This window comes from Urocitellus parryii, unplaced genomic scaffold (assembly GCF_045843805.1).
Source record: "Urocitellus parryii isolate mUroPar1 unplaced genomic scaffold, mUroPar1.hap1 Scaffold_43, whole genome shotgun sequence".
NCBI classification, from domain to species: domain Eukaryota; kingdom Metazoa; phylum Chordata; class Mammalia; order Rodentia; family Sciuridae; genus Urocitellus; species Urocitellus parryii.
In genome coordinates, this window is record NW_027553833.1 from 3,849,312 (window position 1) to 3,921,400 (window position 72,089).

At 36.2% G+C, this 72,089-nt stretch overlaps 2 pseudogenes; one reads left to right on the forward strand and one right to left on the reverse strand.

Annotated features, from left to right (window-relative positions):
* Window positions 1–16,838: 16,838 nt before the first annotated feature.
* Window positions 16,839–52,867, forward strand: LOC144252447 (tRNA (32-2'-O)-methyltransferase regulator THADA-like; annotated as a pseudogene).
* Window positions 29,306–29,531, reverse strand: LOC144252427 (ATP synthase F(0) complex subunit C2, mitochondrial pseudogene; annotated as a pseudogene).
* Window positions 52,868–72,089: the final 19,222 nt, after the last annotated feature.

Here is a 72,089-nt window from a genome sequence, read left to right on the forward strand (position 1 = left end):
CCAGCCTGGGCAACATAGTGAGACCATGTTTGAAAAAACAACAACAACAACAACAACAAAAAAAAAATGGAGAAGCACTTTACTTTTATATTTACGTTTTATTTGAGAACAGTTTTCCCCTGAATCTAAGAAAATTTTTCTCCTCTTTTTCCCCTGCCCACATCATCTTAGATCATTCTATTCTACGTATTGTTCTTTCTTTCTGACTGCATTTTTACTTTAACTGATGTTTCCAGTTTTTCTTTTCTACCTCTATTCTTTCACAGCTTACATGGATATAGCTACCAAGAGGCTCTAGAGGTCACCTAGAACATATTAAGGGTTAATTCTGCATTTTAAAAAGCATTAAACTAATACAGATAATTGAAAAATAGTCTGCCAGTCCCTGAACCTCAAGAAATTTGGAACTCAGCTGTATATTCCTCTGTACGTACACTCTAGCTGTTATTTGAGGTTGTATTTTTCTCTCTGGATTTTTACCAGATTTTCACAAAATGGCATAAGGGTCAGTACAGCTTGGTTCATTGCACACTATTAGAGAAGTTGTTTCTGAACAGTCTAGGGTTCCCAGGGCCCAAATGGATGTTGTATTACCCATCAGGCAGATTTATGAGGATTGACAAAAGCAAGTGAAAAGATTGGATAATGTTGGTTTCAGGGGAAACTCATGAGACTCAGGCAGTTACACAGAGGACCCCATACTTAGGAGGGCTCCACACTTGGTTCAATGTGCTGCCACTGCTGGAAATTCTTCATAATTTTTTAAAGAAGGGGCCTTATATTTTTATTTTGCACTGGGTCCTCAAAGTTTCACTCAAGCTGTTTCTGAATGTCTTTTTATTTTTTCTTCAAATTTCATATCGGCATTAGACTGAATTCCCTCTTGTTTGTCATTATTGTAGAACTTTTCAGAAATTTTCTATGTGGTTTAAAATATTAGAGGATGTTTTGGTTTAACTTTTTGTTGTTGTTGTTTCAGGTTCCAAGGTAGGTGCTATTAGAATCTACAGATTGTGGCTCAGTGGTTGAGCGCTTGCCTAGCACGAGCAAGGCCCTGGGTTCGATCCTCAGCACCACATAAAAAGAAATGAATAAAATAAAGATATTGTGTCCAGTCACAAGTGAAAAATAAAAAGAATCTACAGGGAAGTGGTCAGGGATGCTACGAAAAATCCTGTAATGTACAAAACAGCATCCCAAAACAAGAAGTTGTTTGGTCCAAAATGTTAATAGTGCCGAGGCTAGGAAACTCTAGGGACAAGGAAGTTGTTAACAATATCTTGAAATGGGTCATTGACAACAAATACGAATCTATAACTTGATGATTAATTAGCTGGGAGGGAGTAGAGTTTGAGGCAAAGAAGGACTCCCAAAATTTTTCCTAATAGAGCACATGTTAATATAGAGAATTCAGGAGGAGAAACTAGTTAGTTAGAGGCAAAAAAGAGGACATCCAAATGGAGATGTTTGTTCAAAGGCACGCATCTGAAGCTCTGAAGACAGAGATTTTAGAATTGTCAACAGATTCCTCTGTTGTGGTTTTCTGCCCAACCAAGACCTCTGGGCAGTTCATACTTCCTGCCTTAAGAATGGAGGAGACAGCTAGGCACAGTGGCATGAGCCTATAATCCCAGTGACTCAAAAGACTGAGGAAGGAAGATTGCAAGTTTTAGGTCAGCCTTAGGATCTAGCAAAATCCTGTCTTGATATTTAAAAAATAAAAAAGGGCTGGGGACATGGCTAAGTGGTAGAGTACAACACACACACACGTACACACACACACACACACACACACACACACAGGTACATCTAGACCAAGGTCAAGAAAGGCAATTTTGGTTATTTAATATCCTAAGGACGTTTTTGAACCTTGTGGTGGAGAAATAGTATATTTCAAATAATCAATCCCTGTGTCTATAATTACGGAGTTCATTGTCATGCTATAAGTTACAGGCTGGGGATAACAACAAAGGATCCAAGTATTTTTCCCTGAGAGGAAACAAATATTCCACAGGTTCCGAAGGAGGAAGAACAGAGAGATGCAGAGGAAGGTATGGCAGGAACAACAGGATTGGGTCAGGAATACCAAATGGATGGGGGCGGGATTGGCATGAAAACCTCCCTGGCTCTACCTAAGCAGGTAACAAGGTGCTGTGTTTTCTGATTGATGCCACTTTGCTACCAGGGGGAGGGGAGAACAGCACAAGATCAGCAGCTGGACTACACCTAGTAGTGACATCTGCCTATAGGCAGCCTTCCTTTCCAAAAGCTGCAAACACTTGCCACCACAGGACATAGTGAAAACCCTGTCACCTGTTTTTGAGTAGAAATAAAGGGAGCCACACTCCATTACAGATGAATGTCAAAGCAATCAATCTCCCACTGATTTGGGTAAGCTATTTCTGAATGGCTCTCCTCCTCCTCCCCCCTTCCCCTCCTCCTTCTCCTCCTCTTCCTTCTTTTGTGTGTGTAAGGTAAGCGGGGATTGAACTCAGGGGCAATCGATCACTGAGCCACATCCCCAGCCCCATTTTGTATATTATTTAGAGACAGGGTCTCACTGAGTTGTTTAGCTCTCCTTTTGCTGAGGCTGGCTTTGAACACGTGATCCTCCTGCCTCAGCGTCCCAAGCCACTGGGATTTCTTTAATTTTTATATCATCTAAGAGTGAACTCAGAATCACGTCGGTTACACATCCACAATTTTACATGTGTAACCGACGTGATTCTGCAATCTGCATTTGGGGTAAAATTGGGAGTTCATAACCCACTTCAATCTAATGTATGAAATATGATATGTCAAGAGCTTTGTAATGTTGTGAACAACCAATAAAAAAAAATACTGACAACCAAAAAAAAATGAGTGAACTCAGCTTTTACCCCAAATATTTCTACCATTTTATTGCCATCAATAAAAGACAAAGATTTTTCTTTGTTGTTTGATCTTACAGAATATACCGTCTGGCTATGATTGCTTTATACTTCCTGATTTTTAAAACCCTCATTTATTTTCTCTGACTGCACTCCCAGGTGCCTTTGAAAGCAGAGATGTTATCTCTTTCAATATTGTTGTCTCTAGGCCTTGGCACAATGCCCAGAACACCATAGGTGTCTGTAGTGGAGGCTGGTGGTGTGCTTCTCAGATTCCACTGCCCTTTAGGATTAAAGTGCTCACTCCCCTGGATGAGGTTCATGTTGGCTGCTGCAGCTCCTAGCTGGTCCAGTGACTAGTGGAAGTAGAAGTGCAGAGCTCCCAGGATTGGCTGAGGCCTCCGTTGCAAATTTGTGCCTGTTCAATCCTTTCTGAACAGTTGCCTTTCCCTCAAGTTCTTACACCGGTTGTCCTCAAGAGTACTCCCCAGTCACCCTCCCTCACACAAATCTCCGCCTGGAATCTGTTTCCTGGGAAGTCAACTAAGACAGTGTTTAATAAATACTTGATGAAAAAAAATGGATGAAGGAGCTCTTCCATTGTAAACTATGCTGTTCTTCATCCTGAGCAGAAACATTGTGGAAAACCTTTGACCTTTATTTGTATATTTAATATTTTATTTTGTCATCTAAGGCCTTAAAAGTCAGAGCCCAGACTAAAATCATTCATCAGGCCCCTTGGGGTCATGTATGACTTAACATGATTGTATCAATACCCATTTGTTGTATTTAGTTATATTCTCATTTGACCACCAGATGGCAGAGATAACATTTGGAAACCTCTCTTTCTGGCCCTAGGTTGCCTTCTCAGGTATTTAACATTAAACCCAAATTACCTTGGACATAAATTCCCAAGCTCTTGTAATTATGGCATTGTTTCACTTTGTGGGAAAATATCACTGCCATAATTGGACTCCTTTGCAATGTAAAAAAGTAAAAGCTTAGAATATAACAGAAAGAGCCCTGGACAGAGCATCAGAATCATTGCATACCAGGCACTTGCTCCTTTTGAACTGGTTTCTTCATCAAAAAAAAAAAAGGAGAATTCCAAGCCTGTATGCTTCACAGGCCTGTGTAAGGAAAATGAAAATTATTAGGATTGCGGGAAGGAGACTGATCAAATTCCTCCATAGCCCAGAAAGGCTCTGGGTATGAGGGACAGCAACATCAAGTTTGCGAATGGAGGGGTGGGCTTCTCAAGGCTCCCAGGGTGGGCAACTGGAGACAGGATGCCCCGGCTCCTGATAGTGCACTCCAACCTAAGCCAGATTCTTGGACCCACATGGATTCCTTGAGGTCCCCTGAAGTTGGTACCCCCTCTTAGACCAGCACAGTGGTTTCCTGCATTGCAGTGCAGATAATGTGGCTTTTATCTCCCAAGAATCTTCAGCTTGTGTCACTTGTGCTTGTGAGGGCTCTGAGGGCCTGACTAATAACAGAGTTTGGACAAGTTTTTCACACTGCTCACTGCCTGAATCCCCACCCCACCTCATTCCCACATCAATGTCTGGCTGAGGGCAGAGGCTAAGCAGCAGGAAATCCAGAAGAGTTATCAGCACTGAGGTGTCTGAGCTGATGAAATGGGCTGAGGGCAGACAGTCAGGCGAGTACCCTGGAGCCGGTCTGGGTTGGATATTGAGGCTTGTAGCCTGAGGAGTCTGTTGTGATTTTCCCCCTTCTCTTTTAATTTAGGGGGTGTGCTAATTTTCTCTTGATGCCATAAAAATTACTACACAGAGAGTGGCTTTAAAAATCGTAGATTTATTGTCCTGGGAGTCAGAGGCCAGAAAAATTAATCTTAAAAATGAAGATGCCAGCTGGTCTGTGTTCCTTCTGGATGCTGGGGTGGGGAGTGCTCTGCTTGTCTTTTCTACTTTCTACAGGCTGCCTGCATTCCTTGCCGCCTGGCCTCTTCCTCCAGCATCAGAGCACACTACTCCAACTTTTGCTTCTGTCATCCCATCTCCTTTTTGACTCTGATGCTCCTGCCTCATTTTCATAAAGACTCAAATGATCACATTGGACCCACCTGGATAATCCAGGTTAATCTCCTTATTTCAAAAATCCTTAATTTAGATTTGCAAAGTCTTTCTACCATGTTCAAGAACATGTTCATAGGTCCTGGGATTATCGCATGGGCATCTTTCAGAAGACTTCAATCAACCAAAAAAAGAACCTTTATGGTCTAGGATCAAAAGTGAATGAGAAAAGTCAAGTAAGAGACCATTTGTCAAACAGGTATTAGGTGTCAGAAACTATGGTAGGCACTTTACATGTGTACTTTATTTAATTCTCATATTAAAGCACGAAAGTAGGTGTTATTACAGTACTTTTTTCTTTAAGTGATGAAAAACTGAGGCTCAGAGGGGTTAAAAAGTTTACTAGTCAGTGGTAAAGATTCACACTAGGGTATTTTTGACTCCTTTCCCTTAATCTCTAGAAAAATGAGTTTTCTTATTGCAAATTGGGCATAGTAACTAGCTCATGGGTTTGTGTGAGGATTAAGCCAGAGACATCTGTAAGGGGTGGAGAATAGGGTGTGGCATGTGCTACGTGCTCCATTAGTGACAGCTGTTATTGTTGCTGTCTGCCAGCCCCAACTTTCCCAGGGCCCTCCTGGCTCAAGTCCCTTCTTTCTTGGCAGACAGAGCACTACTCAACTCTAAACCAGTTCTGACCAAAGTAGGCAGATGTCAGCTAGGAGCTCTGAAATTAGTGTGCTGCCACAGGGCTGCCAGGAGACATGGGGCAGAATATTCAGTTGCCCAAAGAAGGTACTGTTTTTGGAAAATAAAGCTGAATGGCCCCATTTTGTGAACTTTCTTCCGGGAATGTCCACAGAAGTGAACTGGGCTTTGCCTAAAGTGGACAAGAGTGTTCACAATGTTAACTGATACCTAAAAGCACTCCAAGCAGCTGTTCTGCAGGCTCTCCACCTACTTCTGCCAGAGGATGAGTTACTATCATAACTCAGATAGTAACCACCATGCTTACCATCTGTACTTTCACTTATTACTTACACTCAACTAGTCACTGAGCTATCTATCTGGATTTAGATCTATTTAGGTACCTTTCATAAATATAACCCAAAGAAAGGAGGTATCTCCTAGTCCTGTCCATAGGGAGGGCTGAGAATTGGGATAACACATGAACAAGGCAATGCAAATTCCCCATTTGTCTCTCTCAGACCATGAGCTCGAGAATAATAATGTATTTGAGTGGCAGAATAATGTAGAGAAATGAGATTGCTTTTCACAACACAAATTTTTTTTAAAAAGCATTTTTAAACAAGGAGGGTGCTATGCATTTTAAATGTATATGTTTTTCTATCTGTGCCCAACACAATGGCTGCCTTTCTTTAATATAATAGTAATATAATTCAAATGGTTAAAAAGGGCAACTTTTTGGTAATTCGGGGATATTCCAATTAGCAACTCTATAATCTCTAAAATCAGGCCTTTAAAAGATAAGTATAGTTGGGCTCCATGGTCCATGCATGTAATCCCAGTGAGTGACTCAAGAGACTGAGGCAGGAGGATCAGATAGCAAGTCTGAGGCCAGCCTGAGCAACTTAGCCAGAATTTGTTTCAAAAAAAAAAAAAATAGATAGGGCTGAGGATGTAACTCAGAGGTAGCCTGCCCATGAGTTCATTCACCAATAACACACACACACACACACACACACACACACACACACACACACACACACCATTAAACCAGTGCTAAAACATTAAAGTTTAAGAAGGGAAAAAAAAACCCAATCACACATATCTTACCTGCCTGACAAACTTCTGTTCCAAATACATTCTCTTCCAAATGTTGTTCATAGCACCTGTATTTTATGAAGCTATAAACTTAATGTATATTTAATTTTCTGTTCTAATATTTTCAGGTCATATAATTTTACAACTATTTTTTTTCTTTATTGCTAAGTTACTTTTTAAAGTTTAAATATTTGTTATTTTGATGTAAAAAGCAGAGCAATGACATGGATAAATTTTTAAAATCAATATTGAGTAATTTTCACAAACAAAGTAATTTTCTATTTGATAGTTATATTTCATAATACATACATCTTTAAACTGAATTGATAAGTTATTCTAACATACTTTTGGTTGGGAAGTTAATAAGCTAACTTTTTTATCAGTATTTGTTTTATGTACTTTTCTGTATCAATACTATATTTCACATAACAATATGTTATTATTCAAACAATGTGGAACCACACAGCATGGACAGTGAGGTCCCCCTGTAATACTGCTTCCAGAAAAAAACATTGTCTCATGAGGGCTGAACTCCTTAAGAATTCTGTAGTCTGCTGCCACATAGTGGTAAAGAAAGTAGCATAATAATTGTAGCATAATAATAAACATTTGCCTTGCTACCCATAATGGGCACTGCACTAGGTACATAGTGGTAAAGAAAGCAGCACTGTGCCCTATTATTCTAGCATAATAATAAACATTTGCCTTGCTACCCATAGTGGGCACTGCACTATGTACTGGGGATCTGAAGATGGTTTCTGTCTTGGAAAATTTCCTAACTTAGTAGACAAAACAAAATTAACTAATATGTACTAACAAAGTTCCGTGACAAAAATCTAAGTTTGCTGGAGAAAGAGGGACTTCTTATCAAGCTTTATTGAGGAGGTAACGTTTGAAAGGGATTCTCAAGTGTGAGGAGGTTTCTCAGGGGGAAATAAAACAGACCTCCTGCTAGATAGCATAGCATGGAGACTGATATAAGGGAAAGAAAGAGAGGAGTGTTACATAGACAATGCCCAGACCCCCTTTTTGTGGTGCTGAGTCAAACCCAGGGCCTTGAGGCAAGCACTCCACCAACTGCATTATATCCCCAGCTTCCTAGTGGCTGCCTTTTGAAGTGGGGGAAAGGATAATATTGGAATTTAGAGAGTTTGAAAACCATCTAAAATGTTCATTACACATAATCAACCTAGTTTTATGTTTAAATTTTGTGCTAGCTTTGGTGAAAGTGTATGCCATTAAAGACAAATAACTTTACATGAAAACATGAGCATTGATATTTCCTTAGGAGACACTGGAGAAATTCAGACAATTCTTTAATAAATTATTATTTGGTTATGATCCCTTTGTTAGCACATTTTAAGCACCAAGAAAGTCTGCAGATGTTTTATAGTACCATCAGCCTCCTAAATGACCCTACAATGATGATTTTTGTGTAGACCCTCCTACACTGAATATGGATGTTTTTTCTGGAAGCAAGTGCTCTACCGCTGAGCCACAACCCCAGCTCATGTTGTTGTATTTTAAGCCAGATAAATATATAGATAAATAATAGAAGTACTTTGATTTCTTTCACTGATGTGGAAACATTTATATTAAGAAATAAAAATGACAAGGTATCACTTCTGTGGCCATAAAAGTCACTGAAGCTTCTACTTTGCTAAGTCTTGCTCTTTCGGGGGAAGGCCAGCCACCATGTTATAAGGTTGCTCAAGCAGCCTGGGGAAAGGTCCATGGCAGGGAGGAGCTAAGACCTCCTACCAGTGACTAGCATAAAGGATTGTGTCTTTTTTTTTTTTTTTTTGTGGTCCTGGGGATTGAACTAAGGGCTTTGTGCATGCAAGACAAGCACTCTACCAACTGACCTATATCCCAAGCCCAGGAGTATGTCACTTTTAAAGTAGATCCTTCTACCCCATCCAAGCCTTTAGCTGATGCCAGTGTGAACCAACATATCCCTCCCACTCCCTACTAGGGATTGAACCTAGAGGCATTTTACCACTGACTTATATCCCTGGCCCTTTTTAATTTTTTAAAGATTTTTAAAATTTGGGGCTGGGGATGTGGCTCAAGCAGTAACATGCTCACCTGGCATGCGCGGGGCTCTGGGTTCAATCCTCAGCACCACATTAAAAAAAAAATAAAATAAAAATGCTGTGTCCACCTAAAAAATAAATATTAAAAATTCTCTATTTTTTTTTTTTTATTTTGGAGTCTTGGTCTTGGTTGGACTCAGATGTCCATACTGACCTCAAATTTGTGATTCTCTGCCTCAACCTCCCAAGTCATCAGGATTATAAATGTGCACCATTACAACCCATGTAAGCCAAAATCTTGACTAATAACTTAGGTGTTAATCTCTGTGATAGCACTAAGGTTGCTCTGAATTTGACAAGAAACTGAGAGGTAATAAATGTTGTTGTATTTTATTTATTTTTATTTTTTAATTACTTTTTAGTTGTAGTTGGACACAATCTCTTTTATTTATTTATTTTTATATGGTGATGAGGATAGAACCCAGGGCCTAACACATGCTAGGCAAGTGCTCTACCGCTGAGCCACAACCCCAGCCCATGTTGATTTTAGAAGTACATTGATTTCTTTCACTGATGTGGAAACATTTATAATAACAAATAAGAAAATATCATATTAATAACAAAATGTTTATATTCATAGCACTAGTATGCTTTTGGAGTTCATTTTAAACATAGAACTATAAATAAGGCTTTTTATGAGAATTACTTATATAAATTACCATTTATTACTGACAGATTACTATAAATTATAATTTTAAGAAACATAAAGTTGACTATGAAACGGGAGAGTTTATTACACTTTCTGTATGGAAAACAACATTTCAAGAGAACCTTATTTTTGTTCAGTTGTATTGCTTCTGAAGTTTTGGCTAGTATGGAGATCTTAATGAACAGGCAACAAATATATATGCAATTAAAGTCTTTTGTGGTCCTAAAAGGCTAGATTTTAATTATTCAAATGTCCTCATAATTATAAAAAAATTTCAATGTTATATCTGAAGACTGGGGATATAGCTAGTGGCAAAGTTCTTGCCTACCATGTGGAAATCCCTGGGCTCAATCCTAAGACTACAAAAATAAAATAAGATAAAATGAAATAAAATTATATATGAAAATGTGTCATTCAAAATTTTTAAAATTTCTCTTTTCTAATTGAAAGGAAAATACTATTTTAACAGATGCATATTTATAATGGTAAACTATATTGAACAAGATATGGCTATATGGATTACTTTCCTTGATTTTATCTAGTCCATTTTAACTGTGTCATTTAAGTGTTTTCACTTACACTTTCATATACTAAAGATTACTAGTCCTTTAAAATTCCCTTGAAATATTTTTACAAACAAAACAGTTATTTTTTTTATAAAGTTTGTGGTTCACATTTATGCTATTGTGTTCTGCAAAATCTCAAGCAGAGAATTTAAAAGTTTCAACTTGGTGGTACCACCAGGTGCCGATAGAAACAAAAGGTTTATTTTTCTCCAAGTGTGTTAATATTTTAACCTTTAAAACAAACCTTCTTTTGACCCTACTTCCCTAGGAGTTACCATCCATTTATTTGTCCTTTTGTATACTACAAGTACTGGGAGTTGCCTCTACAGTCGTCCCTAAGTATCCATGGAGAATTGGTTCTAGGCTCCTCCCCTGCTAAGAAGATACCCAAATCTGAGAATGCTCAAGTTCCTTATATAAAATAGCACAGTATTTACATATAACCTCAGCATATCCTCATGTGGAGTTTGAATCATCTTTAGATTACTTATAATACCCAATACAACATAAATGATATGTAAATAGTTGTTACATTGTACTGTGAGGGACAAGGAAAAAGTCTGTGTGTACATATTGACACATTTTTTCCCCCTGAATGTTCTCCATCCATAGTTTGCCAGTCTGTGGATGTGGAATCTGTAGTTAGAGGGTCAACTGTAAATGATTTTGCTAATTCCTCTTCCCCTAGTCTCTTTTAAACTCATTCAAACCTGCTCCAAGTGAACATCTGCCCATACCACTCTGTGGATGCCAACTTCATCCTTCCAGCTGCTCAAGCCAGGAATCTTGGAATGATCTTTGACTCTTCTTTTCTTCATTTTATCCTTCATAAAATTCCAAATTACATCCAGAGTCTGTCCATTTCTCACAGTTTCCATTGCTAATACTGTGGTCTGAGCTACCAGTACTTTGCCTGCTTGCTTTACAGGAATAGCTTCATCACTGGTTTTTCTGTATCCATCCACTAAGGTCTCTTCTCAGCAAAGCAGCCCAGTGATTATTTTGAAATGTAAACTAGATCCTATTACTTTCCTGCTCAAAATGGTTCTTCGTTTCACTTAATGGTGAAAATCAAAGTCCTTATAGTAATCTGAAGGCTTTACATAATCAGAACACCCTGTCTCACTTTGTACTACTTATCTTTTGCTCACTTGGCTCTTGCCATCCTAGCTTCCTTGCTGGTCTTCCAACAGGCAAGCTCCTGCCCCAGGAGTTTTCCTCTGGCTCTTCCCTCTATATGAAAAGCTTTCTCCTCCCCCAAGTGTCTACATCACTTGTGAGTCTTTATTCAATGTTGCCTACTTGATCACCCTATTAAAAATGGCAACAAATCTCCCCTCCACGCTCATCTTTTGTTCTCCAATTTTTTCCCCATAGCAGTCACTACCTTCTAAAATATATGTTTATTATGTTTGACTCCTAGCCCACCTCCCTTTGTGTGGGTGATAGAGTCACAATTTTTGATCCTTATTTTCAAATGGTTTGTTCAGAACAAAAAAAGGGTTGGAAATCATTAAGAGTTACATAATTATTTTAGTGGGCCTGGAACAACACATTTTAAACACACCCCCCTTAAAATGGATCAGATGATACATTTTGTTATGTGTATTTTATCATAATTAAACATAAATGTAAATAGAGAAAAGTTAAGAGCTCTTGTAGAGTAACAAATATTTCAAGAAATTTTTGTTTGTTTTATGTGTGAGTACTTAAATATACTTGTTTTTAAACAACAAGGTACTCCATACTATCAGTCCTCATCAATAAAACATTTTAAACAATTACTATGAAGTTGTGCACCTACTGATGTGTTGATATGAATAAAATAGTCCACAGCAGCATTATTAGAGTGCAAGCTAGAAATAATAAAAATGTCCAGAGATACTAAAATGGATACTTAAAAGAAGTATAGCACATTAAACAATGGAATATTATGCAACAGTGTTAGGATGGCCTTAGGCCTGAGCCTAAGCAACTCCATTTTAAAAACTCCAGTTTGAAACCAGCAGTTTCACCAGGCACACCCACAGAGCCCTCCAGTATGGCCACAAACAAGTTACTGCACCTCACCCTGATAAACAGAGTGAAGCCCCTTGCACTTGATAAGAGAAAAAGGCAAGAAAATCAGGGTGGAGACCACCAGACCAAATGTTTCTGACCCCAGGGTAAATGGTATCACTGAGAAATCCAGTGGTAGCTGATAAGAACTGAAAGGGGGGTCAACCCCCCAAATTTAGTATAAATAATAGAGCAAATGAACAGGGATTCAGCCAGCAGAAACAAGGATACACTGGAGCTGGAGAGCCTGATGAGGACCTGACATCCCATCACTTATCACCGTTCCTGCGTGACCCTCGCCACTCTCAAACTTACCTTCTTGTCTGGACCTTGGTGAAAGCTGCAACTTCTCCCTACCACCCTCTCCTCAACCCATAGTCCACTCCAAGCCAGGAAAAGCCTGCCTTGGTTCCAGACCTGATCATTTTGGTCTGAGTGAGTGTGCATCTATTGGACACAAAGCCTAAGGCTTAAGACTTCTTAACTTAGCATGCAGAGGGAATGTCTGTCATTAGCCTATCATGATTAAGTGTGTTTTGCAGTGCTTAGAATTGTTTGCTGTGAATTGTTTGATTGTGTCTATTGCAGTGCCTAGCATTAAAGATTGTCCTTTTCTTGATTAAGAACCTATAGAGTGAAAGTGTATTGAGTAATTTGAGAGGCTAAAACATTGAAAGGGGCAGAAGCATGTGGATATTCTTTATTTCTCCCCTCCACTGCATATGTTGCAATTTTGCCCCCTCATGACAGTGAGGGAAAGAACTACAGTCACCTTTTTATGTGCGTGAATCCCAAAAAACTATGCTGAAGATTGAATTGCTGGAGAATACATATACAATTTAATAAAGCTCAAAATCATACACGTGCACCAAAGCTACAAAGATAAACAAGGCAAGGTGACTTAAAATTCAGATAAATTGATTAAAAGTTCAATGTCTTCAAACTGAATGAAGGCTTAGGTTCCTGGAATGTACTTCCGCATAACCCTCATTAATGCCCCTCGAGATCGCATAGCATCTCTTTCCTGAGCTTTTGGCCTGTCCTGCCTCCAAGAGTAGTGTTTGGTACTCAGTGATTTTGTTTAAAGTACTGAATCCTGTGACAATTTCCCTTAGGGACCATTTTCAAGGCTAGAGTCTGACAACACTCCAATAGTAGAGCAAATTAACTAGTTGCTGAAAAAATAAATGAACTTTGGCATACTTCTCATTTTAGGCCAAATTCTTCTTATGGCTTCGGTTCAGTTTCTCGCCCAATCACTACCCCTATAGAGTCGCTGGGCATCTCGTTTCCGCGGCCCAAAGTGGTTTTGCCCCGGTATCTGCGCGCTGGAGAAAAGCTGTGGGAAACGGTACAAAGTCGGGGTTGAGACCCAGGAGTGTGAAGGCCACAGTCCAGGCCGCCCAGAAGGGGGTGGAGTGGACACGGAGCCCGCCAATGCTGCTAGCTCGGTCACTGCTCAGACAGTACAGTCGCGGTCTAACCAAATTCTCCTGCCACCGCCTCCCCGCGGTGACGTCACGGGTTTCCGAGCTCTTGATTGGAGGGGCTGCATTTGGTCCACTCTCGCGATGATTACTCCTCCAGGTCCCGGCCCTGCCCCTCTCCTCCCCTGCCCGGTAGTCCGCTGTAGACCACGTTGTGTGCCGCTGACACGTCGTACACTGGACCAGTTGTCCAGACGGCTACGACTCGGCTCAGTCTCTCACGAGGTTTGGCTCCAAGGCGTCCTGTTGCCAGACCCGCGGTAGTGCGGGAATCTCCACCGCTCCACCGGGCCAGTTTTCTAGGGCTGCCTGGAGAGTCAGTCACATCAGTTCCCATCTTATGGATCGCCAGAATTTGGCGGCTGTAAAACTCATTTCCGGTCTCTTGGATCTCCATGGAGACAGCCCTTTAACCACTTTTTCATCTGTCATTCCCCGAACTCCACGTGGTTCGGAAATCGCCCAGAGAATGTTGGTGGGAGGCATCGAGAAAGGTGTAGATGGGAGAGAAGCAGCGATCAAAAGGGAGGCAGTAAGTGGGACCCTTGAGTACAATGTGCTGAGGACTTTTTGGCCACTTACGTAATTAAGGTGAACCGGGGATTTTCCATTTTGGGGAGGTCCAGTTCATCAGGATACATGTTTAGGCATCACTTGAGCATGCATAATCCCTGAGCCTATTTTTGTATAGTCCTGAGGGCTCCAGCATCAAATCATGCTATAGACTTGCTCACCGTTCATCTGGGAATTGTCTCCCCAATTACCTTAAGATTTTCTCACTTTGAGTTGCTGATTGTTTATTTCCCTAAATCTAATTATAGCACTTTTCAAATTCCTCACTTTTCAATGCTTCTCTAGCTGCATCCATTTTTTATAACACTTTTTGATTAAGTGGTTCCTCACCTGCTATTACGATACTGATACTTTACTTCCCAAACGGACCATAGTTTCTATAGTGGCAGGACTAGCTGTCACTTTGTTATCGAATGCGCTATAGATACCAGGTAGTCTACCGTTCTGCCATTAAATAGTGTATACCCCTTCTAGAACATCTCTGCAAATGCTTGTTAATTCACCAGATATTTATTGAGTACCTTCTATGTGCCAGGTACTCTTTTTAGGAATTGAGAAGTCCCAAACTGAACAAAATAGATTAAAGTTGCTCTCTTCAAGAAGTTTACCACTAGGGGAGACAGACGATATAGAAGCGAACAAGATAATGAATTTTAGTTAGCTAATAAGTGCTGTGAAGAAAATAAAGTCATAGCAATGTTAAGTATGGTGTCATTTTAGATAAAACAGTCACAGAAAGCTTCCCTTAGGATGTGGTTATTCAAGCAGAAACCTGAGTGATAACAAGAAGTTGCGAAGATGTGGAATGAATATTAATAGGCAGATTGGGAAATGCACAGCTTCTGAGGTGTGAAAAAGGAAGTGCAAAGACTCTTGAGGTGGTGAAGAGTCAGTTGATGTGAAATGAATAGCAGAGGAAACCAGGGCCTGATTATTTAGGGCTTTCATAGCCAGAGCCTCTCAAGTTTGGATTTTATCCTAAGTGTAATTGGAAGCCCTTAAAAAAGGTTTAAGAAAAACAGCAATTAGATTTGACTAGTATTTTTTTTTAAATGGACTCTTTTTGGAGGCAAGGATAAAGAGGAGACTAGAATAGGCCATGTTAGGAGTTCAGGAAACTTGTGTTCAGTTTCTGTTTGGGTATTCCCATGCTGGGAAATTCTGCTTGAAAGGTTGAAAGGTAGCCCATTCCTTAGTTGGAACATGGAGTTCTTCCTGTGGAATCTGTCTTCCTGAAATCCACTATTTCTTCCTTGGATGCTCCATTATTTGTGGTGGTTCCTTCAAGTACGTTACCATCCCTGTACATACATGTCACCTCACCTGGTTGGATGACTGAGGAATCAGCACTCTCTTGATCTGGCCAATTTTTAATGTGGCTTTTAGCAGTCAGATTGTGCTGTTGACTCATGTATTGCACTATTTCAAGTCAGATTTCACCTCTCTCTGGCTCCCCATCCTGAATTGCTGTGGTGTGTGTTTTTTTGTTTCTTATTTAAATGCAGCATTTTACTTTTATTTCTATTTTATCTTAGTAAATTCCATGTTGTTCATCATTGCAGTTTATTCATCTGATTCTATCACTCAACATGTCCTCCCATTTTTTTTGTCTTTTACAGAGGCACTGTGTTACATCCTCCAGTGTTTGTTTCATAAACAATGCTAAAACTGCTAACTGTATCATGAAAAGAGGCTTATGGCATTTCCCTAGTGACTTTTTCCCGATGGCATGAGATTATTAGTATGTAGTCTTTGAGTACGGTTCTTTTTTTTTTTCTTTTTATTTATTTATTTATTTATTGTTTGTCTGTTTATTTATTTTCATGTGGTGCTGAGGAACCTAGTGCCTCATGCATGTGAGGCAAGCGCTTGACCACAGAGCTACAACCTCAGCCCTTGAATAGGGTTCTGTAGCTCATTATGAATCCTTTGATCTGTTAGCTAAAACCAAACTCACAAGGATAGTATGTAAAAATTTTCTTTATAAAATAGTTTGCAGAAAACAAGATATAGCTGTACCTTGTGGCTAGTTTGGCTCAATTAATTGTTTTGGAAAAACTGTTGGTTTCTCTAGTTTTTACTATAATGAAAGTTGGTGTATTTTAAAATACAGAAACTGGGGCTGGGGATGTGGCTCAAGTGGTAGCGCTCTCACCTGGCATGCGTGCGGCCCGGGTTCGATCCTCAGCACCACATACCAACAAAGATGTTGTGTCCGCCGAGAACTAAAAAATAAATATTAAAAATTCTCTCTCTCTCTCTCTCTCTCTCTCTCTCTCTCTCTCTCTCTCCTCTCTCACTCTCTAAAAAAAAAAATAAATAAATAAAAAATAAAATACAGAAACTGGCTTATAATGGGTAAAAGTAACTTTAGAAAATAATAAACTCTTATTGAGCTTAAAAAAAATCTTAGGTTTCAAGGAAGAAACCCGTAAATCAGTTTTTCTCTGCTTGGGCATTTTGCTCCCCAGGGGACAGCTGCCAATATTGGGAGTCTTCTTGGTTATCACAACTTGTTGAGAGGATGGTACTCCTGGCATCTACTGGGTAGAGGCCAAAGAAACTCTAAACATCCTGCAGTGTAGGGGACAGCATTCCTCAATGAAGAATTATCCCACCCAAAATGTCAGTAGTGTTGAGATTGAGAAGCCCTCCTGTGAACAAGGCCTTAACACTCCTTTTTTCTTACAGTAACTGCTGTTAATTCTATTTAAAATGGGTGTAAAGAAGAAGAGAGAAATGCACGTTGCTGCATTGACAGTTCGTCATCAGGACCTTGAAATTTTGAGATGTAGGTGATTTCAAAGTTCATTTACTAAATACATTTTTTCAACCAGTTTGCAAGTAGAGTGTCTTAATCCTTGCGACCCCATAGCACATAATTTTCAAATTCTATTTAATTTTTCATGTTTCTTATGTCCAGTTTTAGATGTAAAAATGGTTTTCTTGAATTTTGACTTCATACTAAGGTCTACTTGCTTTTTTGGTTTTAAAGATTTATAGAATTCATAACAAAGGGAAACTCATCTACATATTGTTAAATCATTGACTTTTCTTTGCATTTGTTATGTAGCTTTTGCTGGTGGGGAAGGGAAAAATCTAGCTTCTTTGCTGTTACAATGTGTGCAACTCACAGATGGAGTGTCACAAATCCATTATATTAAACAGGTAAGGCCGAATTATTACTCATGAGTGTATCCTGAAGGTTATGCAATTATAGATTTTTAAAATTAACTGACAGCTTTTGGCTTAAATTATTCAATGTCAACTTATTGAATAATATCAAATTATTCAATATCAACTAAAGAATAGGATTAAAAAAATCTCTTCTGTTTTTTTATATAGTATTTATTCATAGCAGTAATAGAAGTCATATTCAGACTTCTATTATAATTAGAGCTATATAGATAGGATAGGAAATTACTTACCTTTTTAGTAATATTAAAACAATTTCTGTAGATTTGAATCCTCAAAATTTTTCAGCAGCCACATTTAAAAGTTAAAATATAAAGATTACCCTCATTAGTATTTCAGTTACTATTTGAGTTTACCACTTGAGCTTACATAATATTTCTTTGGAAAGAAATTAAATAGATTACCGATACTACCATAATTTTAAGAATGCTGCAAATTTTCTCTACCTTAAGCCTTTAATAGGTCTGTAAGTCTTAAAGAGGTAGGTCTGGAGTAGGAAAAGGGATTTAGGAGCATATATTGAAAAGGTTAATAAATACTAAAAATAGATATTTTAAATCAGTACAATATGGAAAACATTCCACAGTAAATCAGTATAATTGAGATTTAAAAGAGTATTTGTAACCAACCATATTACTTTGTTATAGTTGATATTAGAAAAAATGACTTTGATTTTTTTTGGATTATAGATTGTGCCTCTACTGGAGAAGTTAGATTAGAATGGCCTGTGTGATCCCACTGTTCAAAGTTGTTTGGATATTTTAGCAGGCATTTATTTTTCTTTGAATCTGAAGAATCCCTTGAAGAAAGTATTGGCAAGGTAAGGAAAAAAAGGAAGGGAAGTTGGGTATTATAAAAAGTAACCAGGGCTGGGGTTGTAGCTCAGTGGTAGAGCCCTCGCCTAGCATGTGTGAAGTCCTGGATTTGAGCCTCAGCACCACTTAAAAATAAATAAATAAAGGTAGTTGTGTCCAACTACAACTAAAAAGTATTAAAAAAAAGTAACCAAAGTTCCTTTCCTGTTCTAATAAAACAAAAATATCACTAAAAATTTCATTCATACAATCTCTCTTTCTTCTCTCTCTCTTGTTCTATCTCAGTTTCTTTTTAGGTCACAGACCTTAATGAACAGACTGCTGCTTTGGTCTGGGTGATAGTTTGCTGACTCTTGGTTCAGTCCACTTGTTGCTACTTTTTTCTCTATTTGTCTCAGCTGTTTAAATGTGGATAATCCAGCAATGCAGAACAATATGCTTGATTTAAAAATGTCAAGCAGTATAGAAATACACAAAAAACTAGGCTTATATTTCACCATTTCTGTCCTATCTGCTTTTCCTTAGTAAAGGGTTATCACTTAACATTTTGGTATCCATCTTTCTAGACTTTTTCTTTATATTTAGCACATGTGTGTTGTGTTTTAGTTTTTATTTTTTATATAAGTGAGGTTATATTCTACATAATGCTCTAGAGTTTGTATTTTAACTAAACAGCATCTTAGAGATATTTCCATCTCAGTATAGTCCTTTTTATTTTTTAATAATGGGAATTGAGCCCAGGTGTGCTATATTGCTGAGCTACATCCTCATTTGCTCTCCCTGCCTTTTTTTTTCAAATTTTGAGATAGGGTCTCACTTATTTGCCAAGGCTGCCATTGAACTGCTTTATTTAGTTTCCTGAGTTGCTGGGATTACATGTTGTGCTGCTGTGCCCAGCTAGGTTAGTTTTTTTTTTTTTAACTGCGGTTAAAAAGCATATAACTTAAAATTTACTTTCTTAACCATTTCTAAGTGTACAGTTCAGTATTGTGAAGTGAATCCATGCTACTGCTCACCAAATCTCCAGAACCTTTTCATAAACTTTGTGCTCATTAAGCAACTCCCCATTTCTTCCCCAGCTTCTGGCAACCACCATTCTACTGAATGTTCTTAGGAATTTGGTTACTTTAGGTACTTCATGTAAATGGAACATTTGTATTTTTCTTTTTGTGACTGACTTATCTCACTAAACATAATGTCCTCAAGATTCATCCATGTTATAGCATATAATAGTATTTCCTTCCTTATGGATTAAATATATTTGTTTATATGTATATGCCTCATTTTGTTCATTCATCCATTGATGGACGTTTGGCTGCTTCTACCTTTTGGTGACTGTTTAATGTATCTATGGACATAAATACTCAAATATCTCTTTGAAATTTTGCTTTTTGTTCTTTTGGATATACTCAGAAGTGGGCTTGCTGGATCATATGGTAATTGTTTATAGTTTTTGAGGAGCTGTCCTCTTGTTTCCTATAATGCAACATTTTACATTCCCACCAACAGTCTTTATTCTAAGAGCTACAGATATATTCCATATTATGGATATATTAGAAATGTATTTCCTGATTTATTTAATCACTTTTCCATTGATGGATATTTGGTTCATTTTCAGCTTTCCTTATTTCAACAATTTTGCAATAGTATTTTTTTTGGTGGGTGGGCACCAGGGGTTGAACCCAGGGATGCTTAACCACTGAGCCACATCACTAGCCTTTTTTTTTTGTATTTCATTTAGAAATGTGGTCTGAGTTGCTTAGGGCCTTGCTCAGTTGCTGAGGCTGGCTTTGAAGTCATGATCCTCCTGCCTCAGCCTACCAAGTCTCTGGGATTACAGGCTTGTGCCACTGTGTCTGGCTAATATTTTTAATCTTGTTCATAATCATGTATGTGTATACATGAGAGAATTCCTAGAAATAGAATTTTTAAGACCAAAAGTTATTCATGTTGAAATTTTTATAGCTATTATTAAATTGTACTCCCCAAAAGTTATGCCAGTTTGTACTTACATCAACAGTGAATGAGTGCCTGTTTCTTCATAGCTCTCTAGCACTGGTTAATATCATTCTTTAAATCTTTAAAATCTAAGGGTGATAAATACTCTCTTGTATAATTTGCATTTCTCAGATGCTCATGTAGTCGAACATTTTGTAATGTGTGAAGTTTGTCTTTTTAATCATTACATAACTTTTGTATATCTTATAATTTTTTTCATTTGTAAGAACTATGAGTAGATTATATGCCATATATATTTCTTTTTCTTGTTTTAAGTTTTCTTAATGTTATCTTTTAATGAAAATTAAAGAAATATTTTGTTATCAACATTATTAATACTTTTCTTTGTATAGATTCCTGAGCTTCATGCCTTACTTATATGTTTTCTCTAAGATGATGATGATGATGATGATGATGATGAATCGTCCTAGGCAAGCACTCTCTACTGACCTGTATTCCCAGCCTTCTAATACAAGATTACTAGAGAATTATTTACTTGTCTTATAATTATTATTATTTTTTTGTTCAGCTTTAAAATTCATCTGGAATTAAGTCCTGAGTATAATGTGAGGTAGAGGTTCAACTTAGATTTCTTTTTCATATAAAAGTCACTAATCACCAAACTCTTGAATATTCTTGTCGTTCCTCACATATTAGGGATGCTACGTTGTTGTGTTATATATGCTTACATAAACAAGAGTTTTATTGATTTTAGACTTGGACATGTTCATTGATATAGCACATCATAGTCTTATTTATTGTAGTTCTATAATGTGGTTTAGTTATGTAATTGTATGTTACCTCTCTACTGACTTTCTTTTTCAGAATATTCCAATTTTTGAATTTTTTTCTTCCAGAAAAGCTATTCAATCAATCAAAAAAAAAGCCTATTGGTTTTGATTTAGATTTTTTTTTAAATATAGTTGTTGATAGACCTTTATTTTATTTATTTATATGTGGTGCTGAGAATTGAACTCAGTGCCTTACACATGCCAGGCGAGCGCACTACCGCTAAGCCCCAGCCCCAACACCTTGATTTAGATTAATTGAGGTAAAATTGACATAAGTTTAATTTATCCATTCAGTAAAGTTTTATCGACTACCTACTATGTTTTAAACAACGTTCTAGGAATTGGAGATATAATGAATCAAATAATCTAGAATGGGGTTGTATTACAAGGGGAAGATAGAAAATAGACAAAATAAACAATGTATAGGATATTAGATGGCATGGGAGCTAAGGGATGGGGGAAAGAACATCAAAGGTGGGGTAGTAATTTCAGTGTAAAATACAGTGGCCATTTCACATAACTTTGCTCTATGTGATAAGGTGATTTTTGATTATTGGGTATTTGAGAGAAGAATGTTCTGGGTGGAAGAAATAATAAGAGTAAAGACTGTTAGGTTGTCAGGCCAGGGTTGTCAGAAGGCCATGTAACTAGAGCTAAGTGAACAAGGAGGTAAGGTTGGAGAGCTAATAGTGGATGGTGCAGATTGTATAAGGTCATTGAAAACTGTGTTTGTATGCATGTGTTTTGAAGTTGTTGAAGGCTTTTAGGCAGGTCAGCTCTGCATATGTGTGGGTTTTTCATTCAGCCAACCATAGATCAAAATATTCAAAAAATTGCTTTGTGCTACACATGTATAGACATTTTCCTTGTTACCATTCCTAAACAATACAGAATACTAACTATTTACATAGCATATACATTATATTGGGTATTTAAGAAATCTAGAGATGATGTAAGTATATGGGAGGATGTACACAGATTGTATGTAAATACTATGCCATTTTATATAAGAGACTTGAGCATCCTCACATTTGGTATTTGTGTGGGATCTTGGAACCAAATCCCTGTGGATACTGAGGGAGGACTGTCACATGGCATTTTAGAATTATCACTCTGGCTTTTCTGTTGAGAATGGTATAGGAGATGTGAGAGAAGCAATATGGAGCCAGGGAAACCAGAAGAGAAATGATAGACCAGGGAATTCCAGTGATGGTGATATGAAGTTATAATTTTCTGGCTATACTTTGAGGGTTTAGTTCAGTATTTCTACATTCGGATGATTATCCTCCTTCCCCACATATTGGCAGTACGAAGTTGTCAGATTTTTAATATTTGATTCTTTTTCTAGCTCACTAAATGGCCTACCTAAATTTTTTCTAACTGAGGCTGTACACAGTTTTACTTCTCGTCTTCAAGAAGAATTGAATACTACTGATCTATACTCATATAGGAAAGTAATTGACAATATATCTTCCTGTATGGAGAATTTTAATTTGGGTAAGCCAGCACTTTTCTAATACTTTTTCTGGATAATAACCTGTCATGTCATTATTTTTAAATGATGTTAAATTTAGTGAAATTCCTTACTAATATTATTTTTTTCCCCTGATAGGTAAAGCAAGTATTAATAATCTTCTTAAAAATGGTAAGTGCTATTATTTTATTTTGTTCTTAGGGTATTTTGTTGCTTATGTATCATTTTGGAACTGGTGCTTTTAAGTTTTTTGGCAATAGGAAAAAATCACTAAAGTACATCATGCTCTTTTTAAAATCTTTGCTTCTCTATTATGATATTTTAGAAAACCGATTTAAAATATGTTCTTGTACTGAAGTTAAAATTCCCAATTTTAAGTTCTGTATTGTCATTATATTCTTTTTGTTTCAGTACTTCATTTCCTGCGGAAGAGTTTAATTGAAATCCTAGAAGAAAATAGGCAAGTGCTATGTATTTACATGCTTGTGGTGTGTATGCGTGCATGGTTATAGTTGTACATTCTCTCTGTACAAAGAAAATTTTCAAAAGTTCTCAGAATGTGTCCTTCTCCCTTAATGTTAGACCTGATTATTTAAATTTATTCTATAGAGATTTGATATTTAATTTTTTAAAAATTTTATTTATTTTGTTTTAGAAAGAGAGAGAGAGAGAGAGAGAGAGAGAGAGAGAGAGAGAGAGAGAGAATTTTTAATATTTATTTTTTAGTTTTCGGCGGACACAACATCTTTGTTTGTATGTGGTGCTGAGGATCGAACCTGGGCCTCATGCATGACAGGTGAGGGAGCTACCGCTTGAGCCACATCCCCAGCCCATTGATATTTAATTTTAAAAGTCAAATTATTATGAGAATAAATGTGAAAGAGAAGAGCCCTTCTCCTACCTTTGATCCTTTTTCATAATTTACTGTTCTTATTTCATGGGGCGAAGTTTCCTATGTTATTTCTCTGATGATATTAATGATGGTTGTTTTTTGTTTGTTTGCTTCAAGTATTCTTATATTTACATGCTTTTATTTTTTGTAAGTTGCTTTTTTTCTGTTTGCTGGGTTTGGTCACTATATTTCCTTCTAGGAACTTTCCTGTCAGAAGTCTAGTGATCTTTTGGGTATTCATATTTAAAAATAGGGCACTGAAAATTGATTTGCATCTCTTTGCATATGAATGGAGTTGATTGCAAGTTTTATTCTAGGCTGGTCTGGCTGGGCTGTATCTTGATGGAACCCTTTATGTCACTATCTTTAGGTCTTTTTTTGATCTAGTGGTAGATTCACTATAAAAGAATTATCAGATCACTGTCTTAATATTCTGGTTGCTGAATGAGGGCAGAAATTTGAGGTCTTGGCTGTAGGCATCTATTGTGCATGCATTTACACAATTTTCCTGTCTGCAATATGACATTGTGTGTGCTGTTTTTTTTCCCAGACACTTGACAGTTTATATTCTCTAAAGGTAAACCAGTTGTCTGTTGGCAAGGGAATGTGATGCAGAGTTCTCAAGTAGGCTTGTAGCCAGTCTTCCTGTTTTCAGCTTTGCATTTATCTCCAATTCAAGGAATGCTTAGTGTCCACAATCTGAGCCTTTTAGGCTCAGAATCACCATACTTTTAAAGTATGGTGATTGTCTTGTTTGCTGCCCTTATGTATTTATGTCTTCATGTCTTAAAGCCTATGGCTATTGGTTTAGGAAGGTTCTGGAAGGGAACAGAAGTAATACCTGTATGCCATCTTCAACTTGATGTCTCCTTCTGCAACACTAGAAGCTCCTTCTCTGTCTCTTTTTAGACTCTTCTTCATCAGCTCTTCTCTTAAATATGGGTTCAGTTCTTTTTATTTTATTTGTTCTGACTGCTTAGAATCATTCTTTTATTTTTTTGGTATTATCTACCATCTATATATTCAGGATTCCCAAATTATCACTCTAAGTTCTCTTCTCTGGGTGGTAGGCTTATTTCTGGACATCTCAAGTTGGATATTTTACAGGTACCTCAAATTCAATGTATCCAAAAGAGAGTTCCTTCTCCACCGCCCCTAGTAACTAGTAGCTTCTATTCTACTTTTTGTAGCTTTTTGAATTTACCTGTTTTAGGTACTCATATAAAGAGAATCATATTTGTCTTTTTGTAATATGCTTATTTTACTTAAAAATGTTGTTAAGAGTCATCTCTGCAGTAGTATGTATCTGAAATTTATTCCTATTTACAAATAGTCTCTCTATCTATATGCCACATTTTGTTTATTCATCCATATGATGATGGACATTTGGACTTTCTCCTCCTTTTGGCTATTGTGAATAATGCTGCTCTAAACACTGGTGTTCATGTTTGAGTCTCTGTAGAATAGCTGGATCATATGATAATTCTGTGTTTAATGTTTTGAGGAACGGTCAGTTTTTTAAAATTTTAGTTGTAGATGGACACAATACCTTTTATTTTATTTTTTTTTTATTTTTATGTGGTGCCAGGGATCAAACTCAGTGCCTCACACATGCTAAGCAAGCGCTCTACCACTTAGCCACAACCCTGGCCCCCAAGTGTTTTTTTTTTTTTTTTTTTTTTTTTTTTTTTACTTACTTACTTTTTTTTCTTTCTTATTTGATAATGGGGATTGAATCCAGGGGGGCTTTATCATTCAGCTATATCCCTACCTCTTTTTATTTGTTATTTTGGGACAGGTTCTTGCTAAGTTGCTTAGGGCTTTACTGAGTTGCTGAGGCTAGCCTTGAATTTGTGATCCTCCTGCCTCAGGCTTCTGAGTGGCTGGGACTACAAAACATTGTAGGCATGTGCCACCATGCCTAGCTTGTCTTATGATTTTTTTTAATATTTATTTTTTAGTTATACTTGGGCACAATAGCTTTATTTTATTTATTTATTTTTATGTGATGCTGAGGATCAAACCCAGGGCCTCACACATGCTAGGTGTGTGTTCTACCACTGAGCCACAACCCCACCCTGCCTTATTATTTAATAGGATTACTCTATGTTCTTCTGTGTTGAAAATAGACTGGGGGATAGGGTATAGCTCAGAGGTAGCGCTGTTGCCTAGCATGTGCAAGGCCCTGGGTCAATCCTCAGTACTACCAGGAAAAAAAAAAGCCTGGGAAGGGCAAGAACAGAAATTGAGAGATTGATTGGAAGCTATTGCAGGAATCTTAGGGGCGAGGAGGAGCAGGTTTATGCCAAGATGGTAACAGTGGAGGCCATCAGATTCTAAATATTTTTTGAAGGTAGAACCAACAGAATTTTCTGATAGATGGAATGAAGGGAGGAAGGGAAAATGATTGCAGTGTGTTTGTAGATAGAGATTCCAGCAGATGGAGCAGGAGTTAAAGATAAGTTCACATATTTTGAGATAGTCAAGTGAAGATATTGAATAGGAAGTTAGTGAATGAATCTGGAATTAAAGAGATCTAAATCAATGAAAGTCTGGGTATTGTTAGTAGATACCCAAACTTTGGCATAAAAAGAGAGGGAGAGGCTGAGAACATTGCTAAGTGGTAGAGTGCCTATTTAGCAGGCATGAAATCCTGGGTTTAATCCCCAGCACCATCAAAGCAAAACAAACCAAATAAACCCCCAAAAACAATTAGGGAGAAAAAGGTAGACTGGTTCTAGTGTTTAAGAAGCGATGTAAGAAATCTAAGAGAGCCTAGCATGTTGGAAGCCAGTTCAAAAAAGGGTATCAAGGTTGAAGGAGTATTCAAGTTTAAGTTGTGTTATTCATTATTGAATTTTTTTCTTGATTTCTTACCTTTTCCCTAAAATAGGAAGTGAGGTTAGTCATTGGCTAAGAAAGAGGTGCCTGTTGATGTAAGAGTGTTGAAAGTTAACAAAATTGGAATGTTTGGAAGATAGAGGCTTATCTAGCATAATCTAAAATTAATTTTGGCCCTTTGAGGAGTGTTTATTTTGGAGAGGTATAAAAATGGTAACACATATTTGAATTTCCTTTTTAAATAATGTCTTTTCTTCTTTGTAGAAAATTTGCTGGAAATCATATTGTTCAAACACAGTTGATGAATGACTTGTTGGTAGGCATTAGAGCTTCAATGATGTTAATACAGAAAGCACAGACTTTCCAGGGTAATCTCTGGAAGGCTTCCAGTTCTCCCATATGGCAAAGTATGTGTGACTTGCTGAATATTTTCACCAAGTTCTTAAGTGATGGTAAGTGTAACAGCAAACAAATTATGGTTCTAATTGAGTGTAAGTCCATTCTTCCTAAAAATGGTTTGCAATACATTTTACTGAGATGTGGAACTTCTTTTCCACCCTCTCAAAGTGGGAGAAAAGTCCTGGATTATATGTTTTTAATGACTTTTTCTATCAAATGTACCAATTCAGCAAGGGTTAATGTTGAAGGACTTTTATAAGTGTGTGTGTATTGTATACAAAGAAGAAAACCTAACAATCTTAGTGTTGAAAAACTATAGACTTTAAGTAGCAAAAGAAAAATTTTTATAGAAGAAATTTCCAAATTTTGAGGGAAGTTTATAAAGATGAGAACAACACTTACATTTCTCTTTAGCAGCAAGAGCTATTTTCAGATGGTGACAGTTGTTGTTGATTGTGGGCCTCATCAGTACTCCTTCGTGTATCTTACATGTTACTTCTGTCCATAGGAACTATGCTACTAGGATACCAAATAGATGAGAGGAAATTTCTATTTATTTGCTTATGGTGCTGGGGATTGAACCTAGGTCCTAATGCATGCTTGGTTAGTGTTCTACCACTGAGCTACATCCCCAGACCTGTAAATTTCTTTTTATAAAAGTCCTTTAACAGCTGGGACTGGTGGTGCAGGTCTGTAATTCCAGCTGCTCAAGAGGCTGAGTCAGCAGGATTGCAAGTTCAAGGCCAGACTAGGCAACTTAGCAAGACCCTATTTCAAGAAATAACAAAAGGCTAGGGATGTAGCACAGAGGCAGAATGCTCTTGGGTTTAATTCCCATTTTAAAAAAAAAGATTCATCTAATAAATTAAAAAAAGAAATGAAGTGATTGAATATCATCAGTTTGAAACTCCCAGTGATCTGATGTAGGCATTATTAAGCATCAACAATTGCTAACATTACAGAAACCAAAAACCAGGCTGTAAGAGGCTATTAAGGAAAGAAGCTATTTTCCAGGATTTTAAAGCTTCATGTTGATATACAGTGTTTAGCAGCAAGTAATGGAAACTGAACTTAAGAAACTTAAGCAAATGTGCCTCCTCTTCCTTCCCTTACAACAAGAAGTTCAGTAGCAATTGATCCAGAACTGTGCTAGGCACAGTAGGACGCAAATGTTTTCTATCTTCCTTCTCTGGCATGTCGGCTTTCACCCATGTTGTTTGTTGCCTTATGTTTGCTGTGACTACTGTAGCTCCAGACACCATGTCTGTGTTCAAGGCAGGAAGAAAGAGAGCCCCTACATCTGTACCTTTAATTAGGAAAAACAAAGATAGCTGAAGAACTTCTGCTTGTATCCTATTAGTCTGAGCCCTCTCATCTGGCTGCATTTAGTTGTAAAAAAAAAAATTGGGTGAGTATCTTACCTTTGGCTGGACATGTTAGATTTGCTATCAACAATAAAGGACAGAATGAATGTTTAGTAGATAATTTGTAGTGTCTCTCATACTTCTTACCCTTGGTCGAATAATCACCATATTGTTAGAAGTTAATAAAGATAAAATAACAAGAAGATATCCAGTTAAAATTGTTTGGTTGCTTAGGGTACAATACCAGTCATAGTAAAGTTTGTGATTAGCATGGATATAGATATTTTTGCACAAGCCCTGAAATTTCTTTGAGAAATAGTGTATGCATGTGGGTTGGGATTCAGAGGCATTGGTGGATGTGAGGGGACAGGTGGTACCGCTATGAGGCATGCTGGGAGCCTGTAGGTGGAGAGAAAGAGTAGATGTTTTAGAGAGAAAGGAATCAACATTTATTGAGTATATAAACCCTCTTCATTTATCTTTTTAAACCTTATGAAAATGTGTCAGAGGTTATATTTTCCCATTTTACAGAAGAGAAGGCTGAGTTCCTGGGAGGTTCAATAACTTGTCTAAGACTTACTCATCTAAGAAGTGGTCAAACTAGAAGCTTTACCCAGGATTGACCCTACAGTGTTTGCTTTTTGCATGGCACTGGAAATTCTGTCATTTAAAACATGTTGCCTTTTCTTTTGCCAAATAGATGACCTATTACAGACTATTCAGAGTACATCAGGATTAGCTGTTATTCTTTTTATTAAGACAATGTTTCATCCATCTGAAAAGACTCCTGAATTGGTAAGTGCATCCTCTCCTTTTTAGAATTCATTGTGTTGTATTGAGAGAGTGGGACTGTGGCTCAGTGGTGGAGCACTTGCTTTGAATGCACTAGACTCTGTCACCTTTTCAATTCCCAACACTGCCAAAAAGAAAAAAAGAGAAGAATTTGACTCTACTGAGAATTAGAATTTTATTTTTTTTGCAGTGCTGGTAATTGAACTCAGGGCCTGTGTATGCTAAGCAAATGCTCTGCTAATGATCTATATTCCTAGCCCCAAAACAAAACTTAGTTTCTTTCTTTTTTCTTTTTTTTTTTTTTTGGTATTAGTGATTGACCCCAGGGGTGCCTCCGTGCTGAGCTATAGCCCCAGCTCTTTTTTTATTTTGAGTCAGGATCTTGCTAAGTTGTGGAAGCTGGCCTTAAATTTGTGATCCTTCTGCCACAGCTTCTCAGGTTTTGAAATTACAGGCATGTGCTACTGCCTTTGGCTTCCTAATATTTTCTTATTTATACAGTATTTATTTGTTTTTCTTCTGTCATACCCTGAGCCAACCACTTTCCCAGGGTGCCTTTGGAGATATAGGAAAAGGAACATATAGGGCAGATAGGAAGAAAGCAAGATGGATACTGCTCTTTCACATGGCAAAGAGAATGAGAAATGCCACTATCTGGCAAAAGAGCCCTATGGCCCCTGAAAGGGCAAAGCCCAGAATGGGGTAGGAGAAAAGCTTTAGAGAAGGGTTTCTCAGATGTCACCGTCTCTGGTCTGTTCAGCATCACTGCAGATAGTGATTGGCTCAGCAGCAAAGAGATGCTCCTGACCAAGGAGTAGGTGGAGAGGATTTTGGAACAGGCATACATTTTCATGGGGTCATGAGACATGGCAAGAGAGCTGCTGCCAGTACAGAGAAGACCTTCCTAAACATATTTTTAAGGTGAAATAAAAAATGCCATGTGTGGTGGCACATGCCTGTTATCCCAGGGACTTGGGAAGCTGAGATAAGAGGATTGCAAATTTGATGCCAGCCTTTGCAACTTATGAGATCCTCAGCAAATTATGGAGACCCTGTCTCAAAATAAACATAAAGGGCTGGGGTTGTGGCTCAGTGGCAGAGCACTTGCCTAGCGTGTGTGAGGCACTGGGTTCGATTCTCAGCACTATATAAAAATAAATAAACAAAATAAAGTCATGTGTCTATCTACCACAATGACGTTAGGATTGTGGTAGATAGAAAGAGAGCCCACTACATCTGCACCTTTAATTAGGAAAAACAAAGATAGATGAAGAACTTCTGCTTGTATCCTATTAGTCTGAGCGCTCTCATCTGGCTGCATTTAGTTGTAAAAAAAAAAAATTGGGTAAGTGAGTATCCTGCCTTTGGCTGGACATGGTAGATTTGCTATCAACAATAAAGGACAGAATGAATGTTTAGTAGATAATTTGTAGTGTCTCTCATACTTCTTATCCTGGGTTGAATAATCACCATATTATTAGAAGTTAAAATTATTTTTTAAAAATAAAGAAAACAAAAACATAAAGAGAACTGGGCATATACCTCAATGTAAAAGCGCCCCTGAGTTAAATCACCTGTACCAAAATAAAAAATAAATAGAGTGAAATAAAAAATTCTTTTGCATAGACTATCTTTCTGATGACTTTTTTGTTTTATAATAAGAGAACTTGAAAAATTCATCTATACTAAAAAAGTAACAATTCTTATAAATCTATTTTACAATCATCAACATTTTTGGAATATAACCTTTTAATTTCTTTGGTGCTGTTTGTTCAGTTCTATATCTCCTCAGTATCATAAAAAATACTCGTAATACCAAAATTATGCAGAAAATTAATGTTTAGATACATACACAGTACAACCTTATGATAAATAAACATTCTTTTTACTAGAAATAACTCTAAATCATGAACTTTAGGTAGGAATCATACTACAATAAGTTGTTAAGTGAGTTTGATCCATTTGGAAAAGAGTGTGCATGTGTGTGTGTGCATAAATATATTTGTGCGCACGCGCGCGCGTGCGCACACACACACACACACACACATATATTTTTATTGTGTTATGCTGGAGACTAACCTAGGGTCTTTTGACTTCTAATCATAGGATCTACCACTGGGCTACATCCCCTGCACCTATATGGAAAGCATAATAATTTAGACCACAGTACTTACATTTACTGCTTGCAGTTCTTTTTCTTGCTGTATCTAGAAACTCATTTTGTCGTTTTACTTAACTTTTTGCTATATTTATTATGTGTGCATAAAACAATATTCACACATATACACATACTATTCTATGAGATCACATAGGAATTATCATTAGATAAAATTGAAATTTTTTTTTTCTCACATCACCTCTCAAAGTGTTAAACTCATCACCTGTAGGTGGTGGTGATGTAGTGTGCTATACCAGTACATTCAAATCAGTAAAATGATTCATATACCTAGTTTTAATATTTTTCCTTTTAATACTAATATAATTTAATATCTATGGCTATTTTAGGTTTAGTTACTTTTCCAGGGATATTTCAGGAGAAAGCATTTTTTGATTTGTATTTTGAAGTATCTCTTGGAAAGTTTTAAACCTTTATATATATATTAGTTTTTTTTTTCTTCCAGATTAGCAGTTTGCTTCTCCGTTCAGTAGACTGTACCAGCATCCCTGAGTGGTTCCTGAACAGCTGCAGGAGCCTCTGTTGTGCTGACATCTCTGTGTCAGCTCTCTTATTCCTGTGTCAGGGGACACTTGCCATGTTGGACTGGCAGGATGGGAGCATGGGCCTGAGTGGAGAGGCCCTGCTTTTGGACACTGTGCATGTTTTGTTCACCTTGAGTTCACAGTGAGTTTTCATGCTGCTGTTTCATATTTTGTTTTGCTTATAAGACATTTAAAAGTTGCAACTGTACCAGTATACTTAGTAATTACATGAAAAGTGCTCAGGATAAATTCTAAATTAAAAGTAGAATATGTGTAGGGAATGAAATGGACATGAAAGAGAAGATGGGGTGAAGGGAAAGATTTATAGGGAGTATTGGTACCAGTTAACCTGTAATTAATTTCTAAAATTAATTTTAACATTCAGTTTCTCTGTTACCATTTTTGGTGGGGGGGTGATGATAGTACTGGATATTGAGCCCAGTCACTCCACCACTGACCTACATCCCCAGTCCTTTTTATTTTTATTTTGAGACAGTGTCTTGCTAAGTTGCTGAGACTGGTCTTGAACTTGTGATCCTCCTGCATTAGACTCCCAAGTTGGTGGAATTATATGTGTGTGCCACCATGCCTGGCTACGCTCTCATTTTCTAAAAACTATAAAAATTTGGGACTGTGAGACTGCAGCTCAGTGGTACAGCACTTATCATGTGTGGGTTTAATTTCCAGCACTAAAATGCCTACAAAAACCAAAAAACTAAAAATTTTTATATGTACAGTGCTAGAGAATTGATGAAGAATTTCAGCATGGATAATCTAATGTGACTTTCATATGTTTGATAGAAAGAATAAGAAATCTAATTTGTTGATTGGTTAAAGTAAAGCTTAGAAGAGTAATGCTTTCTTAAGTATGTTGCTAATAAGAAACCCAAGCCAACAACTGTATAAGGTCTTCTGACTTCACAGTGATACACTCTGTGTTTTTCTTTCATGTGTGTTTTTGCCATAATGGCTGAAAGTGCTCATGTGCTTAAAATGTCAAAACTATAGATATGGCTTGATAATAATGAGCATGTGGATAGCAGAAGAAAATGATCATGTTTTAAAATAACTGCTTACATAGCTATAATCTACATATTATACAAGTCACACATTTAAAGTGTGTGACTTTTAGTATATTTAGATTTGTGCAACCATCAGTGCAGCCAAGTTTAGAATATTTTCATTGCCCTAAACCCCATTTACCTTAACTTTCCCCAGTCTGAGGCCCTTATATTTTAAAAGACTTTTAAAACTGTCATCGCTAGAAGATAGCCAGTGATTCATTCACCTCCAGTAGTTTCCAATAATTCATTTTGGATTATTTTTTAGAAGGTGAAAAGATTCATACACAAATTTGAGATCTGTTTTGGCTTTGTAACTTTTTTAAATTGTAAATTTAATAATAACTATTTTTTCTGTTTATTCTTTATATTTAAAACTTTAAATGGTTAAATGCTTATAAAATGAAATGACTTTTATGTGCCATTTTACAATAATATGGTTCATGTTTCATTTTTCTTCAGGATAAAGGAATCAAAACTGGAAATGTTTCTATCTAGAAACTTTGCATCTTGGACAAATTCAGCCATACATATCCTTGAATCAAGTTCCCCAAGCCTGAAGGACCGTCTGAATGGGAATTCAAGCATAGTTGGGAGACTTTTGGAATATGTCTATACACACTGGGAACATCCATTGGATGCTCTAAGACACCAAACCAAAATCATATTCAGAAATCTTCTCCAAATACACCAACTAACTTTGGAAGGGGCAGACTCAGTCACTGATCCTTTCTTTTTGGAATTCACTAAGAGTGTTCTGCTATTGGAATGGCATATTAAAGGAAAGTACATATGCCTGGGGTGTTTGGTAGAGTGCATAGGAATTAAACATATTTTGGCAATAGACAAAACTATTCCATCTCAAATCTTAGAGGTCATGGGGGACCAATCATTGGTACCTTATGCAAGTGACCTCTTGGAAACAATGTTTAAAAATCATAGAAGTCATTTGAAATCCCATACTGTTGACAGCACTTGGATTGGCCAGTGGCATGAGACTTGGGTTTCTCCTCTCCTTTCTATATTATGTGAAGGAAGCCTGGATCAAAAATCTTATGTGATTGATTATTATTTGCCAAAATTATTGAATTACAGCCCTGAAAGCTTAAAGTACATGGTAAAGATTCTTCAGACTTCTATTGATGCCAAAACTGGTAAGAAAAAATATGTTTTTGTCTTAGTTATTTTTATTATGATGCTTAAATACAGGCACCTTGGCAGATGTTGACCATATTCCAATTTAAATATTACCACTTTATGAACTATAGGAGAGCTATTTTAGGTTGAGATGAGTATTGCTGTACAATGCTGAATGCAGTTTTTGACTTAAGTCATTTGTACAAATTAAGGAGTTATTATAGTTACAGAAATTGGATAAGTTTCCTTAATTATAAGGTTTTAATTTATTTTACCAAGTTTTTTTCTTGTTATTGGAATAAAAATATGTGTACTTTATATAATTTGCTTATTTAAGTGATTGAGATAGTAATTAAAAATTGTTTTAGGCAAGTTGAAAGACAGGTACATTGGTAGAAGCAGTTTTTGTCTCTGGGAGAGAGACAATATTTGGAGTCATAACCTAAAGAAAGAACTATTTGTAGTCCTTTAAAATAGGGGTAAATATTCCATCAAAACTCAGACACTGAAGGAAATACTGCAATAAAGCATATTTCAGTAAATAATATGGAAAATGATGATCATGGTTCATTATACAAATCTTAAAATTATAATACTCTAACAGCATATCCTGCATAATTTAAAAAGTATTTTCAACTAAAAGTTAAAGACTTTTGATTTCTGCATATAAAAATAAGCCATTATTTGTAATTTAAAAATTTTTTTGGAATGTTGCTCAGGCTGGCCTTGATCTCCTAGGCTCAAGCCAGAAATCATGCTTCCTCAATCTTCCCAAATAGCTGGGCCCCTAGGTGTGTGCCACTGTGGCTTGCTTCCTTTAGGTCTAAGCTTTTTTTTTTCCTTTTTGGTACTGGGGATCAAACCCAGGGCCTTGTGCATTTGTTTATAATTTTTAACAACAGTTTTCCTTGCCTTTTTGAGAAAAACCCTCTGAATCTGTTCTGAAACAAGGTTGTCTTTATTTTGATATCAAGGTATGCCAGAACTTGCTGTCCCCTTAGTAATGGCCAGTGTCTTAACCCCTGATACCAATAGGTTCTTTGTGATTTTCCTTTTATCTTTATTAGTGAGAAACAGTAAATCTGAAATGTGCAGAGAAGGTCAGTGTTTAAAGACACAATGACCTTTAGTCACTGAAGGTTTTTCCTATTTTTGGCAGAAAATTGTTTTAGTTTGTTATTGTATTTCACTTTTTTCCCCTGACTTATTTCCTGGTTCGCTTTCTAAGTATCAAGGAAAAAGTAAAAATATTAGCAAAAAAAGTTACGATTTCTTTATGTTAACAGTATGAAAATTATGCTTACTTTGAAATTATTGACACAAGATAAATTAAATAATTTTAAAATAAGGATTACTTTAGGAACTTTAATTCATGTTAGAATTTATGTAAAATTTGATTTTTATTTCTGAAAACATAACTTTAATTGGAAACATGAACATTAACAACTGAAAATTGCAGTAGTCATTGCATAACACTGTCGTAGTCTTTGTTAGTGCGCTTTTGGGACAATCTCTTCCATCCTTAGGGTCTTGTGATAGCAGAGGGGCTTTGGGAGCTTTGATGGCATGCTTGCGAACAGCTGGAGCTCATGGACATCTGCAGTCTGCTACTGATGCCTGGAAGAACCTTGTGTCTAGTGCAAGAGTGAAGCAAGGTTTAGTTCATCAGCACTGCCAAGTAAGGAAACAAAATACCTGGGGATTTGTACAGGACCCTGATTCTTTCAGTCCCAATATAGAGGCTCCTACATTGAGCGTAGCACTGTTTTGGGGAGTCTATAATGAGGATGAACAGAAAGTGAAAAGTGTCATCCTTGTACTCCAGCTATCTAGTTGAGAGACAAGAAAGCCTTGTGAAATCTGAGAAAATAACATAGATTCAAATATGCCTTATGCATGAGGACTTATCTAGGAGGCTCAGAAGAGACTAATCAGAGGTGGCTGATAAGAAAAGTGAAATATTGGAGCAGAACGACAGATAGACAAGACCTGGAGGCGAATTAAGGATGTTGTCTGGCAGAAGGAGACTGTTTTGTCTATTTTATAGACAGCTCCAATGCCAGGATGATGACTTCATTACTTCCCAGTCACCAGTTAAATGAAGTCTTTCAGCCACACCCACTCTGTCTTCAGCAAGGAAGTGGCATTAATGGAAACAGAGATGAGTTTCCAGAGTGAGAGCAAAAACAAACCAGGAGACTAGTTAGAAGTGCATGACAGTAGTGTGAGTGTGAGGTAAGGCGATCCTAGGGCAAAGTGGTCACTGAGACAGAAAGTATGAAGCTGAGCATTGCCATGGAATAAAACTGGAGATTGTTGATTTTTATGTATCTTCAATTCATACAATAAGATAAATTAATAGAAAAGAGCTACAGGATTTTTGCAAGTTACATATGGTTAAATTTAGTTTTATTTTTGTTGATGGCCTGTGCAAATAATTAGACATTTCAAGTGGTTTAGGCTTTCCTTATCTCAATGAAAAATTAACATTTCATTACTTGTTATTTTAGGTACAGATAGATACATTAGGCTTGCTTTGTGAAAGTAATCGGAGCACAGAAATTGTTTCCACAGAAGAAATGGAGTGGATTCAATTCTTTATCACATACAATCTTAACAGCCAGTCTCCAGGAGTGCGGCAGCAGATTTGTTCTCTTCTTAAAAAGGTAGAATTGAGCATTAGAAAGTGGTGAACTTTGCTCTGGATATTGTTTTGAGGAAGAGCCCAGATTTGGCAGAGTGCGGGAATGATCAAGGGATTGGGGTACCTCTTCTTGGTCTTTCTGTGACTTGCTCTGTGATATTGTAAAGCTTACATGTGGTATTAAAATCTAGAGTAAAAAGACCATTCATTTTGGGGTAGCAAAACTGGAGGTTTTTTTTTAAGCCTTTTATTTACTTTTATGTGGTGCTGAGGGTTGAACTAAATGCCTCACACGTCTAGGCAAGTGCTATACCACAGAGCTACAACCCCAACCCCTTGTCCTCTTTTTTTGATAGAAAAAAATATAGTGTTTGGGCTCTTGGAATGTAAGGTAGTTTTATGAAAACTTTGGTAAATGGAGGAAGGAAGCATTTGCATTTTTATAGTTCTCTAAGCACCTCACAAAATGGTCATTTTTGAATAATTGAATTTGAATTCATCACACAACACATCCATGGGGTGAAGAATTGGTATAGAAATGAATATATAGTCTTTAGATTCATGTTGACTTAAAGGAAAATGTAAGAACTGTGGTTTAATGGCTGTATTCTAGTTGCACTAATACTGATTTTGGTTTTAAAATGTAAATGTTAATTTTTTGTCAAAAAGAAATACTGTAGATTTTGAGAGTTTGAAAACCAGTACTCTGTTTGCCTTAGATGTTCCCTTCCAGGTCTGACAGTTTAGTTTAATGTGAGGTTCACAGATGCTTTTTATTTTTATTTTTTGTCTCCAAAGTTGTTTTGTAGGATACAGGAAAGTTCCCAAGTACTTTACAAATTGCAGCAAAGTAAATCCAAACATGAACCAGAGAATGAGTTAGCCAAAGAAGAGCCTTCTGTTTCCTTACAATTGTATAAGGTAGGTGATATCTTTCCAGATCTAGAGTTTTAAGAAACCTAAAATAATTGTACATAAGCATTAGAGGGAAACAGATGGAATTCTCTTGGTGAATTGTGTTCCTATGCTTTTTCCTTCAAGCTGGGTGTTACATATTTCTTCTGGTGCTTGGGTACTCCAGGAAAGGTAGCACATGACTCAGGAACCAGGCTGCACATGAGGACTGCTAGAGGATGACATTAATGGGCTTACCTCAGTAAGGCTCACCTTATAGCTTATGTGGGCCAGGTGAAATTAGTACTTTAACTAGCAGGTAATTGCTGGCTCTGGACTTCTCCAGGCCTCCCCAGGGTAGGAGGCTACTGTGGCTGAGCCTTCTTCCTCTTGAGGCTGACATGACATTCAGTAGCTTGACGTTACTGACCCCTTTCCCATACTTCAGCAGTGGAAGGAGGTTGTGTCTATTTGTTCGAGTGAGCTTGGAGAGTAGAGCTAGTTCAGGGCATAGCGTTAATGGGAAGGATGGAGTCCCAAGTACAACAGCTCTGGTCTGGACCAGGGCTCAATTTGACAATCTTCAATTTATTTTCAGCAGAATATTCTGTTCTACTGAAAATCTTGCCTTTCAGAAGCAGACCCTTATTTTCTCCTAAGGTTAAAATCAAAGACAGAGATAATAAGAAAAAACAATGGTGGTGGGAGAGAAGGTAGACCTCATCTGTTTCTGTTTTAGTTTGTTTAGGGGAACAGGTGTAATAAATTAATGATACATTTGAACTATGGCATACCCTCTATCTACTCTAAGCATTAGTATGGATGGTCTTGGTTTTTAATTTTACATTTAAAAGATAAAAACCCATTCATTGAAGGCTTTTCTCATATAAAGGCTGAAATCAGCTTCATCATCTTACAATCCCAACAGTAAAGATTAGAAAATCATAGCCTGAACATTAAGGATGTAAGATGAGTCCCACTTCTGCTTTTACTAGCTGAGTGCCTTGAGTCCCTTCCACTGTAATTGGGATTAGTAACTCCTCTGGAAAGGTTGGTTTTGAGGACTAAGTGAGAAAGCCCTTTTTAAACTATAAATCACTCTAAAAAGCCTCAGTGGGAGTCATTAAAAATGACTTAGAGTATATGTGGAGCCCTGCCGTGTGTGTGACAGTTTTTGGTTAGCTTCTCAGAACTGCTAGATTTAAGAAAACACATCTCTTTTGCTTCTTTCCACAAGGGTTAAAATGACATTTGTGAAATCTCAAGTATGTAAAACATACAACTTGTTTTTTGGATTGAGGTTCTGAAATTTAATGTCTTCACAGTTTCTTGGTTTGAGCTTAAGGATATGTATTTTCTGAACATTGGTTCTTAGAGACTTAATCTGAGTCAATCTTGTGGTTATGATCTTTTCTCCTGACTGGTAGTCTCCTGTGGCTTCTAGAGGCTGTGGCCATGGCACTATGTTGTCATCATCCTCATAACAATGGCTGTTGTACACAAAGTGCTGGGGAGGACAGGAAGCTATTAGTTGAAAAAATGCCTTCTAGGCTAATGGAGATTATTTCATACCTTAATAATTAGTATTAATAACAAAATTTTAAATATATTTTCAATGTTGATGGACCTTTATATTTATTTATTTATGTGCAGTGCTGAGAATTGAACCTAGTGCCTCACACGTGCCAGGCAAGCACTTTACCACTGAGCTACAACTCCAGCCCTAGAGTACTTTTATTTTTATAAAATGCTTTATATCCATTTTCTCATTTCATCTTTAATAACAAAGGCTGTGGGGTAAGCATTATCCCCATTTAAGAAGTGAGAAAACTGAAACTCAGTGAAGTTCAGTAACCTGCCCAACATCCCTCAACCAGTGAGTGAGTAGAGCTAGGGCCCAAACCAGATCTGCTTTTTTTAAAAAAAATATTTATTCTTAAGTTTTAGGTGGACACAATATCATTATTTAACACTTATGTGGTGCTGAGGATTGAACCCAATGCCTTGTGCATGCTAGGCAAGCACTCTACCACTGAGCCACAACCCCAGCCCCTCAGATCTGCTTTTGACTGAAACATCTCAGTAGTTTTTTTTTCCATGAGACTAGCTTAAGTGAATGTATGGCGGTGAAAAAAAGAGGGAGAACTTGGGGAATGGTGAATTCTCTGGTGTAAATGACTTAAGATTTAGAGGAATGGAGGAGTTGAGTAATGGGGAAAGAGTTTATAAAATCAAGTTGAGTGTAGAGAGTTTTCCATGGAAGGCCAAGGTGTTTGGAAGCCTCACTTGGAAGCATTAAAAGAGACTAGGGCATATATTGAGCTCCACCTGAAATGAAGGATGCTGTGCTCAGGACTAGGGATCCTAGTGTATATATGTGGTCTCTGTCTTCATTATGGTTGCAGTATGATTGAGGGAAAGAACTGTATCTAAAAATGTAAATGACAATACATTTAGGGTAAGATAACTCTTAAAAGACGAGTTTGTGGTTCTTTAATGTGAAGGCTGTATTACTTAAAGTTAGTTTAACTAGGATATTTTTTTGGTAAGCACCCTACTCCTTTGAAACCCAGAATAATTAATAGGCGAGTAAACAGGGCTCGTGAGGGCCTAAAGGATAAATTCTTGAGGTTGTATGCCCACCAGAAAATGCAGGGATTTTTGCATTCTTGACTCTTGTCTTGAGCCATTTGGAACCAGGGCTGCCTGTGTGCTGCTTAGGGTGCCGTAGTAACAGGATGCTTGAGACTCATAGTCATTCTTTATAATTTTTTCTCTTTATCTTATGTAAAAACTATTATCATTATTATTTTAATTAGAGAAAAATAGTTTATCCTGGACTAAGTATATCCCACTTTGCTTTTTCAAAATTGCATTTTATTATAAGCTTTCATTTTTAATCATTTGTATAAACAGAATAGTAGAGCAGGAGTCTCAAAGGGCCAGGCAGAAGAAGACAATGGAATAGTTGGATCTTTGAATGAATTATATTATAGCCAAACTTATCAAGTAGTCAATATTGGGTATTTCTTTGTTTATTTTAAAACATTAAAAAGTATTCATACCTTCGACACCTGAATGCCTCTGGTTAGGAAAATCAATATTCATACAGCTCTGTCACAAATCAAGAGCTCAATAGATCTTGCTTTCACCAAAAAGTATGTTTTTACTTGTCTGAGCTATAATAGGAATTATATTTCTTGTTGACTCTGCTAAGATAGGTTCATTAAATCATATTATAGCTTATGATCATAGGTATTGTCTCAGTCTGTTTTGTTTTGCTATAACATACTACTTGTGGCTGGTACTTGAGAAAGAAAAGAGGTTGGTGGCTGGAAGGTTCAAACATCACAGTAATGACATCCGGCAAGGACTCTTTGGCTGTGTCACAATATGGCAGAAAGCTTGCAGAGAGTAGAAGCAACACATGTGTGAAAGAGTGAAAGCAAGAGAGCAAGCCAAGAAAGTTGAATTTGTATATAACAAACTCATTCTCATAGAAACTAATTTAGTCCTATAAGACTTGACTCATTCTTGGGAGAGAGCTTTAATCCATTCAGTAGGGTGGAGCCCCGAGTAGGCCTTGCCTCTTGAGGGTACTGCCATCTCAACATCACCACATTGGGGGCTTTGCTTGAAGCACATGAACCTTTGGGTGACAAGCTGTATCCAAACCATAGTCTGTGCCAAGCTGAATTATTAAGAGATGTGAACAACCAGTATTAGTTTTAGAAATCTTTTAATTAAAAATGAAAGAAACACCCACTCTTGAAGGTGATACTTTAAAGATAACTTATTGTGAGTTAACTCAGTTATGCTTACTGTAATTTTTTTTTTTTTTAGAATTTCATGTCATCCATTTGCAACAGTCTTTTTGAAGCATTATTTCCTGGATCATCCTACTCAACTAGATTTTCAGCTTTAACCATTTTAGGTTCAATAGCTGAAGTTTTTCCTGTCTCAGAAGGTAAGTTTTCAGTTATATTTGGGAAAGGTTTTCTTTTAAGACCCATACTTTTCAACATTTTTTTTCTTAAAGTTTCAGTTTATTGTCTTGTCTTTAGATTCCTTTGTACTATATAGTTCTTACATGTATAAGATCAAATTTGCCAGTAAAGGACAGAAGGGAAAGAAACTATGTCTCCTTTCCATTGATCATTATTTGCCAACTTCACACTACAATTTTCTGTGCTTATTATGAGAAGAGGGAAGTGTTTTACCTCCCTCATTTTTTTTAAGAAAGGGCCCCAATCTATTCCTCCCACCTTCCCACCTCAGTATTGGTAATTGAACCTGGGGCCTCACATTGTTCTTTCTGTTTTAAAAATTAGAATAATAATTTTCCTTTTGTATTTAATATTCCTTAGTGAGTCTTTGTGGTTAAAATATGGTTTCCCCTATATGCTGTCTGTTTCATATGCCTCAATCTGGTTTCGGAAAGACATTATGAGAATGTCATTGCCAGGCATTCTGGTTTAGTGATATTCTGTTTTCCTTCTGTGGGGTACTCAAAAGGATAAGCACTTAGCTTCCCTCTTTGAATCATTTTATTTCCTTTTTGACAAGAAATGATTCTTTGTCCCTGTACATGAGTGTAATGTATAATTTAATATGGGTTTCTTTTTTTTTTTTTTTTTGGTACCGGGAATTGAACCCATAGGTGCTTGAACACTGAGCCACATTCCCACCCACCTTTTTATATTTTATTTAGAGGCAGGGTCTTCCTCAGTTTTTTAGGGCTTTGCTAAGTTGCTGAGGCTGGCTATGAACTTGTAATCCTCCTGCCTCAGGGTTCCAAGTTGCTAGGATTATAGGCATGCGCCACATGCCCGGCTTAATGTGGATTTCTTGTCTGCTCTGAGCTTTCCTTGACTCTGGTCAAGTAGGAAAATACCCTTCTCAGCTGCTCTTTAGCAGGGAATGGTCAGAAGACTGCAGAATGTCACATTTTATCTGTTTTTTTTTTCTCTTTTTCTAAAAAATTATTAGGTAAATTATTTTTTTTAAATGGGAATGTGAGTTATTTGCTGTTAATACCTGTTTGCTTCATTTGAAGGACATAAATTTTCAGTTTTTATTAAAAAAAATCATCCCAGCAGCAAAGTTTTAGTAGTAGTTTAATGGATAGCCATGTACCTTCTACCCTAAATTCGTTTGTTTTTAATATTTTATCATGTTTACTTTATCTGTTATCTCTTATTAGTTTTATAACCATCACATAATGATCAAATTCAGGAAATTTAATGTTGATAAGTGCTATTATCTAATATGTAGTCCATGTTCAAGTTTTGCCAGTTGTCTCAACAAATGGTCTATTATAGGAAAAACAAATTTCCCATGAACTGGGAAGCAGCCCTAGCTCACACATTGTGTTTTAGTCTTAAGCTTCTCTTTACCTTCCTCTGATCTGTAAAGTTTCTTATCTAATGCCATTGACATATTGGAAGATCATGTCTTAGTTGAGTGTTGTCTCATTGTTTCCTGATGTTTTGATTCAAGTTATGCATTTTGGGCAGGAATATTACGTAGTTGATACAATGTTCTCAGGGCATCCTAGCAGGAGATAATGTGAAATTGGCTCATCCCATTATTCACAGTGATAAACACCTCGCTTAGGTAGGGATGATAGGCTGAGAAAAGGTCCCCCAAAGCATCTATGTCAAATCCTTAGAACCAGTGAATGTGAACCTTACATGGAAAAGGGGCTTTTGCACAGATGTGATTAAGTTAAGGATATTGTGATAATTTATTATCTGGGTGGGCTGCACATGCCATCAAAAGTTTTCTCTTAAGAAAGATGCAAAGAAAGATATGGCACACTGAAGAGCAGGCAGGGTGACAGTGGAGGTGGAGGTTGTGGTGAGGTAGCTACAAACCATAGAATGCAGGCAGTTACCACAGGCTAGAGGAGGCTCCTTTAGAGCCTGTGGATTGAGCGCGGCCCTGTTGACTCTTTGGCTTTGGACTTCTGGCTCCTATGAGAATGGATTTCTGTTGTTTTTAAACTACTAAATTTGTTAGAGTATCCACAGAAAGTGAATACCAGGGTACCCATTAGTTCAGGGAATTTCAGCGGTGCTACAACTGAATTTCAGGTTTATCTGAGAGTGATCAATTACTTTACACATTCAACAAATTTTTTTTTGCATGTTTCATGTATTTATACTAAATGTAAGTGTATGAGGAAAATACTAGACTGTATTAGATATGTATTTTTCTGTCAGGAGAAAAATTTAATATATTTAAGTATACTTTGAAAATGAACAACTTAAGTCATCTTCCTAATGGAAGATGGAAATTTTCTTATATGGAAACTTTATTTTATATCTATATGTATCTTAATTTTTAAAAATATTTTTTGTTTTAGTTGTAGATGGACACAATACCTTTATTTATTTTTATGTGGTGCTGAGGATTGAATCCAGTGCCTTGCAAGTGCAAGGCAAGCACTCTACCACTGAGCTACAACCCCATCCTAATATGTATCTTATTATATACTTATATATAATATATATAATTATGCTGTTTCTGATGTCATAAGTACTTATATTAATTAAACAATGTGGGGATAATGCAAATGTAGCAAGCCATACTACATCCATAACTTTTAAAGAAGGCTGAAGAGCCATGACTTTGAAATATAGGATGCAAAATGCAAATTCATCATTCATCTTCATCATAAGAGCTTTAATGTGGGGATTTTACATTATTTTATAGAAGAACTATGATTTGGTAATAGTCAAAATGATTTCTGCCTTTCCTCAATTGTATTCTAGACCATGAAGAATAGTCCACATGCATTAAGTAGAATTAAATGTCCCAATATTCAAGGTGAGAAATTGAATTCTACAATTAGATTAAGAGGATTTGTTCTGGAAGTATTAATTTAGTGCTTATTATATGTCAAACAGCTAAGGATAATGGAGTGTATGAAAGCAAGTGTTTCCTTTTTTGGAGTTTGTATGTTAGTGAAGTGAGATGGAGAGTAGTTAACAATATGTAGAAATTCAGATGGAGATGAGTTCTATGAAAAAAGCATTTCAGGAAGACAAATGGGAGATAGAGAGTGCCAGGGACAGTGGGGAATGCTAGAACTTCCATACAGTAGTGTAAGAGAAAACTTCAGATTTGAATGTCTCTTACCCAGTTGGTCAAAGAAAAAAAATCATGAAGCAAGTTAGAAAATGCCTTGAGATTAATGAAAGCGAAAACATGACATACCCAAACTTATGGAATACAGCAAAAGCCGTGCTCATAAGGAAATATGTACCTGTAAATTCCTACATTAAAAAGTAAGAAAGGTCTCAAGTCAGTAACCTAACTAATGCCTCAAGAAATTACAAGAACAAACTTAACCTCAAACAAGGAGAAGGAAGGAAATAATAAAGATTAGAACAGAGATAGATAAAATGCAGAATAGAAAAACAATAGAGAATCAACAAAACCAGAAGTTAGCTTGTTTTTTTTTTTTTTTAAAGATCAACAAAATTGACAAAATTTTTAGCTAGGCTGGACTAAGAAAAAACAAAAAAGTTGCAAATAACTAAAATCAGCAATGAAAGTAGAGACATTTTGGACTGGGGATATAGCTCAGTTAGTAGAGTGCTTGCCTTGTATACACAAAGCCCTGTGCTCAATCCCCAGCACCACAAAAAAAAATAGAAAGAAAAGAAAAGAAAGAAAGTAGGGTCATTTCTACACTTACAGCAATTAAAGGATAATAAGTCAATACAATGAACAATCTTCTGGAATGAGCAGGTCACTAGAAACATAAAAAATTCTGACTTGGGAAGAAATAGTAATTTGAACAAACCTATGACAAGAGATAGAAATAGTTAATCAGAAGCCTACCAGCCCATGACTAGAGTAAGACTACATCATGTACAACCACAAGAATGGGAAGATATACTCCATGTATGTATGATATGTCAAAATACATGCTACCGTCATGTGTAACTAAAAAGAACAACAACAACAAAAACCCTGCCAGCAAAGAAAAGTCCAAGCCAAGGGGCTTCCCTGGTGAATTCTACCAAACGTTTATAACACCAGTCCCTCCTAACCTCTCACAAAATTAGAGAGTGATCACCTCCTAACTCATTCTGTGAGGCTCTCCTTACCCTGATACCAAAGCCAAACAAAGATACTGAAAGAAAACTGCAGACCAATATCCCTGTGAATACAGAAGGAAAATTCTCAGCAAAACACTACTAAACACAATGGTGTATTAAAAATATTGTATACTATGACTAAGTGGAATTTATCCCAGGAATATGGGGGGTGAATATAAAAATAATAAGACGTAGAATATGCCCTATTAAAATAAACCTCAAATAAAGATAAACATAAAAATAACATTATTCTGTGTCATTTCATTCTAAAATACAGTAGGACTTTGGATTCTAGGTCAAGTTTTTAAAAAATTAAAAAATGTTTTATTGGTGCATATTATTTATACAGAATGAAGGATTTCATTGTGGCATACTAGATCAAGAAGTTTTATGAAGATTTTTCAAAAGATATGTTCCTAAATTTTTTTGGTTTTATTTATTTTTTAAAAATTACTTAGGAATCTTTTATATGATACCTTTTGAAAAAGAATGAAATTGTTTTGAATTTCTTTATAGAGCTTATTTCCTAATTGGAAAACCAATTTTTTTAAATTTTGTCATATGAAAAAATAAATTAATGGAAAAGTGTCTTCATGCTAGTGTGGCAAAGTATGAAATAAAGTAGTATTGTGAGTGAAGTATGAAGTGTGGATTTTTGAACTAATTTTCTATAAATTTGATAACTTCAGAAGGTTGTTTTCCTTTTTCTTAAATTCATTTTAACTTTTAAAAATTTTTTTTTAATTTAAATTTTAAATTCATTTTAACTTTTTTTTTCAGATAGAGGCCAAACAGTGTATCAGCTGAGCGATGATATTGATGTTGATTGTTTCCAAATACTAAAAGAATGTTTTACCAGTACTTTTGAAGACGTGAAAACTTTAGCATTGATCTTCTGATGAAATTATCAGTAGCAGCTGTACAATTTCAGGTATTTGGACTTTTCCTATGGAAATGTAAATATGATATAGGCATGAAAATCTACTATTTTAGCATAGATAACACAGTCTGAGAATTATCTTGATTCTTTGTGTCTGTCCTCTTATGTCTTTTGACTGTTTCTTTCAGTCATTAATGTCTCTGTTATTGTGGGGTAGAAATGTTGCAAAAGAGAAAGTCCAAATCAGTGAGCCTGGTTTCTTCTTCTTCTTTTTCTTTTTAAATTGCTTTGTTCAAATGAGTAGCATAGGAAGCAGTAGGTTTTATTATTTATAAGATTACTAGTAGATTTCAGTTAATGATAGTCTCCCCAGTTCACGTGGCCACGTAATATTTGATCAAAACATATCACTTACAGTAACTTGAGTTTTCTAAGTTAATCTTCATGTTCCTGGGAAGCTGAATGTACATAGGGTAGAGAACATGCTTCTGGTCTTCCAATAAGCAATAGCTAAACAGAGACTGAAACTCAAAAAGAGTATTTGAGGTTAGCAACTATTCTCTCCCAAGTGTTCTGCTCTGACTCTGGCCTCAGCCCTAACCTCCGCTTAGCTCAAGCCCCTGCTCTTCCTGTCTTGGAGTAGGAGCCAAATATGGGCTTCAGAGTGAAGGCAGTGAAGGTACAGCATGGGGTGGGTCTTCAGGAATTTCCTCACTAGGCTTTTTACTTTGTACTTGAGGTGTATTCTGGGGCTGTCTGCTGGGGTTATCAGCATAGTACTGGCTCTAGAGTTTTGCTATAGCTCTCTGTTAGAGTGCTGTAGAGATCAAGGTTGCCTGTTGCTGAGCTCTGAATGGTCAGGGCCTTAGGCTGTATTTAGGGCTTGCCAGCTTGTAGGTGTAGTGGTATTCTGTAGGAGCACATACCAGAGAGCACAGTGATTGTTTCTGTGGCTTTTATGACATTGCAAGATCTCAGGGTATCTTTCCTGATTTGGATCCAAATTGGGAATTGCTCTCCAGTTTCTACCTGTGCCTGTGATCTTCCAGGTGCCCTGGTGAGCAGAAGGTTCTTTGGTGCTTAGTTTGCTAACTCTTGTACCCAATAGAGTTTTAATATAAGAGACTCTTCCTCTCTTAGCTCCTACTCCCTTACCATTCATTACTTGTAGCCTTGTATCACATATAAGGCTATGCTTCTTTTCTGGCAAAAATTTTGAGAGTTTTTGGAGTGAAGAAGGTATATTGTAGCACATCTGTAAAAGACCTGATTCTTAGATAAGCTATGCAGGGCCTTTAGGGAGCTTCTACATCTCTAATTTGGTAAAAATGCACTTGGTTATAAAGACACTAATGTAAAATTCAGAAAATTTGGTGCCACATGTGGCTTGCTGTAGGCTTTTGCTTATTCTCTCTGGTCTGGCTTGCCTGTTGGTAAACTGGTCATTTGAATAGGTGTTCAAAATTTTTAAAAATGTTAACTAAGTACCCTATATTTAATACATATTTGTGATGACATATCTTTCTAAATATGTCTTTACCACTCACTTGGTTTACTGCCCTTCTTTCTGTGGAGCTTAGGTCTTCATGTTGTATTTTGATTGATCTAAGATGGTAGAGCAAAGATATTTAGATTTCAAAGTCTATTTATTCGTTTTTTTTTTAACTAATTGCCTAATAATACCATTCAAGGACACTATCAGTTGTCAAAATGTTTTAGGTGCTTAATTGTTACTTTTTATATATATTTAAATTTGAGTTGTTTTTTTTTTAGGAAGTACTGGTGACTGAACCCAGGGGTGCTCTACCACTGAGCTAATCCCTAGCCCTTTTATTTATTCAGAGACAGGGTTTTATTGAGTTGCCCAGGCTGGCTTCAAACCTGTGCTCCTCCTGCCTCAGCTTCCTGAGTTTCTAGAATTACAGGCGTGCACTACTACACCTGGCTGGCCACTATTTTTAAGTTTAGGTCATAGAAAATTAAACATATCAAATGACAAAGAACTTAAACTGATAATCAAATCAGCACATTAGATATCTACTATTTTGAAATTATAAGACATCTTTAAATATCTATAATAAGCCTAAAAATTGAGGTTCTAAAATATTTCCCCATGTACTAGACAATTATGGAATAATCCTAGTAGAATCAGAATAGTATTGAGAATTCAACCCCTGATTTCCAGAGTGGTGAGCACATGGCCTGTCAGCTGTTGAATTAGAACTGGGACCCATGACTCCTGTTGTCCATCCAGGGCCTTCCATGACTATTGCAGTGAACCCTCTTTGTTTTGGCTTCTTTAGGCTATGTGAGTGGATATTTATAGGAGATCTAGGTGTGGGAGTTCAGATGCAGATTTCTGAGGCTGATCTGATTACTTCATTTCCCACTTATATATGTGGAATTTCACAATGAATAACCTCCCTGTGGCTTTGTAATTTTCTGCATTGAACTACCTGTATGGGAAAGGGGACGGAGAAGAAGGGCAGACATATAATTTGGCCAGGTAAAACATAAACTGTGAGGAAAAAGATTACATTCTATAGAAACAACGAAGGTGATTTGACTGTAGCCATAGTGAATTTCTATAGGAAAAAGTACACTTTTGCTGAAGAAAGACTTCAGTTTTTAAAAAATGATAGCTGCTGGGCATGGTGGCACATGCTTGTAATCCTAGCTGCTCAAGAGGCTGAGGCAGGAGGATCACAAGTTCAAAGCCAGCCTCAGCAAAAGTGAGGTGCTAAGCAACTCAATGAGACCCTGTCTCTAAATAAAATACAAAATAGGGCTGGGTATGTGCCTCAGTGGTTGAGTGCCTTTTATTTCAATCCCTTGTACCTAAATAAATAAATGAATGAATAAATGATAGCTTGTAGTGTTGAATTTTCCAATTGAAAGCATTTTAAGCATCTTCATCTCTGAACTAATAATAATTATCATCAATTGCTATAAGAAAAACTAACATATTCAGGGAGAAAATAAATTAATCTTCATACTGAGTTAGTTATATGGTAGGCTGTGGTTTTTATTATGTGTTATTCCATCAAATCTTGGAACTCTTCCATGGCAGTGACTGAGACTGTACTTCATTCTAGGATTCTGAGAAACTGCAAGGCTTATTCCAGGCAGCTCTGGAGCTCAGCACAAGCATGAAACCCTATGACTGCATAACAGCCTCCTACCTGCTGAGCTTTTTAATCTGGCAGGATGCTCTGCCCTGGTTCCTTTCTGTGGCTACACCCCAGCAGAACGCATGTGGTGATGGAGAAAAATCTGCTGCCGTGGTGGAAAGGAACACACTGATGGGTTTGTATTGAGGAAATGACCTTTTGCTCCTTTTTTGTTGTTGTTAATCAAAACCATATCTTATTCTCTCACCATTCATTGGTTAGATTATCTCATGGTTAAACATTTACTCATGTTATTTTTTTATAATTTTTTAAACATTTATTTTTTAGATGTAGGTGGACATAATACCTTTATTTTATTTTTATGTATTGCTAAGGCTCGAACCCAGTGCCTCACGCATACTAGGCAAGTGCTCTGCCTCTGAGCCACAACCCCAGCCTTACTTGTGGTTTTTTTATTTAAGAGTTTACCAGCATATAAATGCCTGCAGTTCCTTTTTTGTTAATAAACAGTGAACTCAGCTATAATATTTGTTTCTAAACAGAGAATTTTTGTTAAATAAATTGATATACAAATGTCCATTAATAAAGTACTTTTTTAAAAAATATTTTTTATATGTTGATGAACCTTTATTTTATTCATTTATATATATGCAGTGCTGAGAATCGAACCCAGTGCCTCACACATACTAGGCAAGCACTCTGCCTCTGAGCCACAACCCCAGCCCTAATAAAGTACTTTTTAAAAGAGGACCTGTTTCTCTATCGAATGTCTGCTCTTTTATTCTGCAGAAATTTTACCACATTATAGACAGATCAGCTTCATTATTTCTATAATGAAGAGTACTTGAGGTTAGCAACTATTCTCTCCTAAGTGTTCTACTCTGACTCTGGCCTCAGCCCTAGCCTCCGCCTAGCTCAAGCCCCTGCTCTTTCTGTCTTTCTTTTTGTTTTGCACTCTGCCTCTGAGCCACAATCCCAGCCCTAATAAAGTACTTTTTAAAAGAGGACCGATTTCTCTATTGAATGTCTACTCTTTTATTCTGCAGAAATTTTACCACATTATAGACAGATCGACTTCATTATTTCTATACAGAGCAGAGTTCCCTTATCTGTTGGAGTTTATGTTCTGATTGACTGTCGTGCTCTCTTCCCTTTTATATTTTTATATAGCCTGTTCTAAAATCTTGGCTCAGAAATGGGTTAGATCTAGTGGTTTTCAGCAAATATTTGTTTGGGATTTATAGTCTTAATTTTATGCTAGTAAATCTTTATTTTGGAATTGTAGTGGGTATATGAATAGATACAAATATATATATATATATATATATATTAGTACCAGGGATTGAACCAGGTTAAGCACTTTAACCACTGAGTCCCCTTTTATATTTCATTAGAGACAGGATTTTTACTGAGTTGCTGAGGCTGGGTTTGAGTTCGCCATCCCTCCTGTCTCGGCCTGCTGAGCTGCTGGGATTATAGGCATGGGCCACAGTGCCTGGCTAGATACAAATTTTGCAACTCATATATAGGTCAGATATAGAAAGAAAGTTGCAAATTATTTTTCTCAAGATGATAAAAAAGGCCATGATGAAACCTGTAGTGGGAGAAAAGTAGGAGGTATAGGTAGTTCTGGTGGGAACGTGGCCTTTAAGTCCGTAGAGAGATGACAGAATCATAGAAGACGACATTTGCCCACTTTAGTTGCTTCAAGGCTAGGTCCAAAAGGAGACCCTGGAAGAGGACTGCAATTGGGGTGTGCTGGGGAGCGCATGCGTCACAGAAAGCCTTTTAAGATATTTTATTTTTTATTTTTTTATTTTTTAAAATATTTATGTTTTAGTTGTAGTTGGACACGATACCTTTATTTTGTTTTGTTTTACTTATTTTTATGTGGTGCTGAGAATCGAACCCAGGGCCCTGCATGTGCTAGGCAAGCGTTCTACCGCTGAGCCACAACCCCAGCCTAAGATATATTAGAACTTCATTTCAGACATGCAAAGAACACTTGAGTAAATAAGGTTTAAGTAACAGAAATAGAAAAGCTTCATAAATTTTGTTCACTAGTTAGGTGATGACAGCTTAAGAAGTAGAAGAGGGGTAGAGGTAGAGCTCAGTGGTAGAGAATGTGCTTAGCCTGCCTAAGGCCAGGTTTGATCTCAGAATAACAAAACAAAACAAAATAACAATAGTAAAAAACCTCCCAAAACAAACAAAAAAAACAACTCCTCAGTTTATTAGCTGGATGCAGTGGCCCATACCTGGGATCCCAGCTTCTCTGGAGGCTGAGGCAAGAGGATCCCTGCCTTGAACAACACAGGGAGACACCCATCTCCTAAAAAAAAAAAAAAGAAGAAGAAGAAGAAGAAGCCTCTTCTTTATTCTACTTAATCTTTCATTTTGTTTTTCTTTTAAATTTACCACCAATGTATTGTCATAAATTTGGTTTCACATAATTTTGAAAGCATTGTGTATGTTATACAGATTTACCACAATTTATTAATCTATTGTCCTGTTTCAGAGAAGCAACAAATGAGCATAACACACTTGGTTGAATCATCATGATAGCAATCTAAGTCTTCATATTTTCCATAGTACCTAAAATAAAAGTAGAAATACTATATGTATGTTGGGGGTTAGGAGTAGGGACACAAACATTTATTCCTTAACAGACATTTACCTAGAGAAATGAAAACATGCCCAAATAAAAATTGTACAAGAATTTTCATAGCAGAATTATTTATAGTAGCCAAAAAGTAGAAATAATTCACATGTCTATCAACTGATAAATGGATAAATAAAAATGTATGGTCATACAGTGAACTATTATGCATCCATATGAAATAAAGAATGAAGCATTTGTATATGTGGCAGCGTGAACATGGAAAATGTTATGCTAAGTGAAAGATGCCAATTATGGAAGACCTTTTATTGTGTAATTCCACTTATGTGGAATGTCCAGAATAGCAAAATCTATAGGGACAAAAGGTAGGTTATGATTGCTGAGGGCAGTGGAAGGATAGAGGTGCAGAGAGGAAGAAACTGCAAATAGGTAAAGGTCTTTGGGTGGATAAAAAAAATGTTCTAGAATGTGGTATATGCCTATATCTCTGAATATACTAAAAAACATTGACTTGTATGCATTAAATGTGTGAATTGCATGGTGTGTGAAATATGTGTCACAAAAGCTGTTTTTAAAAGTTATCTCTTGACCAATTAGCACATGCCACACGGACCTGGGCTTTGATACCCCAGCTAGAGGAGGTTCAGAGTGAATGCATAATGAATCCAGGCAATTAGGGAAGACACTCAGTTCTTTAACAAGTATCTTTAACTAGAAATGGGCAGTGAGCCAGATAACCTTGAAAAATCTCTTTCTGGTTCAAGTATGAAGTTAGGTTGAGTTTTTTCCGTGGGTACTGTTTTGCTATCCATAAATTTATAAATGCGTTTTAAAATGGGTATTGTTTTCTCTTTGCTTTTTCTAGTTATCAAGTGCTTGATGGAAAATCTTGAGGAAAAGGTAGCTCAAGCTGAAAATTCCTTGCTTCAGGCAGTGGCATCGTTTCCAATGTATGGGCGAGTTCACTGTATAACAGGAGCCCTGCAGAAGTTACCACTAAAATAAGAACATCCACAGCCGCCTCTCCTCTCAGAAGCACACTTAGGCCCCAGCTTTCGCTTCTTATCAGTGTGTCCTGGGAATGGAATGTAGTCTGCTGCCTTAAAGAGAATAGAAAATTAGACTTATAAATCTGTTTATACTTTTTTGTGTTTCAAGTATTTCATGTATTACACAATTTTGAAACACATTCTTTTTTTTTTAGAGAGAGTGAGAGAGAGGAGAGAGAGAGAGAGAGAGAGAGAGAGAGAGAGAGAGAGAGAGGAGAGAGAGAGAATTTTTAATATTTATTTTTTAGTTCTCGGCGGACACAACATCTTTGTTGGTATGTCGTGCTGAGGATCGAACCCAGGCCGCACGCATGCCAGGCGAGCGTGCTACCGCTTGAGCCACATCCCAAGCCCGAAACACATTCTTTAAACTCCTTTTATGTATCAATTTCCATTATTAATATTTGTTTTTTGCTTTTGATATAAGTGTCCCTAATGTCCTTGTTGCTGCAGCCTGCAGTTGTTGAGTGAGTGGAGACTTTTGGTGGAGAAACTCCTGTCCATGTCCTACAGGCTTTCTGCTGTGGTGTCTCCGGTCATTCAGAGTTCCTCCCCTGAGGACTTCATCCCCATGGACACTGATTCAGGTCAGCAGACAAAGAGAGCTATAGTGCTGTTGTTTGATTATTATATCATCTTTCTCTCTTCTTTGGTAATCATACCTTTGGAGAGATATAAAAGCTAAGTTGAGAAAATAAGAAAGGCCTGTAGAAGAAGGAAAATAGTAAATATTTATTGATTATGAATATATCAGTGAATGAACAATTACTGAAAGGATAGGAGCCAAGCTTAGTGTCTGGGAGGTCCTACTGTGGCATGCATGGGTACTTGAACAAGTCCAAAAAGATTGGCTATTAAAGATGTGCACAAACATAAAGTGTACCTTTAAAATGAAGTAAATTTATATTTCAGGTTAAAGTTTGTGAATGCATTTTGTAATGCAGATGAGAGCCTTTTATTAGGAAGAGTCTGAGTATATTATGAACGCATGCTGTCCATACAATGAAATACCTTGGGATGATATTTAAAGTGGCCTGGAGCAGTGTGTTTTACATGGAAAATGTTGGCTTTTTTAAAAAATAATAATAAGTTGGATAATGTGTTGGTTCATGATGCTAAGACACATTTATTTAGGTTAATGTTTTAGCTTTCTTTCTTTGTACATGAAAATAAAGTAGTCTTTGTTTTTTAACTTTTGAAAATTATTTATTTTTATGTGGTGCTGGGGATTGAACCCAGTGCCTCACACATGCTAGGTAAGCATTCTGCCACTGAGCTATAGCCCCAGCCCAAAACATGTAGTCTTATAGCTGATATTTGGATCAGGCAAATACCAGATTATTCTGGATCAAAGGTCTTGAATATTTCAGTTACCTATTGTAGAAAGAGCCTATAGGGTATGCTAAAATTCTTTGTGTAGGGAGTTTTAAAATATCTTTGGCTCACAGACTTTTAAAAAATTCTGTCTCATCTTTTGATTGTCTTTATTTTTCTCCCTTCTTCCCCATGTTATCTGTCATGCATTCTGAATTTCTTGGAAAAAAAACCTCCCAAGAACCATAGAATAAATGAACAGGATCCTTGAAATTTTATTCTGATTTTTCCTCATCTTTGTATAGTATCTTTTGGGCTAGTGTTACTTTTACATGGCTATTGAAGTTTGGGACAAAATTTCAGTGAAGAGACAAATGAGCATAACACATTGGTTGTATTTTCATGATAGCAATTTGAATCTTTATATTTCCAACAGTACCTAAAATATAAGTATAAATAATAGATGTATGGCTAATACCTGTTCTTTGATTTGTTCATCTATTCTGCATGATTACCTGTTGGTATTTTTAAAAAGTCAGAGCTTGGGGGCTGAGGTTGTGGCTCAGTGGTGGAGTGCTTGCCTAATATGTGTGAAGTCCTGGGTTGGATTCTCAGCACCACATATAAATAAATAGATAAATAAAATAAAGGTTAATCAACAACTAAAATGTGTATATTAAAAAAAAAGTCAGAGCTTGGCTAACTTCTTATTACCTAGCCATTCATTTATTCGTTCAGCCCATGTTATTGAACCTTGGCCATGAACCAGTTTCTGTTCTAGGCACTGGTACTCCGCAGTGTACAAAGTGTTGCATTCATGGAACTTACTTCTAATCTAGTGAGTGCTCATTGAGTAAAAATGAAATTTAATGTAATACTAGGACTGTAAACCACACTGAGAAAGCAGTATATTATATGATGTATTTAAAGCCAAATATGGAGTCTTCATGATATTTTTATGAAAGACTGTTTGGTTGTTAATTTTAAAGAATTTTTTTAACATTTATATTTTTAAATTATATTGCAGATAGGGAAACAACCTCTTAAAATTAATTGAAATTTATTGGACTTCTTTCACATGATAAGCATCATGTTTGAGATTCTTTTTTTTTTAACCTTCATTTATTTAATTGTTTAAAAAAATATTTTTAGTTGTACATGGACACAGTATCTTTATTTTGTTTATTTACTTTTATGTGGTGCTGAGGATAGAACCCAGTGCCTCACACAGGGCAGGCAAGCGCTTTACCACTGAGCCACACCCCAGCACACCTTCCCTTTATTTTGCTGAGGATTGAACCCAGCACCTCTTGCATGCTAGGCAAGTGCTCTACTGCTAAGCTACAACCTCAGCCCCATGTTTGAGATTCTTAAGACAACAAAGAAGCAATGTAAATGAAATGGCAGCCTTTGTTTTGTGGATGGTTATGGTTGTATTTTTTATCATATCTTCAGCCCAAATTGCCATGTTTTAAAAGTACACTTAAAGGGGGCTGGGGATGTGGCTCAGTGGTAGAGCATTTGCCTAGCATGCACAAGGCCTCAGATTCAATACCCAACACTGCACCCCCGTTAAAAAAAAAGTCTACTTAAATATCATGAAGACTCTATACAAATAATTTTCACATTACCTACTCTGTCTCTTCTAATAGAGGTTATTATCAGGTGCTGAAAATTACACAATTTTTAGTGCAGGTACCCCCAAGTGAATCTGCATGAGATGTGGAACTGGAGTTTCAGGTCTTTCTTGCAGAGTCAGCAAGCCGCTTACAAATAATTCTCAAAGAGATTCAGCCACGAGATACTAACGATTACTTCAACCAAGCCAAAATACTGAAAGAATGTGATAGTTTTGATTTGGAGGACTTGAATATCAATGTGTCAAATATTGATACTTCTGCAGAAATCAAAGGTAACATATGTAAAGTTGATATGTAATCATTGTTTTTTTTTTTTTTTTTGTATGGTACTGGGGATTGAACCTAGGTCCTCATGCATGCCGAGTAACAGCTTTATCTTTTAGTTTTAGTTGCAGCCCCAGGTGATTAAGTAATAGTAAAATATATGGAATGTTTTTTTTATATAATAAATGAAGTCTTTCTTTAAAAAAAATGGTTTTGGAAATTATCTGGTTTTAGGAATGAATTTTATAGACTTTTAAAACCAGAAAGTGATGTGTTCCAGTTCAGCATACAAGGTGGTATAGCAGAAGGCTTTTAAGTGCTAAAATCCTCTTGACAGGCCAGGTGCTGTACAAGCAGTGTTGCTCCTTGAATCTGAGTGGGGCAGCAGTCATTTCCTTGCAATGGGGTTCATCTGCTGTGCAAGTTCTTAAAGTAGAACAGCCCTTAATGGAAAAAAAACTTTAGTATTCATCAAAATGTGAGGTGCTCTGTTTTACTAGGCCACCAGAATTTCAGTCTCTACGGCTTGTTTTTATCATTAGTTGTTACTATTGAATTTTCTGTGATACTGTGAAGCAGTAGTTTCTTGATTTATTACATATTCTGCATTTTCCACTAGGTGGCGATATGGTTTTACAAAATTGTCTTTGCAATTATATTTTTAGAATTACAAAAACTATTATTATGTGCTTATTGTAATAGTTTCATACAACATAGAGATAAATACAAATTAAAAACAAATTAAAGCTGTTATTACTTCCTTTTTCACTTTCCTGTTTAGTATATGTTCTTTTATACGTATAGTATGTTATTTATATATATATTTATCATTTAATTTTAGTGGACTTTTTTTTTAAAAAACATGGGATTACAGTATAAATATTATTTTGTTAATTTGTATTTTTAATTTAAAAGTTTATTTTGGATTTTAAAAATGTCAGTACTACAACACTCCTAAAGGGGCTGGGGATGTGGCTCAAGTGGTAGCGTGCTCGCCTGGCATGCGTGTGGCCTGGGTTCGATCCTTAGCACTACATACAAACAAAGATGTTGTGTCCGCCGAAAACTGAAAAATAAATATTGAAATTCTCTCTTTCTCTCTCTCTCTCTCTCTCTCTCTCTCTCTCTCTCTCTCTCTCTCTTAAAAAAACAACAACAAAAAAAAACACTCCTAAAATACTCCTAAAGCAAGAATAAGGTAGTCAATCAGGGTAATTGTAGCTTATTGACCATGGGATTTAAATATATCTTGAAGGAGATTTTGTGTTTTTCTTTAATTTATTTTTCTTCAGTACTAGAGGTATCAAACCCAGGGGTGCCCTACCATTGTGCTACAACTCCAACCTTTTTTATTTTTATTTGAGACATGGTCTTGCTAAGTTACTGAGCCTTGAACTTATGAGCCTCCTGCCTCAGCCTTCCAAATTTCTGGGATTACAGGTGTGCACCAATGCACCTAGCTTTTTCCTTTGATTTTTCCTTTGGATAGGACAAAGGGGAGAGGGGAGAGGGCAAAGGGGTTGGAAAGACAGTGGAATGAGATAGACATCATTACCCTAGGTACATGTATGATTGCATAAATGGTGTAACTCTACTGCATATACAACTAGAGAAGCAAAATTTCTGCTCCATTTGTGTACAATGAATCAAAGAGCTTTCTATTGTCATGTATAACTGATTAGAACTAATAAATAAAAAAACAAAAGGAAAGAAAAAATAAATATGTAAAAATAGAAAATAAAGTTCTTTTCTACTCAACTGATAAAACAGCCATATTTGCCAAAATAAATAAGAAGTGTAGTTATTAGTCATTCATATAATACTTTATGGATATTAAAGAGGCAAAGAGAATTTGTTTCATTAATTTCCAAAAGTTAGACTTAAGTTTTGAAGGAATATTTTGTTTTTTAAAAAATTGATTTTGAAAACAACAAATTAAAAAATACTTAGCATGATTTCTCCTCATGGCACATGCTTGACAAATATTAGATTTTTTTTCTCCTGAATAAATAGAACATATAACAAATTGGTTTGTTTAAGTGGATTATTCTTGGGGAAATTATGAACAAGCTTGTTCTAAGAAACCTAGGGTGTGAGTAATCGAGTGTCTAGTGTTGCAATAGTTTTTTTTTTTCCCTTAAGGTAAAGAAGGAAAAACATGTGATGTAACTGCTCAGATGGTGCTGGTGTGTTGTTGGAGAAGTATGAAGGAAGTTACTTTACTTTTAGGCACACTGTGCCAGCTTCTTCCTATGCAGTCTATGCCAGAATCTTCTGATGGATAATTAACAGAGGATCAGGTAAGGCTCCAGCAGGTATCATTTTTGGTCAAGATGTAAATCACAAGCTTCTATTTATGATCCAACTTTAAAAAAATTTTTGAATTTTTCTTGAAGAAAATTTTACAGCTGTCAACTGAAAAATAGTTCACAATAACTTAGGATTTTAGACCTGTAGTACATTTCAAAACTATGGCATTTTAGGAATATTTTTATATAAGCATAGTTTTTAACCTCACTTTTTACTGCAATATTATTATTTTAATTCTCTTTCTCCATTTAACATACATAAACTTAAATTTTAGTTGAAACTCTCTAGTAAAACTCTCCAACTCTCTTAAATTTTGCAGAGGAATACAAAGTAACATATTGGTTGATTATGGATCTTATGTTTCCCACTACTTCAATAATAAAGTTGTAGTCACTTTGGTTTTTTTGGCTGACTTTTATTTTAAGACCACAAAGTTAGTTCACCATCTGGGACTGTTCAAGGGACTTGAGTGCAGTGTTTACAAGAAATTAGTTTACCACAAGCATTTCATTTGGAAATATTTTAGATTTATTAGATTTCTGTTTTTAATTGATTCGCTCTTCCTTTCCATATGGTTTCAACAAATCCATTTCCCACAGTTTTCCAGCAAAGATATATAACACATACTTTCATTTTTAACCTTTTTCAAATAAAGATAATTTTTTCCCCTAGGGTATTACAACATTCAAGAACAAAACAAATATTGTAGTATGCTAATGCTGATTATTTCTATCATCACCACGTGACTCATTCCATGGAAATAATGCTAATAATTTTATTCTCACACTCTGTGGCTCATGTGCTTGCATCTGGTTAACAGATGGCCTGTGATGTTGCAAGGCCCCAGGAAGGAGAGAGGCAAAGGCAAACAGTACACTGTGGGCAACATTATGTTCCTTATTCTCCTCCAAATCAAATAGGTGTTAATGTTCTAGAGTTACTTGGAGTGGTTGCTGGTAACTGGCTGTAGCGCCAATGCCGACATCTTTGCTTAGGAATCAGTTATGATTAATGATTACTTCACTGATGTTTACCATCTTGCTATGAAATAAACATGTGCCTTGATTTCTCATCTTCTCTTTACAAGGACAAGTTAAAACATATAGTTTTTTGGGGGTTGTTGGAGTGTATTAAAAATAAATTAAGGGAAACATTTTGTTTCCACTATAACTGAGGCAGACCTGAGAGCTTCCTATGAAAATTATTTTGCCTTGACACCTTTTCTGATGCATCCAAAGTTTTATGCAATGTAAGTGAATTTATGTGGGATAACTATGTAAAAATTCTGAATTAAGATGAAAGAGATGTTTGTAAAAAAACTCACAGACTAACAATAACAATAATAAAAAGACGGGCTCTTAAAAATCATAGAGTACTTCCAATGGTGATTTGCTTGAATAAAAATAGAATTCTGACTTTTTTTTTTTTTTGGTTAAACCTTAGTTTCCATTCTAATGCCCTGCAGTCATTTTTCCAGTGCGTTGTTCTGTGATAACTGTAGTTTTGAGAAGAAACTAATGGCTTAACAATGGATCAAAAATATACGTGATAATTGTGTTCTAACATTGAAATACTTCTCTCTATGGAAAACTTTATTCTTGATCTTGCTGACTTTAAAGAAATGTCTCAGTTTAGGAGTATTTGGTCCATCAAAATCCAAAGTCATCAAGAAATTAGTTATATGACTGTTTTTAAACAAAAAAATTCCTTCTTTAAAAATACTCTCATGTCCTTAATACCTTAAGAGTTAAAAATATAAATGACAGAGAAGAATGTAATTTACATTGGAATGGCTGGCCACACCTCAGGTATACCTTGCCAAGGGCATGGTTGCCCTGTTGCAGCTAGATCTGCTGTGCCTGATGGCAAAACTACCAGTTTAAGAGTCAACACCTTAGGTGAATGTGATTCCAACAGACCTGGACACATTGAGGCAGTGATGTGACTTGCAGGCAGAATTCCAGCCTCATGGTGGAGAATGTGAAACCTAGGTTTTATAGTACCAGCAATAACAACTATGGCAGCTTTTACATCAATGAATGGAGGACGCTGTTCCATATAGACTAGCATACTGATTATTCCCTCCACTTTTGAAAAAGTAATATAATTCTATCATAATTTGAAATTTCATGGCTTGAGGCTAGAAGACAGGGAAGATTTTTTTTTGTAGCCCAGTTTTCTTAAGACCATCCTGATTTTATGGCCCTTTGTTAAGGGGGTGGCCACTTAAATTCCACATATGTGAGTATATCTTATAATAAGGCTAACAGGAAGTAACATTTCAATTTGAGGGCTTTTGTTGCTGTTTGAAGAGAAAAACTGAGGCTTGTTTATAATTCCGAGTTTTCAGTGTTGTAGTCACAAACTATTGGAGCGGAAAGGGTCACAGAGATGATATTCTCCAGCTCCTTTGGACAGGAGGAAGCTGAAACCCCTGGATGCTATCTGGTTCTCCCAATATCACAAAGCTGGTTTGTGGCAGCTCTGGATAGGAACCTGATTCTTCTCCTTCATAGACATGTTCACATGGTGCAGTGCTGCCTTTGTTCTGAACTGCTCATTTAATTTTCCTTTAAGTTGATTTTTTTATTTCTAATACTCAAGCAAATATTTGCAAGCAGCAAGGCAGTAAGACAATTCCCTACTGAACTTTTTAACACATGATCTTTTCCTTAGATCACTTTTTATGAAGCAGTATGCTCTCACCCGCTGTTCCACGAGGCAAATGTGTTCATTCAGTGGCATGTCTGACTTTCCTCCTGCACTGTAACCATGTAATGAAAGGTTCTTTCATAATGTCCCTGTATAAGAGGCAGAGATAAAACCAGATTTGAGGAATGTAAGTGGAGACCCTTCCAGAGTGGGCAGTGCACACAGCCTTATCGCACAGCTTCCTGGATAATTGGTGTGTGTCTAGGTTTCTAGCTTGATGTTTTGCTGATACAGACTTTTGCTTGATACATTTTCTTGGTCCTCTTTCCATGGGATATCTGATACCTGTTGCCTACTGATTTTTTAAAACAACTTCCTCTACCTGGAGTAGCAATACATTTACATATCTTTTCTGATATTCCTAAAAAGAAGCTTTTGTGGAAATTTTTCATTCCTCTTCCCTCTACTCGTAATTGTTGGCACAGAAATCATATGAATAAAAATAATTCCCAACTATTAGAAGAACTTCTACTTTATTTTTATTTTATTTTTTAATATTTATTTTTTAGTTTTAGATGGATACAATATCTTTAATTTATTTTTATGTGGTGCTGAGAATCAAACCCAGTGCTTCATGCATGCTAGGCGAGCACGCTACCACTTGAGCCACATCCCCAGCCCAGAAGAACTTCTACTTTAGATTTGGTTATAACTTGCATAATGCACAGGGCTAACTGGGTTGATATATTCCCTCTAGGTTTTTCATTATGGTTTTAGATTTTTTGAAATGGACTACAAATGAAGTATATGTTTATTAGCATTTGTAAATTTAAAAGTAATTGCCTTTGTATTTTATTTTGCCCAAGATTGATTAGTTTTTAGAATTTGAATTGTGTTGCATGGAAGTTACCTTTTTTTAATTTATTTTTAAAATTTTGAGACAGGGTCTCACTAAGTTGCATCGGGCCTCGCAAAGTTGTTGAGGCTAGCCTTGAACTTGCAATCTTCCTGCCTCAGCCACTCAGTTTGCTGGGATTATAGGTATGTGGCATCTTGCCTAGCTGGAAGTTATCATTTTTAAGTTTTGAAATGAAGTTGAGCATGAAACCACATCTTTTAGTCACCTATTTATTGGCTACCTTACTATATGGGTATGGTGGGGACATAAAAAAATAATAATTTGTGGTTTTTCTGACCTCAGAGAGCTTAGAAGGATAATAAGGGGCATAAGACAAGTTCATTAAAAAAATTCAGACTAATGGGCAATGGTTAAAATGGCTCAGGATTAAGAAATTGCTAGAAAGCAAAGAATAAACATTCTGGTAAGATATAGGTGCACTCCAGAAAACTATGGCCTTTGTTGTTGTTATCCAGGAAAACAATGTTTCAGCTTTGAAGAAATCACTGTAGTAGAGAATGTAAAGTTGAAAACATTAATTATCTTACTGGAGGATAAACTTTTGTAAAACATCTCATTTAACCAAGGTGGAATTTGAAACTCAACTGTTGACATTCTCAAAGTTATAAGAAGTGACTTTGTCTTGAATTGAGTCTTATTTTTTAAAATACAAATAAAGCCCCAAATGGACATTTCTTGATTGCTGCTGTGCCAGGTACTCTACTAAATGCTTATATGCTTAATCTCATTTATTTCTCACAATCATCCTGTGAAGTAGGCTTTAGTTCACCACCCTCCTGGCTTCAAAGTCTCAGATCTTAACCACTGTATGTGCCCTTGATAGAAGTGTCCCATCTGTACTTAAATCTTCTTGGGTTTATGTATTTATGAATGGAATGAGTCTTGATTTGTCTACTATATTTATTGTAGAGATAAATAGTAAGTTTTAAAAAGTGAGTTTACATTTGACTTTTGTTGGTGTTATATTCTAGATGAACATTTAGCATTCCTGATTTGTCTGGTGATAAATTGTAGATATCTGGAGACATAGCATGTAGCTGTCTTTCCCTATGGCAATTTACATGCTATAAATACAAAAAGCATATTAATTTGCCTGCAGAAATAAGTTTATAAAAAAGTTAGAAGCAGGATATGCTAAATTAAAAGACAGTCACTTGAATTTAATTTGATATTATTTTATTTTAAAAAAAAATTAAAGTTTTATTTTAGTTGTAGGTGGACACAATACCTTTTTTTTAAATTTATGTGGTGCTGAGGATCAAACCCAGGGCCCCACACATGTGAGGCGAGCGCTCTACTGCTGAGCACCAGCCCCAGCCCCTTGAATTTAATAATAAAAAAAGAAATCATTGCCATTTGTTCTGCATTTTTAGCGTAATTCTTTTTTAAAAAATCCTGAGATGTATGCTATTTATATAAAAATATTTTGCAAATACATCATTCAGAAAGAAGGCATTTATGGATTTTTTTTAAGCCAGGTGTGCTCTACCACTGAACTATTCTCCTCCCCACTTTTTTTCTTGTATTTTGAGACAAGGTCTTCCTAAGTTTCTGAGGCTATTCTCAAACTTGAGAGACCCTCCTGCCTTAGCCTCCCGAGTGGCTGTGATGAGAGGTGTGTGCCATTACAGGCTTTTATGAACTTTAAATAGGAACTCAGTGGCACCTAATGAAAGGCAATTGAGTTGGAGTTTTCAGAGAACTTTTTAATTAAGAATTAATTAAAATTTTTTTTCTTCCTCTATTCTTACTTTTTAAGTGGTTTGAATAAAATTTGTTCTCCAGTCTGAGTATCTGCTGGGAGATGTCTGGAGGGCCCTTCTATGTCTGCTCATAGACTACATTACTCACTACTCCATCCCAGTAGTTGGGTTCATCTCTTCCTTGCATCCCCATCATCCACTGTTTTGTAGCATGAAACCTCTAGGTCATTCATTCAGGTCTGCTAGCCTTAGCTTTGTTTATGTTGCATCCATTTAGATAAAAAGACCTAGCTCAGTGTCTAACAGGTGCTTAAAAATGTCTATTCATTCATTCTAGCCTCCCAGCCTCTTCTCATGTCAATTATGCCTTTCCATTTTGGTCCACCCAAGTGTGTATATCCTGTTCAAGGCCTGGACATGAAGCCTTTTCTAATTCTACTGCAGAAGGATCTTTGATTTCTTAGAACTGGGTACTTCTCTGCATATTGATTTTTCCTCTGCCAATCCGAACTGAAAGCCTACTAAAGACAGACATTTGTTTTTATCTTCTTTATCTACCCCAGCCATTAAGCTGCTAAGCATTTTGCAGGGTTCCAAAGAAGTACTTGTTTTCTGATTAACAGTAGTTTTATATATCCTACAAAAGCAAAAAATTCATAATAAGCTTGGTTATTATCTGTGTGTGTTTCTTGGGAGATGAAGAGCAGAATAAAATGAGGAAAGACTCTATTTCACCTTTTTCTTTAAAATGTCATTCTGATTTCTGAGGCCAGGATTAACTAAGGCAGATGTCCAATCTTAAGATGACTGGTCACCCTATTAAGGTCTTTATTATATGCCTTTTGGTTTTGGTCCCTTTGGAGGAAGTTAGGATAAAGGAAGCAATGAAAGTGGAATTACTGCTTAAGGAGATTGCAAATCATTACTGAGTCCACAAAGAAGCAATTTTTTCATAATATTATGTTTTCCTGAAGTATGTTTTGATATCTGTGACATTTTGGGAAACAGAATTAACTAAGAAAGAAAGAAACTATCTCTATGATTTCCTGTTTTAATTTTCTCTGATTTGAAACACCATAGAAATCTTTTATTTCTCTAATAATAGAAATGTTGGATGTGATGAGTTAGCTAACTGGTGTTTCTTCTGGTCCCCATTTTGTAGGATTAGATATTGAGCATCAGATCTATTTTGAGGATGGAATTTAGATTTAAGTCTTGATAATTTTGTTCAAAATATATTCTGCAATTACTGTTTTGAAGATGAAATAAGACCTATTTTGTGACCTTTAGCCTCATATAATGTGACCTTTAAAAATATTAAAGGAGTAACATTGAGATATGAGGTGAATCATTAGATGTTTATAGGAAAGCTTTAACTGAAGAACATGATATATTAATCTTTGGGATATGAAAGTGTTAGAATTTTAAAAATTTAACTTTATACTGCTTTTCTGGATCTTTGTCGGCCTCGTTTCTGAGTCCTCTTTCTCTAATGACATCACTTCTTAGGTCATCATAATCAGGTAACACTATGAGCGTGGATACTTTCCCTGTGTTTAGAACCCCAGAAGGCTTATGTCAAACCAAATTAGATTATAGGTTATGGGCTGGTTCAGAACTTGGCAATTTATTCATTCTAACAGAACAACTTATGAGGTAAGTTCTGTTACAATCCCTAAAGTGAAGATGAGGAAAGTGAGACGCTACCTGTGGTCACTTTTTTAATCCTTGTGCCTCCTATCACCTCTGATACATGCAGAACACTAAGCTAGTCACTCTGCTGACATGAAGGCTGTTTCAGGGTAAGCAGATCAAAACATCCTGGGATGACTTGCCTTTCCACTCTACTGAGATCTGTGGAGATGTGGATCAAGAGATAGCTGATAACAGCTTTGGTTCTGAATTTTTTGCAAAACCTGGATTTTCTAAATCCAGTAGCCACCAGATATAATGGTATAAAGCCCAATCAAACTAACCAGTTTAACATGATAAGAACCAAAGCCACAATCACAACTAATCGTTAGTTGTGTTTTCTTTAAATAATCAGTTTAAAATTTGTTTGATTTTTCATGGGGAATAAGTGTGTTGGAAAGTGATTGGCTGGCATTCTAGCATATCCCATGATTCTGAATCACAGTGATAACTGTTGATTTTTTTAGGATATCCTTTGTACTAAATCTTATGTTGCCATTAACAGTGTATCACTAGAAGGCAGTTATTGGGGGTTATTGTTTACTGAGTGTATTGTTTCAGTTTGGGAAGGTGAAAAAATTCTATAGTTGGATGATTTTGAGGGTTTGGTTATACAACATGTTTGGTTATACAACATGTTTCTGACATGTACTTAATGTACTTAATGTACTTAATGCCACTGAATTGTAATTGAAATTAATAACTAATTAATAATTTAATTAACAATTAAAATGGTTAAAATGGTAAGTTTTGTTATGGATGTAAGAGAGGGAAAAAAAACTTTTATACAAAGCATGATTATTTTATCCAGGCCTACGTATGTGAGTGCTGTTGTTTGGTGTATTTTATATTGGTGTTGAATGACAGGAGCACACTGTAAAGTTTGTGACTCTGGCATAGGAAGGCAGTTCTAGTGTGGCACTTAAAGATGGCTGACTCTGGAGTCAGACTGCCTGGTTGTGTGTCCTGGCTCCACCACTTACTTGCCATGTGACCTTGGGAAGCTACTTACCTTTTCTGGACTTCAGTTTCCCCATTGTGGAGTAGAGATAATAATTGTACTGGGGCTGGGGTTGTGGTTCAGTGGTAGAATGCTCACCTAGTGTGGGTGAGGCACTGGGTTCAATCCTCAGCATCATATAAAACTAAATAAATAGAAATAAAGGCATTGTGTCCACTAACAACTAAAAAAAATATTTTATAAAATGTACTTATTTCATGGAATATGAGGATTAAATGAGATAATAATAAAAAATGCTTAAAACATCATCTGTCACACAGTAAGTGTTAAGTGGATGGACATCTAGGGGTAGGTTCTAAGTTATATTACTTATATACACATAAATGTAAGCATAAATTGAATATTTTTAAAAAATTTTTTTAAAGGTAAAAGAAATAGGAGATTACTTTAAACAACACCTTTTACAGTCCAGGCACAGAGGAGCATTTGAACTGGCTTACACTGGTTTTTTGAAAGTAACTGAAATACTAAACAGGTAAAACAAATATCATTTTGTGTAGGTTTTTAAAAGACTAAACGTATAAACCATGTGCTTGGAGTATAATTTAGTTTTGTCTTTTGATGTTGAAAAGAATAAAGACTTAGTTGGCTACAAAACTCTTGGAAGGAATGGTTTTCTTAGGTCTCATTGTGTGATTTACTGCAGATGATTGAGTGAAATGTCCATACCAAGTTGCTCTCTCATTGAAAGGTGATTTGAAGTCAACTCAAAAGTTTTTGCTAAAAATAGCTTTGAAATTACTATTTCTTTTCATTGAACAAAATGAATGTTTTGTCTGTTTGAAAATTACTTGGCATTTGGAATAAAATAAGAACTGGAGTTTTTGCATTTGTATGTATTATAGACAGAGAAAAACACTTAAGGATTTGGTCTTTTTCTTCATAATTTTGTTTTATAGAAAATTAAAAGGAGCAAAAAGAAGATAAGATTATTTCACATTACCTAGAAAAATACTTAGGCATATTTCATATGTTTAACCAAATGTGTATTTTTGACATAGGTGTTGGTAGTTTCATTCATTCATATTATAGATTTCCTCCAAAGAGCTTGTGAGGAAACCTTAAATTACTTAATGACTAAAGGTTCATGGCAAGTGTTCTCTAAATAAAAGGTAGTATTTTCCAGGAAAACATTTCTTTTGCCTAGAAACTTTTTGAAATGAAGCAGAGTTCTTCCAGCCTTGTAGCTTCAGCAAACATTTTATTTTGGGCTGTTAAGACATCTACTACTTGAATATTTTTAAAACTTTTCTTTCACACTCCTGGTGAAAACATTTATAAAACATCTTGGCAGTTATGGACTGCACAGAATATCTTTAAATAATCCTTTTAAAATGTCCCTGACATTAAACTGCTGATCTTGAAAATATTTTGTTATCTTTTAAACTTTTGTTTCCAGTGTAGATAAGACTTATGAATATTTTTTCTCACAATGCAACATTTTCCATTCCTTCAAATCATCTGACCAATACATATTGAATGTTAGCTGTGTGCTTGGTATTGTGTTTATTTTGGAGAATATACTACTTATTTATAAGACATGGTTTCTGTTAAGAATTTATGGTTTCATTTGGGAAATAAGCAGGGATGAAGTACACAATGTTTAAAAAAAGGTGTGCCGTGGGCACCAACTGGTTAGAACAGACACTGGATATAGGCATCCAGCATCTCTCCATGTGTATGGGGGTGTGCTGCTTGCACAGCAGCCTGGAACGTTAGACCAACACACTTGAATAAGATGAAACTGCCAAATTTTTATATGAAATTGATGTTCTGTTGTAATGGCAGAGAGAGAAAACCATAAGAATAGGCTGGTAGGTCTTCATAGGAGATAGAATTTGTGCTCATGCTTGGGTAAGGTTTGAATGCATAGGAGAAGAAAGCAGGAAAAATCGTTCAGAGGCTAAAATCAGCATGGTTTATTGTTAGGTAACTAAGTCTTCTTGTAGTGCTGCTGCTGCTGCTGCTGCTGGGATTAGTTATTAGCTAGACAGATTGAGGCCAAATTCTTATCAACCTTGAAAGTAAATTTGCTGTGTTAGGGATGGGGAGAGACATCAATTGTTTTTGATTTGAGTCAGATCATAGCGTCATAGACAAGAGAAACAATGATGGGATGTAACTTAAGCTCTTCTTGGTATACCCATTCTGTTAATTGGTATCGAACTGGTACAAAAGTTAACCTCCTTAGCTTCTTAACTCTTCATCTCTAAAATAAGAAAAAAGAATATTTGCCCTCCTGAAAGATCTCCTTGGCTTTGGTTGTATGTAGCAAATAAAATAGATTTTATAACAACTCTTTGTATTATATAATTTCCTACAAATGTGAGATTCTGTGAGATTTATTTTGGGTTGTGGGGCTGGTTGTATTAAAATAGTTTTTGGTTGGAGGTGTTAGGTTAGATAGATTGTGATGACAGATTATAGTGAGGAGAGTCTGGATTCAGTAATAATGATCTAGAACCCAGGTGATTTGGGCTTCCTTTATGTCAGTGGCTGTGAGGGTGGAGACAAAGATGTGACATTTCAGTTAACATATGACCTCAGGTAGTAATGGTTCCACATATGACAGATGGAGTGATTAGAAGAAAAATTCTGGACATATTTTATTACATTTTATGAATTTGTGTGCCAGGAATCAGGGCAGGGCTCAACTGGGTTCTTCTCCCCAGGATGTTTGCTAAGTTCAATGGGTAGAATTTAGCTGGCAGATAAACTGGTTGGAAGGGATCTAAACAGCTATGATCACACTTCTTTGATGGGGACAGCTAGAAAATTGGGCCTAACTGGGACTATGTGTGACCTCTCACTCAGCATGGCAGTCTTGATGTAGCTGAATTCTTATGTGGCAGCAGGCTTTCCTCACAGAGAACAATCCAAGAGAACCAGGCAGAAGCTATCTGATCTTTTCTGACCTAGCATTGGAATTCTCACAGCATTTTGGTTATTAGTAAGTCTCTAGATGAGGCTGGATTAATTTTCACCTTCTGATGGCAAAGTGGCAAGATCATGTTGTAGAAGAATGTATGGATGAGAGATACTGTGATAGCCATCTTTGAAAAATGAATCTGCCTCTTGAACCATTGAATGTGGGTTTGGAGGTCATCAAGGAGTGATTGCTTCTCTGGTTTTAGTTTCTAGTGACCAGAAAAATGGGATTGATATTGCCAAAATTAAGGAAAAATTGGCTTTGTTCTCAAGGAATGAGGTAATTGGTTTGATAAAGATGAATATGTTTGTTTGGTATGGATCAAGTGTGAGATAATGATGGCATATCCTGGTGGAAATATTTAAGTTACCAGTTGGAAGTAGGGAATTAGTTTAGCTGATGTAGCAAAAACAGAGATGTAGATTGTGAGTTTTTTTCCATAAGCATCATAGTTAGTAAGATCGAAGTTATTAGAGGAGAGCAAAAATGAGAAAAGAAGAGAGGACCAGGTACAGAGGCTCCTGAACTACTGTGTTGGTATAGTTGAAGACGTCCCAGATACAAGGAATGGAGAGACTAGGGAAGGCCCCGAATCTACTTCAAAGATCTCCCTCATGGCTGTCACTGGTGGCTTTTAACCCACCTGTTATGAATTCTTGGCTGTTGTTTCCAAACCATGTGCTTCTTTCTTCTTTTGGAGACATTTCAAATCTGCCAAACAGAACATTTTACATAGAACATCTTTGTAGTATGTGTGACTTTCTTTTGTTTAGTTTTTATTTTTAAGAGAAAATTTTCTTTTGGACTCCTTTTGAAAGCTTTTTATAAGCTCTTTAGTTATGAAAAACTTGTTGAGGCATATAGCATTTTTCAAACTTGCTAAAAAGAATTCTTGGCATTCATGAAAACCCACAGAAATGGAGGCCAGCTGCTGACCAGCTCTTGAACTACAGCTGTGTCAAGGAAGGAAGCACTTAAAGAGATTAATGGGTACATACCCAAAGAGGTAAACATGAGCTATGCCATTTAAACTGGTTTTTAATAGGATTATTCAGAATGTCTTCAAATGTAAACTTATTTCACTGTCATACAATCATCTAGGAATAAATAATGAGGGGCACTCTTTTTCTGGGAAATTTTTTAAAGTAACACTTGTACACATAAGATACACAAACAATATGTTAAATTTTTATAATCTGATTTTCTTATGTAGTGATTTCTATTTACAATTTGAAAAATATCATACTTTCTTTGAAAAACACAGTTACCTGTCATGCATAATTACCTGCCTAAGCATTTGGTTGGTTAATGGTTAACTACATTAAAATCGTAACTCTAAATTGAAGTTCTGATAAAATTCACAATTGCTTGTTTACTATATATGATAGTAAATTTCTTATTATTTGAAGTTGTTCTTTCAATTGAAATGACCAGAATCCTACACTAGGGTGTAAAGTTGCAGAATCTAGTTTTCATTTATCCAGCCATAAATTAAATACTTAATTAAAAGTGGACAAAATTATTGACTGCAATTCTAAATCTAGAAGGGATGTTTGTGACTACTTGGCAATATCTTATTCTTTGTATATTTGAATTGCTCTGCTTATTGCAATATTGATAGGGTTTATAAGATGGTTGCAGTGCAACCATTTTTCCACTGCTAGCTTAAAGATATAAATGCTGGCATTTAGCTGTTTTTGTCATAAAATACTTCTGCTGAGGCATGGAAATCAACACTTATGGTGGACAGAAGTAATTTAAATATGTATTTAAACTTCATTAATCATAGTTATTATAATTCAATAGAAAGACTTTTAATGAAAAATTGAAATATAATAGTAAAAAAAGCCAATTTCTTTTACCTTTCTGGAGATAGAAAGACTATGTCTTTAAATAAAATGCAATTGAATAAGAAATAAATGTTGAATGTTAATATATGAGAGTTTTGGAGGGAAAGTCATTCAACTCTGAATGAAAGAATATACAGTCTTGTCTAAAATTTAATCACTTTTTTATATGAATTCTTCATAGAACAGTCCTGTTGACACTCTGAAATGGATTAAAACGATCTGGGGAAAAGCAGAATGTCTTAATATTCACCATCTAAATCATTGTGTCTTTGGTTTATGATCTGTTAATGACTCTTTAATTTTTATTTTTAAGTCTGCTCCTATTGTGGAGTCAAATATTATCTTTTTCTTCTGGAAATTTGTGCACTGGTTTTCCAAGTCCTCATAAAAATCCTGTGTCATTTTAGCCACAGCAGAGAGACGTATTCTCAGTGAATAATCTCTATCCTAGTTTTTTAGAACTCATTTTTTTTTCTTCTTGATCTCAGGGAAATTGTATTAAGAGAACAACTATCTGTATGTTCTTCTTCCAACCACTTTTAATGGCCCTCTGGTTGCTAATTCAGTTTAGATGTTGTCCTTGTTACTGTTGTATGTGTCTGTAACTGAGACTTCGGAGTCACCCCTGAGGTTTTAGCCTGTAGTAGACCTTGGCTGTGGGGCTGTGGTGAGGAGGCTAAGATGGCCCCTGCTGATGATGTAGCTTTCTCACTGGGTCTCATTTGGCAAATCAGTTTCCAGGCTTAAGTTTCTCCATGCTTCAGGGTTCTGTTCCCTTTTAAAAACAAGCTGTACACACACACAGCCTTCCTGCACACATCTGTCAGTGTTTAGTTTAATTGAAATAATAAACATGAACCTTGAAATAATAAACACGGTACTTG